This window comes from Haemaphysalis longicornis, unplaced genomic scaffold (assembly GCF_048455015.1).
Source record: "Haemaphysalis longicornis isolate Haplotype H1 unplaced genomic scaffold, Haemaphysalis longicornis Haplotype H1 scaffold_8, whole genome shotgun sequence".
Lineage (NCBI taxonomy): Eukaryota > Metazoa > Arthropoda > Arachnida > Ixodida > Ixodidae > Haemaphysalis > Haemaphysalis longicornis.
The window spans coordinates 123,878,165-123,950,253 of NW_027526445.1; the positions used below are offsets into that span (position 1 = coordinate 123,878,165).

Genomic DNA, 72,089 nt, shown 5'->3' on the forward strand with positions numbered 1-72,089 from the left:
ACAACCTCGGGAAGCCGCCAAGCCAGTCCAAAAAGAGCCAGCCGCCGCCTGCAAGATTTACCACCCGAGTTCGGTTTGATGCCAGAAGGGCCCAAGAGAAGGAACGCTGCATCCAATACCATGGTACAAGAAACAACGTCGTCAATTACGCTGCAGCAGCCCCGGGAACCGCCATCGTTCCAGGGAACCCCCGCTGAAGACCCAGAGGAATGGTTGGAGAAGCTGGAGCGCGTGCGGATCTTCAACAGGTGGGCCAATGAAGAAACCTTCCGGCATGTTTTCTTTTACTTGGAGGATGCAGCTCGAACTTGGTTTGAAAACCACGAGAGCGCCTTGACCGACTGGACGCAATTCAAAAGCGAGTTTCTTAAGACCTTCACGACCGTGGTGAGAAAAGAACGAGCTGCGATTTTACTGGAAACTCGAACGCAACACCCGAACGAAGGAGTCGTAATCTTCGTCGAGGAAATGAAGCGACTTTTCCGCCGTGCGGACCCAGGAATGACGGAGGAAAAGAAACTACGGTTTCTGATGCGAGGTGTGAAGCAAGAGCTCTTCGCGTGCCTTGTTCTTAACCCCCCCAAGACCGTGTCCGAATTCGCGTCTGAGGCCGCCGCGATGGAGAAGACGCTCGAAATCCGAACGAGGCAGTACGACCGCCCAATCAATGCGCTGGTTTCGGAGACGATTGGTGCCAGCGCTATTAACTCCGACTCACTACGCGACACTGTCCGCGCAGTGTTAAGGGAGGAGCTGCGGAAACTTTTCCCGATGACGACACCACAACCTCAAGTCACTTCACTGACCGACGTGATCCGGGAAGAAGTACAGCAGGCTTTGGGAACTTCTGTGCCGTCCGAAGCACCCCGCGAGCCCGAGGCTATGACCTACTCTGCGGCTGTTCGTCGACCCCGCCCTGCCCCAACACGCCGTCAAGAGGCCCCGCCGTACCGCCGCCCACTGTCACCCGCCCGACCCCCGGTAGCCCGAAACCAGACGCCGAGGAAGACGGACGTATGGCGAACTCCCGATAATCGTCCTCTGTGCTACCACTGCGGAGAGGCCGACCACATCTACCATCGCTGCCCATACAAGAGACTCGGACTGCGTGGTTTCTCCGTCGACGCACCTCGCCCTCTCCCTGGCCAACGACCACATGAGATCGACGAGTATCCATCTGAAACCAGCCGTGGCCCATCCCGTTTCAACCGCTCGCCATTGCCCTACCCGTACCAATCGCCTAACCGCCGTAGCAATGCTGACTTCGCCCGTGGAAGGTCCCCCAGCCCACGCGGGGGAAACTAAAAGCAGCAACTTCTGGAGGTAAGGTTGCACGATCGCGGAAAAATGAAAACCCTCCAACGACGCAACGACTCGCGGAAGACAGTGACTCACAACATGCCCTCATCCCGACGACCCGACCCAGACCTGACGAGACTCTCGTACACGACGACAGCTATACGCCGCGATGCGTACCCGACCGGACCGAGACGTCCGCTGAGAAGACGATGACAACGACGACGCACAGTGCCCGGCCGTCAAAACGCACAAGCCGAGATGCGACGCCCCGACGCACCCGGAACTCGAGGAAGGCGGCATCCGACGTCAAGGTGACCATCGACGGATTTGATGTAGTCGCCCTCGTAGACACGGGAGCCTACTACTCCGTAATGAGCGGACCATTTGCGTCTAAGCTGAAGAAGGTTATGACCAGATGGGACGGTCCGCACATACGCGCAGCAGGAGGCCACCTCGTGACGCCAAGTGGAACGTGCACATCGCGCGTCACCATAGACGGCACGACGTACCCTGCGGTGTTCGTCGTTTTGCCCAACTGCTCCCGCGACGTAATTCTCGGAATGGACTTTTTGACGGACAACGGCGCAAAATACGATCCGCAAACGAAGTCGATAACTTTTTCCTCCGACCACTCCGTGACGCCGGAATCGAACCCCGAACACCGTGCAGCTGTAAGGATCGCCGATGATCACGTCACCCTGCCACCCCGCGCAAGCTTGATGATCACCATCTACTGTAAAGGTGCTGCTCCCGACGTCGACGCTATCGTGGAGAGTGACCGAAGGTTGCTTCTTGACCGCGGTGTGTCTGTCGCAAGAGGCATTGCGCGGTTTAAGCAGCGCAAATCCCACGTTTTGGTCACCAATTTCACCGAGGAGTACCAGCATTTAAACAAGGGCGCTGCAATTGCGTTCGTCGAAGAAACGCAACAAGCAAGTGACTTGATAGCAGTCGCCGACTTTGAACGCCCACCCGACGATACCTTCAAGCTTCCGCACCCCTTCGACGTGAATCCGGCGCTACCGCAAGAAGAAAGGAACAAGTTATTGGCTTTGCTGCGTCGCTACAGCGAGTGTTTTTCGTCGAACTCAAAGTTACGTCAAACACCTCTGGCGAAGCACCGGATAATAACCGAGGATGGAGCCCGACCTACCCGACAGTCACCGTACCGCGTGTCTTCCCACGAGCGCGAAGCCATCCGGACTCAAGTCGACGACATGCTCAACGACGACATTATACAGTTATCGAAAAGTCCGTGGGCTGCGCCGGTCGTACTCGTGAAGAAAAAAGACGGCACACTGAGGTTCTGCGTTGACTACCGGCGATTGAACAAGATCACCAAAAAGGACGTGTACCCTCTGCCACGAATCGACGACGCCCTCGACCACCTCTGCCATGCGAGGTACTTCTCATCGATGGACCTGAAGACCGGCTACTGGCAAATTGAAGTGGACGAGAGAGATCGAGAGAAGACTGCATTCATAACCCCGGACGGCCTATACGAGTTCAAGGAAATGCCGTTTGGGCTATGCACGGCACCAGCAACGTTCCAAAGAGTCATGGACACTGTGCTAGCTGGCCTGAAGTGGCACACCTGCCTCGTATACCTCGACGACGTTGTGGTATTCTCCCGGACTTTCGACGAACACCTCACAAGGTTGCAGTCTGTACTCGAGGCCATCCGTACGTCGGGGTTAACGCTGAAGCCTGAAAAGTGCCGCTTCGCGTACGAGGAACTGAAGTTTTTGGGCCATGTCGTCAACGCCGCGGGAGTCCTGCCTGACCCGGCGAAAACTTCAGCCATAGCGAACTTCCCAAGGCCGAAAGATAAGAAGGGCGTGCGCAGATTTCTTGGACTGTGCGCATACTACCGGCGCTTCGTCGCAAACTTCGCACGCATTGCAGAGCCGCTCACGCGCTTGACGAGAGATAGCACCGCTTTCAGCTGGGAAGACGACCAAGAAAAGGCATTCTGCGAGCTGCAAAAACACCTGCAAAGCCCGCCCGTGCTCGCTCATTTCGACGAAAACGCCGAAACGGAAATACACATGGACGGACGCCAGTGATATAGGCTTGGGTGCCGTCCTTGTCCAAAAACAAAGCGGGTGCGAAAACGTAATCGCCTATGCCAGCCGTGGTCTGTCGAAGGAGGACAAAAACTACTCTGCCTCCGAAAAAGAGTGCCTGGCTATTATATGGGCCATTTCAAAATTTCTCCCATACGTGTATGGCAGACCGTTCAAGGTTGTAACAGACCACCATGCGCTGTGTTGGCTCGCCAATTTGAAGGACCCCTCTGGCCGTCTTGGGCGGTGGAGTTTGCGCCTGCAAGAGTTCGACGTTACAATTGTCTACAAATCCGGCAGGAAACACTCCGACGCCGACTGCCTGTCCCGCGCCCCTGTCGACCCACAACCACAAGACTCCGATGAAGACAGTGCGTTCTTCGGGGTTGTTACGGAGAGCGACCTAGCCGCCCAGCAGCGTGCCGACCCCGACTTGCGAGTAATGATCGACTACCTCGAAGGACGAAACGTCGCCGTGCCTAGAGCATTCAAGCGTAACTTACCAGCATTCAGCCTCAAAAACTCCGTCCTCGTGAAGAAGAATTTCAGCCCCGGAACAAGAACGAATTATCTACTTGTCATCCCCGCAGACTTTCGTGACGAAATTTTGGAAGCGTCCCACGACGACCCGTCTTCCGGACATCTCGGCACAGCTCACACTATTGCAAAAATTAAGGCGAAGTACTTCTGGCCCCGCCTTACATCTGACGTCACCCACTACGCTCGGAGTTGCTAGGACTGCCAGCGACGAAAAACGCCGCCGACAAGACCCGCCGGACTTCTACAACCGATCACCGTCCCGTCGAGGCCCTTTCAACAGATTGGAATGAACTATCTAGGCCCGTTCCCGACGTCACGATCGGAGAACAAGTTGATTGTCGTAGCGACAAACTACATGACGTGCTACGCAGAGACCGCCGCTCTTCCGCGGGGGACTGCACAAGAAGTAGCCAAGTTCTTTATAAACCAAGTTGTGCTGCGACATGGAGCCCCTGAAGTCCTAATCACGGACCGCGGAACGGCCTTTACCGCGGAGCTGATACAAGGAATCTTACGCTACAGCAACACGGATCACCGAAGAACGACGGCGTACGACCCCCAAACGAACGGACAAACAGAACGTCTGAACAAGACAATTGCGGATATGCTGTCCGTGTACGTCGACGTTGAACATAAGACTTGGGACGAAGTCCTCCCGTATGTCACGTTTGCGTACAATACAGCGACGCAGGAAACTACGCAGATGACACCGTTCGTGCTTGTCTACGGAAGACGACCGACTACGATGCTCGACGCCATGCTTCCGCATGTAGAAGACGACGACCTCAACGCCGACGTCCAAGGATACCTTCAACGTGCGGAGGAGGCCCGCCAGCTCGCTCGAGTTCGTATAAGGGACCAGCAGCTGGTGGATGCCGGCCGCTACAGCCTCCGACGCCGAGACGCCGAGTACCAACCAGGGGATCGTGTGTGGGTTTGGACTCCCATCCGACAACGCAGACTGAGCGAGAAACTTCTGCGACGGTATTTCGGACCCTACCACATTCTGCGACGTGTTGGCCAACTTACCTACGAAGTGATCCCCGATGGTGACTCCGGCACATCACGACGACGTACGCGGCCCGAAGTCGTCCACGTGGTTCGCTTAAAACCTTTCTACGAACGATCACGAACTTTTATTTTCATTTTCGGACTGTCGCTTATGTTAGCATCGGGTCGATGCACTCTTAGAGGGGGGGGGGGTAATGCCGCGAACCATGCATTGGGTTTGTTTATTTGTGTTTTGCTTTTACCGCCCGGCTGCGCCGGTCTGTGTTATCTCCGTGCCAAGGGAAGCGCGTGTTCCATTCTTTCTTTCTGTGCCTCATGTGTTATCTGTTCTGATAGGGAGAGCATTCCGATCTAACGTGAACATCCCGGAATAATCTTCTTGCATCTACAATGTTCTCGATGCGAATCGACGGTTCCAGAACCACGCGCACCGAAAGATAAAAAGCTTGCAGAGCAGACGCCGGGGCATTCGATTCTGCGACGCTGGCTCACGCAAGTCACTTTGTTGACCGCTGCTTCGCCGCATCTGTATTCTTTTGAGTTGTTAGGGGAGCACAAGTTCGCTCCAATAAACTTGTTTCTCCTGCAAGACAACTGCGTCGTCCTTGGCTTCGTGACAATATTAAACTGTTTTTAGACGTTTTTTATTTCCCGTTCGCGGATAGCAAGGGTGTTCTGCAGGTCCTTTGCTTTGCCGGAGATCGGAGATCAGGATGAAACTAGTTGCCTCCTCAAAAGCCATGTCATCAACTGCAATTCCTTCAGCCACTCGGTACTGGCGTTAACGTGTTGGGGCACATTTGGGTCTCCTGGAAGCAGTTAGAGAAGCAAATCGGGTGAACAACAGGCCAGGTGAAAAGCCCATGTACTGCAATGTACGTCAATATGCACTTATTCCAAGAAATTTGAGGCTACCTACATTTGTAACATGGGCAGTATTCGAAACAGTAAGTCTATGATGATGTTCAGTACCCAGCTTGTCCCGGAGATAGATCCCTACCTCTTCCTTACAGCTTTAAAAAATACACAAATCAAGCTGTCATCGCGTTGATTATTGAGGGCTGATCACAAAATTTTAACAGAGAAATTGCGACGTTGGACACCAGCTGTAAGCTGAAGACTGTTGGGGAGAATAGTCCGTAGAAGCAAGATAGTCACCAAATTCAAATGTAAGGATGTCGAGGTAGAACTTTTCGAATCTGGTTCGAAACCGTGCTCAATGAGATTTGTAACTGCATTTTGAACCGCACAGTGTGAATCGCCTGGTTATAGCGAACAATGCATGTAAAACGTTCCGGACATTTTACGTGCAACAATTTAAAAGATCCAATGTCGACTCCAGATGTCTGCAAAAGAGTGCTCGTGTTTTGTAACGAAGCTCTGTTCAATCCCAATTTTTGGGATTCTTGGGATAGTGCAACCTGTAGTGGTAATCAATATACGAACACAGCGTAATCCGTACTTGAATAAACATTTCTTGACGGGCCTAGCATACTAGTCTCAGGCAATCAATAAGCTTTTAATGGCAAACAGGTCCGAAAAAGGGTCAAGCGGTATGGCGTTATTTTGCAATGCTGTGTTACTAAAAGCTAGCTGCACTCAACGTAAAGAATCTATTATAGTGCGCAAGCACTTTGGTGGCCGCTACTGTGGTTTTGTGGCAGCTATGGCGACATTGTCGTAATAGAGCGAGTGAAGACAGAACGAAAATGATGCAGGAAACTATGGCGAAAGAAGGAGGCGAGGGCAATATGCTGAGGGCACTCGAGACTCTCGTCGGAGCGTGTGCCGGATGGGGGAGAAGGAGGACGGGACAACTGGTATGGCATCATCGCTTTGAGTGCCTCCCTTGCACAAACTCTCCCCAGAGTGAACTGAGCGTGAACTGAGCTAGAACTCTCCTGAGCGTGGCTGACGCAAACCACGTGACATTTTCGCTGTATGTTTAAAGAGGGTTTCTAACAACAGCTTCGCTTTGGCGGTGACGCTCTGCGAGATAGCACCTCAATACCTCGTGCCGCCGTGGGTTCGCTGATCACGCGATGACTCCCTTACACGCAGTAGATATGCGCTGTGATCGTTCTGCGCACTAATTCTGCATTAGAGACAATTCTATTCACCCCTGCATTCTTTGAATGTACCTTATATACCACCTAACAGAATGGTACATGTATGGCAGCCCCGTAAAATGCGTTCCCAATTGGTTAAAACTGTTTTAAAGACAGAACATAAGCTTGTGTCATTCGAAATTTTTTCTGTTTTATAGTGCCCCAGCACTTGTCCGAATGCAAATGATGCTTCATATACTATGAAATTATTTATTGTATGTTAAAATTTTGATTTTCCCGCTAAATCACGCATTTTCCTGTTTGCAATTAAATCACAGGGCCTTGTTTACGGCTACTGCACCTAGATGGCGCTACCCCACCGCGGCAAGCCATTTCCTTGCTTTGGTTTGTTTGTGACCGTATTTGTACCTGCCTTGTTTCGTTCATGGAGACGATCGTTTCGTGAAACATGGTGCTCGCTCGACAAATAAGGTCACGTAAGACATCCTCGCTGGCGACAATCAGCCAGTGTCCTCTGAAAGAACCCCAAAGCCCCGCAGTCCTGTTCAGCTAAACTGAGCATAGTGCGTGCAGTACCAACAGCAGCATACGCATCGGTACTTCTATGTTTACGGGTGCTTTATTAACTTCCATTGTTTGTTCCACCATTCTTAGGGCTTTCAAAAGAATGTGCCCAAAATTTAAGCGCAAATGCCTCGTTCGGAAAGCTTATAAGCGCTGCCTAATTTGCATTTGCTTTTTTCGCCTTCCCACAATCGCAGAGCTGTAAGGTATGACATCATAGGTTCTGTTGCGGGAAATGAGCTAGTGGGTCGCATGGCCATTCCCTTTTTTCCTAATTGTGTAGCTTATTTGAGCGAAGTTTCCATTAAACGTGGTGTCACTATGATTCTCACTAGGGAATCTTTTGAATGAACCAAACTTGTGTTTCCTCTTCATGGCTCCTTTAAATAACTCCGCCGGAGACAGCCCTGCGGCTGCCGGCGCATCGCGCATACCAAAGAGCGACAGTGAGACATCGGCGCCGGGGGAGGTTGTTTTTCCTGACAATTAGGAGAACCAAGAAATCTTCGCTGGGCGCGCTTTTCCTAAAGCTGCTGCGAACGCGAAGGCTTAAGCGCATGATTACTCCGGCCAGAGGCCGCTCACTTGCCGGCTGGAACGTCACTACAGCCCGGCCGTGTTATCGCACCCCTTTCAATTTCTATTTCAAAACCGCCGAATTTTGCTCGTCGTTTTCGTCGTACCGACAGGTATTTCAGCTCACACGCTTTGTACCTTGGAGTTGTTTTAGGCAGAATACACAGGAATAATGTTCTCTGGATGTTTCGTTTTTGAGTTCAAGATGCATGTAACCCGTATCCGCCAAAGTTTTCGTATTAACAGTCGTTGGGAAGCACAATAAGTTCCCTTACTTTACCCGAAATAATTCTGCACTTCATAACAGCTTTAACACAGTTATGAAAGATAGCAGCCAATATTTCGCCACCTATGGTTAAGTTGTAGCTTTCGGCGAAAACGGAACCAGTAGGGAGCAAGAATTGTATCTACAAGCAATGAACAGAACTTCAAGCTGACCTCATCAAATACATTTCCTTGCTATCCTGTTGTAGTATATCGTGCGCATAGGAGAAAACGTGAGGGGTATTAACTTTACAATTTCGGATTAAATGCCCTGAAAGCTGTCGTAAAACGAGAAGTATTTCAGACTGGTTTGCTATACGAGGGCTAGCGAGAATTTGGCTGAGTAAGTTACGTTGTCTCGTTTTCTCCCAGAAATGTACGGAGGAAGCGGCAAGATGCACGGAGGAAGCGGCGTCCTACTCAGATTGAAGTACGTGGGTTTGTCGGCCGTTCAAACTTAAAAAAATGCAAGAAAATACAGCGGTGGGCAGTTATACTGACACGTATATAGTTATTGGGCCTATTATAGGGCACTGAATATCTACGTTCCTATCTGTTCGGCAGTCAATTACAACGTCAGCCCCTTTATGTCCGCTACACCCCTTTAAGCTGCGCAGCCAACACAGAAGGGTTCATCTAACAGAACACAGCTATTATAAGGCCAATTTTGTCCTGGTACCAAAAATATCCAGAAAGAACAATGCTGCAGTAAACACTGGTTATATTAGGTTCGACCCAGAAATCATGGTGCAGCAACCGCGGGAGAGATTCCCGTTTTGTGAGTTGCATTTGCGGAAGATATGGAAGGATGGTTGCATTAACTCCAATGCATGCATACGTTCAAACGGGGCTACGCATCACTAATACTGCCGCAAGTGCTTTACTACCGCAGTGACTGAGCGCTCGTCTACTTCAGGAAACGCAGGACTTTGCTCACGTCGTAGACTTCACTTAATGCCGAATTTCTAAATACGTTCCCTAATAGTTCCTAAGGACCATTCCCACGCCTAGCTACAAACTGGCACACCAATAACAAGTCAGTCTTGATAGAGAAGGTGCAATGTTAGTTGTGCCGTGCGCTGATCTTAAATGAGAATAACATCTTCGGTTTTTGATCAAGCGAATCAGTCTAGTACTCTTGACTGGCCTCCACCCTAGCCACAAAAAACCATAGGTAAAAAGGTGTGTATGCAGTTTTCCTGATAGAAAATACCACTGAGGCAGGCTTGAGGCAGCACATTTGGCTAGTTGGCGTATTTCTTAGGAACTCAATTGACGCAGTTATTATCACAATGAACACACTGACTCGAGCAATTCGCGCCATAGTACATAAAGATTTGAAGCAACGTTTTCCAGCGCCACAGCAACACAAATCGCTGATCAACGTTATTCGGAAAGGATTTCTATTAGCACTGGTACTTTCTGTGCCATCGGCAGCACCTATTGAGCAGTAAGCTGTAGCTACACGCGCCAAACGCCGGCCGGAACTTCTGACACAAATCCCAAAGCCGCCAGCCAGCCAGCCACTGTCGCCGGCGCTAGAACCTACCTTAAATCGCCCCAATGAGACGAAAAGCGCCCTGTATCGCACTGAAAATCGTCATCCGCTTCGCTAACACCACAGGAAATCCTGCCACCTCTAATGTCACTGCCATTTAAACAATGTGGCTTGCATGGTTTTGTTTGTCAGCGCACCGCAACCCTTCCGGGCAGCGCATGTGTGATAGTGACAATTACCTCCCTCCCAAAGGACGTCAATAGTACTCCATCACCCTATCCGCACGAATCGACGAGCCCCACTAGTCACACTCATTTTGCGCGTGGGACGTTCCCCAGCCAACGAGGTCAAACTGAAAGCACCAGCTTCTGGAAGTTGCTTCATCTCGAAATGGTTACAGGCTTACAAATACGTTGCCATGCAATGCAGACGATACCTCGCAATGCGGATATGTGTGTGCGCGCAAGCTCTGTCTTGAATCGACACCTAACATCATCATCGCCGAACGCCACGAGGCCCGTCGGACGTTAAGAACCCAACAAGACCATTAATACAGCGCAGAACAGCCGCAATGCAAACAAACCAAGATACGACGACACGAACTACCGAAACTTTACGGCACGTACGTCCTGAGTAGATCTAGCCATTGATGGAGTTGGAGGTTTTGCAACGCTATTACCGAGCCGACGATTGTGTGATGATTGGATCATTTCTGAGAAAGCCGGAAGAGTTAAACTAAACTAACGAAACCGCTGCTCCATTTTTTATACAGCCAAACTGCAACCTGAAAGTAATTATTGGCAGCAATGTCTTGAGAGAAAATGGTGCAATGGTTGATCGGTAAGCTAACTCAAACTTTTACAAAATCTCTCATCCCAAAGCCATTTCAATAGAACAACTTATTGGAACAGTCTTCTACATTTTTTTTGTTTGGATCTCATTTTGAGTTAAGAGTTGTTGTGCCATCTGGGCGATTTATTCGCTATTATGACTCACTCATTCCTCCAACAAGGAAGGACTGGAACCACCTTCCCACCGCCATCGCCTCCATCACAAGCATGCATAAATTCAAGACCATCTCACGCATAAGGATTTGCTCTAAATTAGTTGATTTCACATTTGTTGTTACGGTAAACGCCGCTGCTTTCTGTAGCGTCCTTTGATTGTGAGAAAAAATAGTAAACAAAATGAATTGGAACGAAATAATATTTTCTCGATCAGTCGCGTTCCAGCACTATAACAAAGACTTCGGCTAATATGTACTCTATCATGAAAGCCTTTAGCTATAATGTGCGTAATGCACTGTTATTACGAAGTTTTCATGCTAAATGATCATTGTCATGGGTTGGTTGAAACCCCAGGATTTATTGCCAAAAAATGACCTACGGATGGCCTGCAAAGTGACCTACGCAAGGCCAAACAAATGGTGAATGAATACTCGAAATTTAAATATGTTTAAAAGGAAGCCGCTGCAAAATATCTCAAACTGTGCTGAAAAGAAAATTCGGCAAATATTTCTCTATGGGGATTTGGTAAATGTTTCTCTATGGGGAGTTTTTCGAAATCTGAGTAAAGCTCAGAATCCCTTGAACTCAGCGAATGGGCTTTCCGCATAGAAATGTCTGTTAGAGACCGGAAGAGTATAGCACAAGGAAAGTTGCTGCACGCAGTTATGCTGGGGGGTAGGAAAATTTCTTATGTGTATTAAGGTGTGGACCGAGATTGCAAGTCACTGAGTCTAAGAGAGGAAGCAAATTTTGCAAAGGGTGGTAATGATCCCCAGAACAGGACTATGTTGCTTGAAAATCTCAAATGACTCAGTTATTCCCGGTTTATCTGTACGGCTGTTTTTCCAGTCACGCCTTTTGAATAAACTCTCGAGACAGACTGTGAACTATTTTGGTGAGATGGGCTCTTCTTGTGGCACCTTCATTTCGGATCGGAAATCTATTACTTTTTTTTTGTAAAGGGTTGTCCCCACCATTCATTTCTTATATATGTCATTTAGGACTCTAATGTAGCCGTCTGCTATTCCTTCGTCCTTCAGGCACCGATCACTGCAGCCGTGTTAACTGATTTAATCGCTTTTTCATAGTCTACAAATGTCCTTTAAAGCGTCCTATTCATTTCTGAAATTTTATTAGTGTGTTGACAACATGGATGTGACCCATTGTAGAGTAGCTTTTTTCAAACATGCCTGTTCGATGGGTTGTTGACTTTCGTGGCTGCAGGTTATGCGGATAACTATTTTCTAAGTAAAGAACTTGTCCGCAACTGACAGAATATGATGGTTTTGCAGTTCTTAAGATGTTTGTTATCTCCCTTCTTGTAAATTAAAACTATGTTGTCGTTTGTCCAGGCTTTGGGCACCCTCAAAGTCCTTCAATGGGCCATGAATACAAAATGCAAGTTTTTTTTAAGAGTTCGGGTTTTATAGTTCGCCCAGCGCTTGTCCGCAAGCAAACAATGCTTTAATAACTGCAACACTAATCAATAATCCATTTCAGCTGAAATTGATTCTCGCGCTAAAACTTCTCTTTGAACGACGTTTGCAATGACATCAAAAACACAGGTCTTTCAGCTAAACCTGGTGTGGAGCGGAGACTTGCTTACTGTTAGTCAACTTAAATGGCGCCACCTAACTGCTGCAAGCCGTTTTTGGCCTTTGGCTTGCTTTTGTCCCGTATTTAGACCCGGCGTGTTTTTGTGCATAGAGAAAATAGTCGTTTCATAAAACATAGTGCCCGCTGGACAAATATGGTCACGTAAGACACCGTCGCTTGCGTCAATGGTACAGTGTCGTCTGAGACAACCCCAATGCCCCGCAGGGCTGCGCATCTAAACTAAGCATAGTGTGCGCAGTACCAACAGCAGTACGCATCTTTACTTCTATGTTTACGTGTGCTTTCGAAACTTCCATTGTTTGCCCCACCATTCTTACTAATATAAAAAGAACGTAATAAAAAGAAAAAGAATCGCAAATAGCTCGTTTGGTAAGCTAATAAGTTATGCCTAATTTGCGTTTGCTTTTTGCGGCATCCGCCAATCGCAGAGCTGGCCGTTATGACATCATAGGGTCTGTTGCGGGAAATGAGCTAGCGGGTCACATGAGCATTCCCTGTTTTTCACATTATACCGCGTATTTGAGGGAAGTTTACGTTAATAGGGGTGTGAACATTATTGTAAGGAGCAATCTTTTGAATGAAGCAAACTTGCGTTTTGTCTTTATGCCCCTTTAAACATTCAGAGAATAGTTTGGCAAGCTGTACTGGTAATATATCACAACATTCCTTAAGAAAGTCTATGGTTATGCCTTCGCCGCCGGCAGCTTTCTGTCTTTTCATTTTGTTAAGTGCCTCTTCTACTTCATCGGTTACACGCCGAACATCGCATGCTAAGCTTGTATAATCAGTAGTTTCTTCTGGTAGAACGTTGCTGGCGTATCGCCTTGTGTAGAATCCTTCTGCAATTTTGTCGCTTCCACATTCTACGTAATGTTACCATGGTCATGGACTAAGAGCGTACATTCTGTCCCTGCCACTAGCTAGCTTCCTCCGTGCTGCCTTCGAGTTCCTTATTCTTCAAACATGTCCTCGATGACCACCATGTTGTACACACGAATGTTATTTGTTTTATTTCTCTTTATTTATTTTGTTTGAGAGCTCCGCTAATTCAATTATATTCACCGTAACCCACAATTTTATGTTCGGACGCTTCGTGATAAGTTCCTTTGTTTGGTGAGTTAGTGTTGCAGTTTGTTTCCATCATGCTGATTCTCCAATAGCCGCTGTAGACTCTCCGATTGCTGTAGTTAGGTCGTCCTTTAGGGTGTCAAGTCTGCTTTGGTTCTCGTCGTCTAAAAGCACGAATTGTTTGATGGGTGATTTTAAACTCTAAGGTTGTGCTTCTGACAGACGTGACGCTGGGTTTTCTACTTCTTACTAGTTTCCTTCATTCGTTATTGAGATTTACCCTTACTGTGCACATGACTATCTTATGGTCACACACCAATTCTTGTTTGGAACCTCCACAATCTGCACAACACATGGGGTGTCACTCATAATAAAGTCAATTTCGCTGACGGCACTGTTGCTCAGAGAATGTCTAGAAGTACTCCGAAAAATGATTGACAACTATAATCACTCAGCTTCGCTGTGGGGTATAGACAGTCATCATCATTATGAACAGCCTACTCAGGCCCACTGCAGGGCAAAGGCTTCCCCATTGAATTCCAAAGCTCCCTTCCTGCGCCGCTCGAGACCGCTGCTGGTTAGGGAAATTTCGTATTTCGTCCCTCCATTGTGTTATTGGCCTTCCTCTTTTTCTATACCCAACCCTTGTAATGCATTCTGTTACCCCCCTTGTCAACCGTTTGTCGGTTTATTAAGGTGCAAAGCTTCCGCTCTGTATGTCGTCACAGGCAGTATGCACTGGGTGCACATTTTTCTTTTGAGTGAGGGACGTAGCTTACTTTTCGTAATTTGGGAGTGCTTGCCCAGTGCTCCACAGCCCATACCTATTCTTTTCCGGCTTTCTCTATCGTGCTTGGTGTCAGCACTAACCATCTGTCCGAGGTAGTTATATTCTTCTACTTCTTCTAGTGGTTCGTCTCTTAAGCTGAAGAGTATGCTTACGGCGTGCTTATTCCTTATTTTGTTATAGTTATTCATATTTATTTTTAGTCACATATCCATGCTTTTTTTTGTAGTTCCTCGAGCATTTTTCGCCGCCCCTCTGCAGCCTCACTCCCCAATACTATGCCGTCTGCACACCTAAAATGCCTCAAGTATTGTCCATTTGTCCTTATCCCTCGGTTTTGCTACTCAAGCTTTCCTGAACACAACCATGCAGACGTGATGTGAACAGTTTTGGCAGATAATGTCTCCCTGTCTTACCCCGTTTTGAATGGTAAATTTAGTGCTCTTCTTGGAAGTGTTATGCACCTACATCGCTCAAATATGTCGCGTAGAAGTCTTATGTAGGTCCCTTTTATTCACTGGTTCTTTAATGCTTTTAGCACGGCTGCGGTTTGTACTGAGTCAAACGCTTCCTCATAGTTTACAATGGCCATGTTAAGAGGTTAAGTGTATTCAGCAAACTCTTCTATCACTGGATTGACAATATCAGTTTGATCCATGGTTCAGCGCCCCATCCTAAAATCAGCCTGCTCTTTGGCTGCTTTCAGGATGTGATACTCGACCTGGCGTTTCCTGGGTGTTTAGCTGTAGCAGTAAGCTTCGCGTCAAAGATCAAAAGGCAGTCATAAAAATTGTTTTATTAACACGAACCTCTTTTCAGCCCGCGTACACAAACGTCACCGATGTCAAATCCGTCACGGAAATTCCATCCCGAGAAAACGTTCCATTGTCGAGGTGGCGCTAACGTTCAAGCCCACGATCAGTCAGGGCGCAACGGGAGGTGTAAAACGCTCGCGCCACTGATCCATGAAGTCACGCCCAAATTGACTGTACGAACGCGCCCTGTGTTCCCCCCTCTAGATTTTCCATTCAGGTGGTGCTGCCTTCTAGGAGACGTGAAGGGGCGTACTGCGCCATGACGCTAATGAGCGCCGATAATTGGCGCCCCGATACGGCAGCGTATAGCAGCGGAAACTGCTGTGCGTATCCGTCCACCGCCTATGTGGAACGCTGCTCAGCTTGTGGAACGGCGCCGCCGCGTTCCACTAGCTGAGCTCGTCGCAACGCAAGCGTCTGGCGTGCAAGCCGCGGAGCAGGGCCAATATAGTCGTAGTTTACCCGAGAAGCCCTCCAGTAAGGCATCGCACGCCAAGTACACCAACAAGTCTGTGGCGGACCCGCAAATCATGCTCCTTCCGCTGTAGCGGACCCTGACTTCACCAAACGATTCGCTTACAGCCCGTTCAGTTTCGGTCGCACGGTTTGCGAGTGCCTGGGGTTTGAATTGGATTTACGCAATTTTCCGGCGCGTATAATCCAGTTTCTAGTATTGATGCGTCCAACGGTACCAAAGAAATATAAATAGCGATGTCCAAGTTCATATTGATGCACAATAAACATTGAAATGCTCCTGTGAAAGCGCAATTCACTTTCGCGTTTTACGGATTCCTATGAAAGAAGAATCAACATTTTTTTTTCTATTTAAGAAATACTACAGACAGTCTTCGTCATTCGAGCAGCAGAGGGTTACATGAAGGTTCTGACACGAAAATCAAAACTATCAGATGTCGTAGCATGCACACAGCCGGAAGGCAGTGAATGTCATTTGCCAGAATTTTGTAGAAAAGGCATTTTTAAATGTCCTCTTATAACTGATGGGCTACCATTTTGTGAATGATTTAGTTTCCTAATAGCTTGGGGGTGGCAAAATAAACAAGTTTTATCAACTATATGTGTGATTGTACAGTTTATATAAACTTTACTCTTAAAATTTTTCCAAGTTTGCAGCAATTAAAGCCCACATTTTCTTGATGTTGAGATACTGATACCTGCTAATAAAACAATAAAAAAAAATAAAGCAGTTCCACTCAATCTGAAAGCAGTCGGAAGTGTAAGGCAGCCATTTTCCGTAGGGGCTGTGGCGCCATTCTCCGCTATTTGCTACCAACACCCACGCCCTTCTCTTGGTCTTACTCCTCTCTTGGTTATTTCAACGGAGCTTTCTTCAATGCAATTCAATGTTCCCACTTTGGCAGTGATCGCGCGCCTTATCCCCTGACAGCTATCATCCCTTCCTCTTTTTTTGTTTCTTGGTTTACCTACAACGCACGAGGGTGAGGTCTGTTCTTTTGGTTGTAGCTTTCAGCTCGCGCGTGCCAGAGCCTTTCTCCACAATTTTGAAAACGTCATGTATTGTTATGTGGCCACATGTTCCGCATACTATTTTGAAAACCAACCAATGACTATTCAGAACTAAGTGGACGCAGGGTCCGCAGGTTAATTACATATATGTTGCCTCACATGCCGCTGCCGTTTCTTTGGCGCTGAGTAATGGGGATATGTATGACAGCTGTCAGCGGATCCAGGAGTTACGAATGCTTCTGCCTACATAGATCTATCGTTCAAGTATCGTCTGAACTTTTGGAACGAATACTGAATCAGGGGGAAGGCGGGTATCTTTTCGAAGTATTTGTTGGGGTGCGTGACGCCGCGTGACTGCGGTGCGTAGATAACCTGACCCCGCACGAGCTACGATGACAAGCAGGGAGCCTGCGGTTCAATGCCAGTAATGTTTCGCTTAGTTGCTGGATCTCCTCCAACTATATATCTCTCTGTAAGCATCGGTGCCACACAACTGACGCGTACTTCATCACTGGTCGAATTATTCTTTTTGTAGCTGGAGGTTTCATTGTCAAAAAATACGCCGCCAACTTTTTGCATAGAAACACACCTTTTTAGAGGCTTTGGCAAAACGTTCTTCGCTTTGAATGTCCCAACTAACTTTCTTGTTGTCATTTCCATGTATTTTACTTCGTTCAAAAATCTCATTCATTTATCACCGACATGCTATTTGTATTCAAGTGTTTTCTTGTGTGTCTTTGTAAGAGCACAAATTTTTCAGTAGTTTATAAACAGCTGGTCTCTCTCAAACCAGTCTTAAATTGTACACAAGTTTTCTATTAGCACCGCCCCTTGAATATGGCCTCTGAAAACCCTAACATATTCATGTGACACGAATTTTTACACAAGCGTCCTTCGGCGCTTCCCTAAAAATCCGTGGCAGCAAAACTGATATGGCTTATTCCAGCAAGAATATAATTACCACGTAACACCCGAGAGAAGGTGACGCGGGGTGAGGTCTTTACAGCGTGTTTCAAAATAGAAATAGCACTTACGTACACAACCTTGTCCACGGTGGAGCCAAACACCTCCGGCACAGCGGGACCTGCTGGGCCCATACAGAGCGAAACCGCTATCGCACCCGTAGGTGATGATTGTGCCATGAGGAAATGCTCTGGCGTTGCCCCCTTGAAATTCAGTAACATAAAGGTGTGGCTTTGTCTGGAATATGCTGCATGGAAGTCCTGCAGATACCAAGAAGAAAATATTCGACTGCTGCAGAAGGGGATAGCCTTGTTCCAAAAACAGCTCACCAAAATGGTGTTCTCTCAGGAATAATGCCGGACATAGCCGCTACAACTTTCGAATAGAACCGAATCAGCGGAATTATATAGTGAGTGGTCACCGATACTTTGGGGGCCACAAATTTGCGTTCGGATATTTCGTTCGAGTGCAATAAAGAAGGATGTAGCACTCAGGAATAACAAGGGAAGTCACGAGCTGTCAGCACTGGCGACAGGTCACACACCCACTGTATCCAAGCAGGGTACTTAGCAATCTGCCGCACATATTTTAACACAAAACCAATGCTTCTCAATGATTTAGCACGCGACAGATAACGAACGTTTCAATATGTCCAGACAATCTCTTTATATACATGGCACTCACAATTACGCTGGTAAATTATATCTAGAAGTATGTAGATGTTTAGGGTTCCCAATTATTTTGTGAGGCTAATACACTTAACTATTACTTCACCATGTAGGCTGCGTGCCCATATAATTTCGGACAAATGATATGCTTTTGGGCAAAAAACCCAGAATGTATGCTCCTCTAGCAGCTTCACTACGAGCTAGAAAGTCTGTCGTAGGTCATTACATGTTCACCAGGTTAAGCAAATCAACACTGGGCCACACGCAATGAGGCGACCGGAAAGAAACAACAAAAACATTTTTTTTTTCAGATAACGCTGAAATATTTTCATCCCAGTTGCCCTGCGACAGTTCAAGTGGGCATGCCGAATACATTCATAGATTCTACACTAGCACATGTCACCGGAATACAAAATATACCGCGTTCGTCTATAAATAAGAAATCACTGGCGATGTGGATGAACGTGATAAAGTATTTCAAAAAATTGATGAACGTTAGAGGAATGGGCGATAGTGGAGTGTAAAGGCTTACTTAAAAAAGAAAGCCTACCCACCCAGTGGTACCCCCAACTCATCGCACCAGCCTGTGCCTTAATCCTTTTACTGAAATCACTGCCCGTACCTTTCTGCCTTATTCTGATTGTCCCCCCTCACTCAGCACACATTCTGTTACTTTATTAATGAACATTTCATAACATAGAGCAGTCCTGGCCCTAGTTTCCGCTACCTATATGAGATGACATGCCTCCAACACCAGTTGTTTTATCTGATATTTTACGTTCTCACTGTAATCTTCAGGGAAAGCCGAGGCGATCTACTCAGGCAGAAAGAAGGCAAATCTTCAGCGGTACTTTGCAATTACTATACGAAGTAAATTTTGGCGTGCTATTTTAATAATGTCAAATCATCCCTGCGACATAAATTGTATTATGCCAATTCCTTTGGATTTTTATGCGATCTTTTATGTCATCTTTTATTTCACTAGGAAACGGAATTTGAAACTTCAATGGCTTCTCCACAACGTTGTGGACGATTCTAGGCGCCCTGCGGTTTCTCCGTACAGGCGAGTAGCCGCGCTGCGTAGGGAGCGGTGACAAGTTCACGGAATTGAAATCAGGGTTGGGCGCTACGATCGGTAACGCTGAAGTTGAAAGCGGGACTGGCGGTGAATTATCTGCACCGCGAACATCCCGTGGCCGACAACAGCGCCCTCGTCGTCTGTTTGCAAGGGCCCTGCAGTGATTGTGCTGCTACGCCAAGGGCCGCATCCGCTGGGAGTGCAAGGTGACGCGTTGTTTTTTGTGCCGTCGCCTCGGGCATGAGGCGCCCGCCTGTGTCAAGTCCTACGCGGCTGTCAGAGGGCCGTCGGAGGGCGGAGACCTGTGCAAACACCTCACCGACGAGGCATAAGTGGATGAGAGGGCCACCGGTGAGGTGGCGATGGAGCAGACGCCAGCGGGACGGGCTGTGGGTGAGACTAGCGAGTGTGTTCCCGAAAAGGAGCAGCCGGGCAAGGAGCAGCGTCGCGTCGGTAGAGGCTAGCGGCACCGAGCAGTAAACCAGGAGACAAGGATAGCGTCGGCTACTGCTCTGGGCTTTGCGGAAATGGATTCCAGTAGTTATGGTGGTAGTTCTACGGTCGCAAAACGGCGGCGCAGAAGCAATGACACAGGGGGGGTAGCACTGACGACCCGCCCACGGAAGCGTCTCGCCAGCCGGACTTCACGACTAAGGTTAAAACTAAATGCCATAGCCATCCCAGTTCGAAAGAAGACATGGGTACACCCACTTATCACATCGTTTAAGACGGTAGTCGGAATCCTTTTGTACTGTGTCAGGTGTAGCACTGCCTTTGCGTAGCCCCAGAGAGAGAGAGAGAGAGTGCTCTTTAATATGAACTGGTGAGGTCAGCCCTGCTAGGGAGAAGGCTTGCTACATCAGATGGGGGTGACTACGTTGATGAGTGGTGCATATCAGACATCAGGGTTACAGTAGGAAGAAGACAAACATGAAGAGTTAAAAAAAAGAAAAAAAAAAGGACAAGAAAAACAAGAGATTGCTGCCAACAGAGTCCGGACAAAAAAAAATACAATTGAAAAGAAAAGCGTTAATGGAAACGCTCAAACAAAATGAAAAGTAAACGACGGGAAAAAAGTAACAACACCAACCCAAGAAAAATAAATAGATGAACGCCACAGTGCGAAAGAGAAGATATCATGACACACTTGCTTTGTCTCTGATCTAGCGAGATTTGTCCAGTTCAGTCTCTCGTAGGAACTGGAGCAGTACTTTTTACTTTTGTACCTAAGGTACTGTCAGCACTACTGGCCCAAGGCCCAAGAAAATGAAAAAGTTCGAGGCTGCCTCCATGACGTACACGAGAGAGGGAGCTCGCTGCAATTTTTCGCGCAGCAGCGTATCGAGGGCAGACGCACAGCAAGTGATTTACAGTCTCGCGCACACCGCAAGTCCGGCACAGGGGGGAATCTTCCCAACCAATCCTAAACTTAAAACTCCGAGTAAACGCCACATTCAGGCGCACTCGGTGCAGAACTCCTTCACACCGCTTGTTGAGGCCGCGTGGAAAACGGAAGTCACAATGCGGGTCAATAGCGTGCAGTGGTAGATACCTGCGGTGAGGGTCCTGCCACTCCGACCTTTGTGCAGCCCATCCACTTGCGAGGATAAGGGCGTTGCTGTTCTCTCGGGAGAAAGGAAGCTGGGTTGTGTTGCTCAGCAAGTGGCCTGCGCTGGCGGCTGCGTCGGATCTAGAGCTAAATGCAACTGCGTAGTTGAATCAGGAGTGTATCTGTGAGCTTTTTGTCACGTCCTTGGAGTCTATATGTTATTTAATGGTTTTCGGGGGGGGGGGGGGGGGGAGGGAGGCGGCTTGTTTATTGGAGCATCTAGACTCTTAGCCAAAAAGGACGAAAAAAGGAATAACTACAGCCGTTAGTCCTCGCGAGCGACCGTCGCTCCTAAAGAGGAGTAACTGTGGGCGCGTGCGTGCCGTGTGCATAATTCGCGGTGTAAATGTTCGCCCCGGCAAATCTAGAGAGCAAGGGGAGGACGACACGCCGAGTAGTTACTCCCCCAGCAATGGCTTCCCTGCTGTGTGATCTGCCGCATAGGCCTGCTCAGTCATAATTTGGAAAAAAAACACAGCTGCCAACACAGAATATGTTATATACTGCCATGGAAACAAATTTCCGTTTTGAAAATAACAAAAACGCCTTGTGCAAGTCAAGAGGCCGCTCGTGGCACGGAGAGGCGATGTGCAATTGACCAACGCATCTTGTTCACGTTACTACGAAGTGTCACGCACCAACATCTCGCGAGTGAGAATACAAGCAACTGAGATACTCCCCGCACATGACAAGTGAGGCAGGCGTTTGAAAAAAATCGCTAATCTTACTAAGTGTAGTAAATACACGTGTTGATACCTGCCGACATATGTCAACAACAACGACAGCGACGGCAAATCGTAAGCGCACACTACAGGTAAGCACTTTACTCATAGCTATAATTAGGGGTACATAAATGCCTTTCGCACAAAAGCAATGCAATGCCTCAACCGCCGTAAGACCCTTCTGCATTTTCCAGTCCCATCTACCAACGCTAGTTGAAGACGTCAGCAGCGCCGCAATTTGTTTCGTCTACTCAGGAGCATGAGCCCTGTTCTCGTATGATTTCTCTCGCACAGACAACCATGAACTTGCACATATCAAACCAAAGAAATTTGGGGTGCCTTACGAACATCAGGAACTTGTTAGCTTTTGCCGAAACGGGTGTATCATTAGAACACTCAGCCTCCTGCTGCAACGTGGGCGGTTGGTTTTCTTTTTCTTTTACGAGGAAAATCTATGTATGTTAGCGTATAATTGCAGTCGAAGCTCAGCAATAGTCCAGAGTTAGCAGCACGTAATTTGCAAGCAGTTGTATCGCTAGGAATAAACGGTACGGCGGCAGGTTCATGGTACCAAGGTTTTGCACTCATATACCCATTTTCTGCCCGTTTCTCAATATGCTCTGGTGGTGTAGTCTACAGCGCGCCGGGTTGGTGTAACGTGGGGCAGCGGTTGGATTCCCCACCCGCGTTTTTTTTTTCGCCGCTCCCAGTTCGCCTCAGTGGGGTAAATAGAACAGAGCCACCGTTCGTCTGTTAAGGACGATCGGTTGTGGGAGTAAGCGTTCGTTCTCTCGCACTTACTCCCGTAGGGGACTAATGGTTGTGGCAACGCAATTAGTGCCCCAAAGGAGCAATGACACTCCCCTGTTGCCCACTTTGTGTGAGCGCATGTATCTGTTAAGCATATGTAGTGCCTTTTCTTTACATGTCTTGGTATGTGTATTGACTCTATTGTCCTATTGTCTGTTCAGTGGCCTTTTTAAGGGTGAGGGGCTACGCCTTGCTCGGTGACTGTGGTCCCGATTATAACAAGGTTTGTTTAAACAATACGTAGGGTACGCAAAAATCAGTTGTAACATCTCCTGGGAGTCGAGAATATGGATATCGTGGCCTAGCAAGTGGGCAATGTTAAAGGCAGGACTAGACCAACCATATGACGCAAACATTTACCTCGCGCTCTAATGTCAGTGCTTCTCACGTGGTTGGATTGTCTGGAGGTTGCGCATTTTTGACACGGCGTACTTTAGGGCAAACACTAAACAGTGTCACGGCGTCTGATTGGGTGTGACTTGTGATATAAACAGCTCGTAATTTTTGTATTTGACTCCACCAAAGCCACGGAAAGAGACTTGTTTTTAAGGGGAAGACACAGGGGTTCTATAGAGAGACTCGTACACACAAAACACAAGTTAACCTGAATGGGAGTTTTTTGGCTGGAATACGTCTTTTAAACTCCTCACGGCAGGCGGCCAGCTACCACGTGTGGTAGTATGATGGTGGAATAACTGCCAGTTTACACCGGGGGTCACAAGCCGTCGTAAATAGGCGCATTTACCACGATTGTACCTGTTCACAAAACGCAGTATCGAGCTGTGAATACTGCGTTTGTCCTAATGGGAGTATTAAAAACTGCCACGCCTCCTCCATTTCTTTCTCCTTCACCCCTTCCTCCTCTGCGCCTCTATACCAAATGGCTGCCAGTTGGTGTCGTGTGTTGTGTGCGCTCCAGCGTCCCCGATAATTTATTGTCGATGTGAACTTGCGGCTGCACAAACGGATGTGAAGTTCTTCCCGACAACGAAGCTCGTTGAGAATATTGTGGACCAGCCTACACTGACATGCGACACTGCAACGTCGCCTCCGTGTCACCGACCTTCGAGCCGACCGAACACGCCAGCGAGCCGACGCGAGGCCTGAATGCAGTGATCGCTGAAAGTGGCTCGTTAAAAACAACGCGGCTGTGCCTCTGCGAGGTGGATGAAGGTAAGATTTTTACGTTTTTTATTGTACCCAACATTTTGGGAGACTTGTGCCCCTTCTAGTGTCAAATAAACTCAGCGTGTTTCCCGCGTCACTGCACGGGCGATTCTCCGCCACTGGAGGTGAGCGTTGTGCGTGAAAGACGCCGCCATGTCCGGAACGTCATTGGGGAGGCCGAACGGTGTGAAAGCAATGCATATTTGCGCGGGTCTCGAGCAGAACACTCTCTCATTCACACCCGCGAGCAGAATGAAAACTGTCCGAACTCTGAACGGCTGTTAGGTGTTTTTGTTAGGCAGTGTCGGTGGCTTACTGGCATGCGAAGGTGAAGTTGGCCGGTCAAACATTGCCGGGCAGCCGGTTTTCTTGAAAAGTACGTGTGGTGCCAGCCGCGCCTGCTACGAGGAGGGTGACTGCCGCGTGCCGCCGGCGATTAATTGCTTTCACTGGAAAAGGAGGAGGTCGGGGCCCCGTGGGAGCTCTCCGCCTCCGTACGCTAGGCCCGTGTAACTATAACCAGCAAACGCCATTCGAGGGAGCCTTCTGTAGAGTCGACGGACGACTGCTTATTTTATTTATTTTATTAAAGGGGGGTGCGCTCTTGGTGCGCTCTTACGCGCGAAAGCTGAACCATTCCTTTGGGTGAAGCAGAGGAGAAAAAATATGCGTACAGCAATATGACAGTGGAAATTGAATGCTACGGCGTACGGCGAAACGAGCAGGCAATCATCGAATCTAGTTCCTGTAACTTCTATGAGAAGTTTATCCATCAGGCTATTGATGTTCTTCAGTTTGAAATAGAGTTCATGTGTTTGTTGTCATGCCGGAGCGAATAAGTAGCTGCACGTCTCGAAGGCACCGGATCCTGATGAAGTGAGCCCAGATTTTTATAAAAGGTTTCAGGACGGTATTATCACTGTTCGACCAAGAGTTTACGCTGAGTCCAGTCAAAAGAGATGCTACCACAGGCATTTGTTGTGCCACACACGATGTTTATTCCAAAACTAGAGGACGACCAGAAACACAAGCAAATTTCTGCTTATCGCCCAAAATCTTTCGCCTATGTAAACTATAAGATTTTAGTGAAAACATTAGCTAGTCGCTTGTAGACTCACAAGGAACATCGTAAGACCACACGCAGCGTGCGTAATAAAAGGCCGTCAAGAGTCAGGAATATTCATACTCGAAGAAAAGTCCTGGAGTGTTGTGATAGTTTGCAACATTTTATGGCCACGTTCCAGATAGACCTGACAGGTTTTTGGTGAACTTCTTGTAGGCATATTACAACATGTAAATGTAGGTTCAGTGCCTCGTGAGAAAGAACGCATGGCGTACAACTGGTGTTGCACTCACCTTGTAATCAACACTCAAAGAAAACCCATTGACGCAAACGAGCCGTGCGCGTTGGTTGCCCACTGCGATCGTTGCTTTTTTGTATATCGAAGTTTTTTTTGAGCATGATAACAAGTTAGTGCATTAACTCTTCCGGTTATAGCTATCTGAAGGAGTTTTCCTGGCTTACGCTGATGACACTGCCCTTTTTGTGTGGATAAGAGCTCCATAGGAGTGGCTGTAAGTAGCCTGAAAATTTTTCGGAAATGTTGCGCTAGCGGAGTAATTTGGCGAAAATATTTAGCGTTTTGGCATCGGGTCTCGGAAAGTGCGCCGCATGTGCTTGAATGTATGAGTTGGTAGATGACACACGCCAAGTACTTAAGGATGTCCCTAGAGAACTACAAAGACGAGGTGTCTTTCTTCGGAATTCAAACTGCCCAAAAGCGGGAAACAGCCGACAAATGGAGAAGCAGTGGTCGTTCCGTGTTTACTACGGTGTTAGCGTTAAACTGTTTGAAAAAGCAAGATATGATATTTAGTTGTGGTACTTCACTGTTCGGGTGCATGCATTGTACTTGGTGTCAATAGTGTTGATCTAGGAATAGACCTGGGAAAAACAAGTCGCATGAACTTCTCAAGGTTCATGCGTTGGAGGTTTTTTTCTCAGTTTATTTCTTTTTGGAACATGTCACGGATTACGTTTTGTTCCTTCGCAATGTATGTGATCCTTTATTGAGGACTGTGTGTGATCTGAAGATAATAGGCCATTACGGGAATTTATTGTTTTAACAATTTTTTGGTTAATCAAACAGGTTAACATTGCAAAACAACACAGCTTAGCATGGAAAATTGTTTGTGACACGAACAATATGCTTTAGGACACCGCTTTCTAAAATTAAATATTTGAGGTGAAGTCTTGCGCACATTGGAAGGTAGTAAGCTCTGCTGGGACTTTAAAAATGCAGCGCGTAACAATTATACTATTCGCAGTGTTAACGGAATAATTTATCGGTCGCTTCAGTATCTTATGTGATTCGAAGGCGGAAGCTCCCGTTTATAGAATACTTCTTCGCTGCTGCATCGTGAATGCGGTGCCGTCACGTTCACCTCCCATGCGGCAAGCATTCGGGTAGTTCTTGTTTTGTTTTGGCACTTACCGGGTTGGGTGAAATGAGTTTTTACGTATATTTTATACCAATTTTGTTTATACAGTGGCAGTTATTTGGTTTCATTATTGTATTCGCCTGAAACTGCGGTCAAGTTTTGCTTTTGGGGAGATGTCGAGTTTTTTTTTTTTATCTGTGGGAATTGCCTATTTCTCATTTTTTATATTTTCTTAAAAAGAAGTTTTTTTTTTCACGGGTCTCGAACTTTCATGAACACTTACATCTCTGCAGGGAGGGCCTTCTTCCTTGGCGTACGCCTCGGTTAGACCACGTTACGATTATAAGCTTGGCCGGCAGGCCTATCTGACGCGTTGCACATCCCACAACATCGCATAAGTGTAGTATGCCGATTCCTGAGATATACAGAATGACCAGTCAACAATAACAGCGGATTCGAAGCATGTTGTTGCACAGAAAAGAAATCGGAATTTGTTTGAATTCAAATTTAGACGCAGTGCAATCAACAAAATTTGAATACGCCTTGCTGTTGTTAGTTATTACGGTCACAGCTATTGCCCCTTGGTATTTACAGCAAAGCTATATACCTCTACCCCTCCCCCAACGGGTTAATCTCCGTGGGCAAAAACGCCAAAACGCAAAGGCCTAAGAAGCCGCGTGCATGGTTTAGGCTAATCAGAGCAACAGCATAGAGCTCACAATTTGTTTAAGGACACTAAAAAACAAGCATAAAAAACGCCCTATGAATGATAAGGCGGTTGTACACATTGGAACAGCCCATCATGTTTTCCTGGTAAACATTATGTGTGCAGATTATAAATGAAAGCTAGGAAGGACTACTGTCACTAAATGGAGCAGTTCTTGTCCAAGACGCCGAGTTCATGCCTCAGGCTAGGCAATACCCAGCATTTTACGCCAGAGAAGCCGAGCTTGCTATCAGCGGATAAGCAATTCGAGTACCGTCATTGATGCCCACAAGTCCGCAATGACGGCCATTTTGGTATTTACCAGTGTTGCGAGACTACTGAATCTCCGCCATCGCAGTTAACTTTGATCGGGTCCTATGTTAACAACACTACCGAAGATGCGGCAGAACGGCGTCTTTGCACAAACTTCTGCTGCTGAGACGCTGTTACACGGGTTATCAGTGATTCCCAGTTGTAACGACGTCAGCTGCCGCAGAGCAGGGAGGAAAGCGTTGAATGAAAAAATAGCATAAACCACAAATAGCGGGGTTCATGAACCATCGCAATGTAAACAAATGTTAGGTGACGCTACTGACAATAATCATGGCGGCGGCACGAAACAATAGGAGAAAAGAGTTCTGATACTCTCAGCCTTATATAGTGACACTAGCCGAGCACAAGCACCAAGCCCACCGACACGACGAAAAACATTTCATACCTTCCTCCATTACCATTTATAGTGGTCTGCAACAGCTTTGCTGGGCACCCACTTTCACAGGGCGGGCTGGGAACCAATTTTTCGTATATTTATCATTTCAAGCTTCCTATAACAAACACAGCCTTAGCTACCTCATAAATGATGACATGTTTGTTTATTTGAGCCGGTGCATGTAATGCCAACAAAAAACCTAAACTTGGCAAATTAGATGCCGTGTCCATTTAAGAAAAAAAAAGAAACCAGTGTGTCAGCGACACATTTGTGCTCCAGTTTGCCAGTGAAATCGATATTTGGAAGCATAACTTTGATTGTAGTTATGTTACCGTCTCTAATGTATTTCTTTTTTTGCGCATGACCCCAGTAGTGCGACATTTATTTGTGCAAGACGATGGTTTCAAGGTAAGCCGTTGCGAGTGAATGCTCGTCTGGTCGTCCTTCTCTTGTCGTTGTCTCAAATACTGTTTACTTTTATCACAATTATGCACCACCTTGCACAAAAATTTGCTTAACTGTAAATATGCATTCCACGACCGTCCCCTTTGTCATCAATCTTCATAACACACTTATGTAATCCGAAAACTGCCCACAATTTCGTAGCTTTCAATCAACGTTTGTGTGCTTCTATGTTGCGATCTTCACAAAAAGCGTTTTTATCTACCACTTCAAGCAAGTATTTCTGGAAAGGCACAAGTCCAAGAGCGCTCAAGAAGTTCTCGAAAACATAATTTTCTTGCTTTTATAAATTCCTTACGGAACCCAAGTGAACTTCGATGCACTACTGGCAGGCGATTCACTTGTTGCCATGTTTTTCAATGGGAAGAGGAATACATATGGCCGGCTTTCGCTGGGGTGCTTCTCCTAGACTCCTGCAGAAGCAGACCTCCAGCATTACCCATTTATATAAAAAAAAAGATAACGGGCAACACAGCACATTCTCACGCTTGCTTTCACTAGACTTCTGGTTGCTCTTGAAAAGCTGTGGTCCCCCACTGTTTTGCACTGGTAAAATTGCTCACCTTCAAAGCGCACTATCCACACGAACTGGGGAACAATAAAAACAACTGCAACTAGTCATTTAATGCAGTGTTGGGTAGCGTCAAAAACTACTCACCTTCGCAATGCGGCGGACTTCCGAACCATCCCGTTTGTAAGCACAGTAGACGTGCCAGGCCTCGCATGCGATAGCCACTTTCACACCGAAAATGTACCACTGTGTCTACGGGAAACGTTGTATAGTTGGTCATTTCGAACTCATCAACGTGAAGGTTGTCCCCTGGATGAAATTTTTTGCAGGGATATTCTGAAAGATCGCGAGAGAGTAGGGCTGAATAACTGCTTTGTCGTCGGCGCCACTTCCAGTGCTGGTGACACTAATTTACGTTTTCAAAGCTTTTTTGCGCTCAATATCTATAATGACGCTTACTCGGATAAATTAAATACATTTGCATATCAGTGGCTCAGCTTGCAAACGGCAGGTTCCAGGAGTTCTAACCGAGGCAAGCTAAGGTCTCCGCTTATTACGTACGAACCGCGTGTATAAAAGATAATGTAACAAACGCTGGGGCACTCTTGCAGCCATCTGCGAGGCAATGGCGTACGCGAGATCCTTCGCTCTCGCTCTCCCTCTCTTCCTCTGCACTCTTGCTTCGCTCTTTGTCTGGCTATCTGACCTCAACCCAGGCACGTATGGAGTGCTGCCTGCTCCGGAAGTAACTATGATCCCGGATACTTGAGAGGCTAAACAGATGAATCAACCATGCTTGGAAGGCTCTTTCGTACACAAACAGAACCCCTCAGTATAAAAGGATCTGGTCACCCTGGTGTTGTATTTTGCCGTCACCTCCTGTGAATTTCCAAGGGAAATTTTGGCCCTCAGTCCCCAGCAGCAGTAGAGCACCAGAAAATGGCGGTGGTCGGCCAGCAATACCACAGAGGGGGCTAAGAATCTCTGGGTCCCGAAACCCGCCTTTGAAACTTGACCCTGGCAATGATCCACGCATGCATCCTGTATAGCAATGGAAGCCTAGCTGTACTACTAGAGGAGCTGTCTAACATCAGGTGGGATATCATAGGATTACCGAAATTTGAAGAACTGCAGAGGACTGCATGGATCTGACTAGCGGGCCTACCTTAGGCTAAAGAGGACTCTAAGAGAAGACAGAACAAGATCTGGGATTCTTAATCCGCAGAGAAAAGTACGGTACCGGAAGAGTTCTTCACCAAAAATTAAGGATTCCTAGTCGTTGTAATCAAGCTAAACAACCAATATAGGTTAAGGATAGTACAGACCTGTCTGCCAACTAGCGGCTATGATGAAGCCGTAGTTATTTTCTACGAGGACGTGTAGTCAGCTATGGAGAAGGGAACAGCAGAGTTCACGATCGTGATGGGAGACTTTAACGCATAAGTTAGTAAGAAGCGAAATGGGAGAAAGGTCAGTGGGACACTTTGAAATAGACAATCGCAAAAGTCGGGGAGAATCACGGGTGAGATTTAGGAAGAGAAATAACCGGCTCATGATGAACACATTCCTCTAAAAATGAAAGAATGGGAGAGACAGAAAAAAACATCCTAAATGTCGAACTTAATGGTGCAGATTGGGGAAAGAATTGGAGACAAACACCAAAAAGCCCGGATGGTACAACAAAACATGAAACTGACTTCAATTTGCGTGACAACACAGTTATTGTCGAGGGCGCGGAAGTGATAAGTAAGATTCGTGGCTGCGATCATAGCATGGTTAGATGCAAAGTAACGCTGTATGTCAAACGAGATAGAAGGAAACTCCTCAAAAGAAGAAATCCTGCGCGGAGGCGTTTATATAACTCTTCAAAACAACTTCGCTCTTCTAAACGAGAACAAGGATAGAATAGATGGGATAAATGACAACCTAACAATGGCAATCACAGACTCTGGAGCAGTTGTGGGAAAAGTAGCACGTAGGAACCCCAGCGGAAAACTGAGAAAACGAAAGAACTCTTTGCGGAACAAAAATGTAAAAATGTCAAGACGGTCGATGAAGTTGGGCTACAGAGCCCTCTAATTTAAATTCAATTCAATTCAATCAATTCAATTCTGTATTATTCTTTGAGAGGAGGGGGCTGGAGCTATAAGCTGTGAATCCAGCTTGACAGAGGCTCCAGCCCCGTATACAATGGCATCAGTGTAGGCCGTGCGACACTCGTCGTAGGTAAAACATAATTGAAATAACCATATTCAACAAAAATACTCAACCAAAAAATTCCTTATACATATCGTAAGCAGAATTGGCTAACAGAAGTAAAACAAACAGTATTCTTCCCTATAACATGGTATTGGTTGAGGGAACACTGCAAATCAAAGAACGGTTTAAAGGAACTAAGAGGAAGCTAGCCATCGACTAAAGCAGAATGCACGCACTCAGAGGTGAGCAGAGCAACATTACGTACAAAATGGTCGACATAATAAAGTTAGCAGAACAATTCTACACCACAGTGTATGCCAGCTACGTTAAACCAGAAGCCCCTACTGAGAGTACAAGCTTGACTGGCGGTGTCTCACTAGTAACTAAAGAGGATGCAGAAGAGGCTCTCAAAGGCATGAAAAGAGGACAAGCTGCAGGTAACGACGGCATAAGCAGTGGATCTTTTGAATGAGGGAGGAGATATCGCCCTGCAAAAGCAATTGCTGCACTATTTTTAGTACGAAGATCCTGGAAAACGCCAACATTACTCTGGTTAATAGAAAAAGGAGATACCAAGGACCTTAAAAGTTTCTGACCCATTTGCCTACTCTCAGAGGTTTATGAGCTGTTACAGAAGTTTATAGTTGGCCCGATGGGTTACAGTCTGGATTTTGAACAACCATGAGAGCAGGTTGCAGGTGTAGAAAAAGGTACTCAGCCATGTATGACATGCAGGTAGAAAAATGCAAAGATTACATTAACCCACATGTACATTGCATTTATAGACTCTGAGAAAGCGTTTGACTCCTTACACACTGCCGCCGTGCTAAAAGCGTTAAGAGACCACGGAATCGGAGAGATGTACGTAAGACTTCTGGACGAAATATATAAGAGATGAACGGGCAGGAAAATACTTCCCAACTGAAGGGATAAATTTACGATCCGAAAAGGAGTATGACAGAGGGATACCATTTCCCAAAACAGTTCACAGCATATATAGGACGGGGTATCCAAAAAGCGTGGCTGGGGAAAGACAGAATTAATGATAAACGCAGAATACCTGCGTTATATGTCGTTTGCAGACCACTTAATCTCGCTGAGTGAAACTGCAGATCACCTTGCAAGAAATGCTTAAGGAACCACTATCTAAAAGCACCGCCGTGGCGCTAAAAATAAAAATAAGTAAAAAGTAATGAGGAATAGCTACGCTGAAAGCGCCCTCTTCAGCTTAGAAAACGAAATGCTAGATGAAGTAAGACAATATAACTACCTCGGGCAGTTGGTTAGTGCTAACCCCAACTACGAGAGAGAAGTCCGGCGAAAAATAGGTATTGGCTGGAGAGCACACATCAAGCACTCCTAATTAATGAAAAATGAGCTGCCGCTACCACTAAGACGAAAATATGCTGTCAGTGCATACTTATATACGGAGCTTTAACTTGGCGGCTTACTAAGCAAATGGAAAGTAAACTTAGACCGACTAAACGGCCATGGAGCAAATAATGTCAGAAGTAACACTTAGGTACACTTAACGATCAGGGAATGAACTCTTGTAGGTGATGTCATAGTTCAAGCAAAGAAAAGAAATGGAGTTGAGCTTGCGATGTAGCAAGAAGCAACGATAACCGGTGGACCATTAGCGCAGCAGAGCAGATACCAAAAGACCGTATAAAGAAATTGGAAGGCGAACAACCCGATGGAGGGATGACATTGGTAAATTCGGTCGCCAACAGTTGGCTGGAGCTGCGAAAGGCCGGAGTGGTTGGAAGTAAATGGGAGAGGCTATCACCCTGCAGTGTGCCTGAGCATGCATGTTGCTCATGGTGATACAAATTCCCACCGCTAAAAAAATTACCAGCCCTCATAAATAAAGTTGAGAAAAGCGCGAAGGTTAAACGTTCGTCCAATCCATCCTTCAACGACCCAATTCGGAAAGGAAAAAAGCATCAATGCTAGGATTATTTGCGCGCTACGTTGACGCATCTACGAATGATTCAGGTGTATCGCCTGTATTCAATAGCGAGGTACACATGCAGGCACCCATGTGAGTGCGCTGTCACTGGTTACGTCAGGCTCCGCGAGATGGCGCTACTTGTCCGTGGTAAACGCATGATGTGGGTTCGACATTCTAAGTTCAAGCCCGCCAAACGCTAAGTAATGCCTCGAATCCAACGTGAGTGCGAATAACAACTCTATTGACGCCACCGCTGAGAATCGAGTTGAAGCAGAGCAGACGGCGCACGCTGGAGTTATTTTTTTCGTCGTCGTGCGGCCGCACTCGAACAAGCCGCGCCATGTCCGTGGTGCTTCGGCCATGTCAGTGGCCATTTCAGTGTTGCTAAGCTAAGAAATTGACGGCTAAACTTTTCAATGAATATGACCTATACCGATGCCTGGTTTATGATGTAAAGGTATACTCTGTATGATCGATGCTTGTATTGCCTTATCTGGAACCGTTAGTTTTATTTTTAGGCAGTATAGGTGTAACCCTCCCCCCTTCCCCCGGTTTCATCTCGGTGTCATCGATTTACTCGGCGCTGTTCTGGGCTCCCCCTCACCACCGCTGACACCTCTTTCACAATTATTTTCCCCTCGCCTCCACCGATGCCCATTTGGCGAGTTCCGCAGCCGGCAGCTAACGGTGGTAGTGCGGTTGTCACATGATTGCAAAAAATAAACAAGCATGAACGGGCGTAAAAAATGCACTGACGATTACTACACTCCCTAATATGAAATTTGTGCGCAGCAAGAAGGGAGTCTTCTAGATCACGGCGTACTACCACTGCGTCTCAGGAAGTGTTAGCGTGATCAGCGAACGTACAGCGGTGTGCGCTACTTCGCTGCTACCCGACAGTGTGCCGCCGCCGCCGGCCAGCATGTTGCAAATCATGTTTGAACCTCCCGCGCATATGTCACGTGGTTAGGATTAGCCTCGCACAAGGGAGCAGCGAGCATGTTGTTGCACATCGTGTTTCAACCTCCCACGAAAACGTAACGTGGTTTGCATTAGCGGAGAATAGAACAGCGTCTGGGGAAAGTGTCAGGAGGAGGGCGCTCCTTGGTGGCGAATCATAAAACATGTGTGAGGGAAAGGTAGTGAGAGAGACGACACCGTAGTCGTACGTGTCGTACTCCACTTTACCGTTCAGTTGACGCTCCTGTCCATTTTCTTTCTGTCGTCGCTACTGTGTTCGCTTACCCGGTTACGCGGACATAAACAGACGCCGTTCATGTCCGCGTCTGTTTAAGCGTATTCACTGAGAGTTTTAAAAAAAATCAGATCAAGTTTTCGTTCTCCCGCGGAATCGTGTTTTCCGACGTCTGTGATTACGTATCCAGTCAAATGTATAAGCGAACATTAGTAGGCCGACTAGGGCTGCGATGTACGCCGGGACACCTTGTTTACCACCCCGCATTTTGGGTGGCACCACAACGCCGCTGAAGACCGCTGTCCGCACTCGCTCAGTTTTTCACCTGATTTGCACCTGGTTTGTTCTTGTTGTCGTTGACAGTAATTGTTTCGTGAAACATAAGTGTGCTTAACGAACAGATTCACTCAAGAGAATGTCGCTTATGCCAATTGGCCAGTATTATGTGACACAACCACAAAGGGCCGGACTACGCTACGCAGATACAAGCATAGTACGCGCCGTACGCACTGTTGCTCCTACTAGTGCACTTTGAAGCACCGGGGTTGTCGACCTGTCAACTGCACGTTTTTTTTTTCCGCGGCTTCTTTTTCTGTGTCTCTAGTAAAGGTACCGAAGGAAGAAAGGAAGAAAACTTTATTTTCCTGAGAACCCTTAGTCCAGGGCGCCGCGTTGGGAAGCTGTGGCCATGTCTTCCTCCGCTCTGGACGTCAGCAGGAGCTTTGTCGGAGCGCTGGAGTCAGCCAGACTTGCCTCCCAGGATGCTAGAGTTGGATTCGGAATGGGGGTCAATTTTGGACGCCGATCACAGGCCCATATTGTGTGGAATATGTTGGGGTAACCTCCGCAGAACGAGCATGTAGGGGTGCCGGATAAATTTCGAAAACGATGTGTGAGATGTTCAGCGGGTAATGTGTTTGTATGAATCTGTCGGAGTAGGACGGACTGCCGCCTTGTGAGTGTACCATGGGGGGAGGGATGTACCTTGCGCTGCGCGCGAAAAGACTCGAGGTATTCGCGTGGGCTAAAAGACGGCTGTGCATCACTTAAGGACGGCTGTGTACCGCTTAAGGTTGACTGGAGCTGGTCAGGTGCCCGGTAAATAGTTGCTCGGGCGAGCGTATGTGCCCGCTCATTTCCTGCCAAACCCTCGTGCCCAGGAGTCCAAATAATGTGGAACGTGTACGGTTTGTAGTCGAGCGCGTCTTTGATGAGGCGGGCTGTGCGATGGTGCAGATCATTTCTGATCAATTGTCTGCAGGCGGCTTGCGAATCGGTGACTTTGATGATGGGTGTTTGCGGACGAACTATATGGGTGGTAGCGGCGTATATGGCTCGTGCAATAGATCGAGTTTCCAGGTCGTCTATATCATGTACATCTGGTTCAAGCGTCACTAGTTCGTAGTTGAGGGGTCCGACCACAGCCGTGATGCCTCCCTCATCTTCCCCAGGATGTGCGTCAATGTAGTAAACGTGCTTGACGGGGCCGAGGCCCTGCAGCGTTTTCCAGAGCACGTTGGTCCTGATGTGGCGCCGTTCAGCATGCCGGTCGGGGTCCATGTTCTTTGAGAGGGGAGTGATGGTGATGCGTGCTCGGTGTTCAAGGGAGAGGCATCTTTTTTACGGCGATGCGGATGATGGTGGGTCCGCAGAGTAGCCAAGATCCTGCAGGATGGCCCTGCCCTGGCCGGTGCTATGGAGTCGGTGGAACTGTCCTAGGCGCTGCGCACTTAGGAGCTCCTCCAGTGTGTTGGTGACGAGAAAGTTGTAACACATAAGTTTCGTTTCAGTGTAAATATTTTGTGAAGTGTCTGTTTGCTCTTGTTTTTTTTCTATTTTCAGGTGATGCCACGCAACAAGGCAGAAGGTTCACTACGGGAAAAAACGAATTGTATGTATTTGTGTTGCTCCCAACACAAATGTCGTAAACATTTGCACAGCATAAACTTTTCATTCACCATAGGCGTGCATTCATATGGTGGACATGAATGATGGATTATAGCGGGTGCGCGCGGAACGTTTGTATATTTTTACACCTGGTCGCTCAAACCTCTTCACAGGCCAGACATTATGTAAAAATTTGGCTCAGCTTTTGGATAACGACCACCCCGCATTTTATAGCGCCCAGGATATACACCCGAGACTGGACACCTTGTGTATGCGAGTTATATAATTGTTTTTTGAACAGAACGAGTGCTTTCGGCAAAATTCTGGGTTACAGAATTTCCTTTAGGCGATAATGGACATCTTGCATTTCAGCTTGCACGTAAGTTCCATAATTGAGGTCACGCAGTCCGCATTACGGAATTTTCGTAATCCTGCAACTGTCCGTTTTAGAAATTGCGGAAAGCACTTGGAGATTAATTACCTTCAGTGTTATCCGTAAACGCCGGAATTTTTTTTTTCAGTGTATAAGCCAGGAGAGCTTCCCTACGTCGCTATTTATTCCCTGAAGAAGCACAAATTAAGTTTATCTGGAAACCGTATTTTAAGCCTGCTCCGGACACCCCGTATTTTGTTTAGGTAGTAATGCTGGTATTTCAACGAACATGCATTACAGTATATTTGATGTCACCGGGTAAAAATGATGTAAGCTTCAATACAATTCCTAAATGTTGTTTGAGCGAGTATTTGGGTAAAACCCAGATATAGTTTGTCTAAACTCATTTTATTTCTACACTTCGAGTAACACCGATCAAGGTTACGTACATCTCAAGAGTGTCATCAGTTTTCGAGGGCAATATGACGTTTCGACTAAATACCGGTACGTTCCTGGCAAAGCGCATTTTAGTAACATATTTTGGTAGTGTTTATGATTCCATAATTGTTGAAAAATTTGCGTTTTCATTTGTACTCCTCTTTTTTTACCTAGTGTGGAGCTGTAGTATTGAAAGGAATAAAGCACTCACAACTGACACTCGGCAGTGGCTTATTTTTTGTTGGTTCCAATCCCCGCATGCTACCTTTGCTAGTTACTACATGTATGCCCTACTATCTTTTGTTTCGAATGAAATATCTGAGCTCACAAAATTAAACAATTTTGAATAACTTGAATGTTTATGCAAACAAAATATCCACAGAAGGCTCACCAGAGCATTTCGGCGGAGAATGCGTCCACCTTCCGTCGCCGGTGCAACGAATGACGTTTTTGCCGTCAATTGCGTATCGGCCAAGGCAACTGTAAATTATCATGGTGCCGGGTGGGCAGCACATGCCTTGGTACGTGTGGTCATCCTTAATCATCATCAGGTGTCCATTAGCGATAGGTCCTGGATCTGGGCAATAGGTTCCTGCACAAAGGAAAAATGCGGCGAACGAAGGCATCAACCCTGCTGCCGTCAGCAGGCAGTTCCTTACATCTGACTGCAAACGTCAACTTTGAACGTAACAATGAGCGGTCTTTGTACATGACAGCTGTTGAATAGATAATTACATAAAAGTACCCGCCGCATTGGCTCAGTGGCTAAGGCGCTGTGCTGCTGAGCCCAATGATCATGGGTGTGTTCCCGGCCGCTGTGGCTACTTTCTAGATGGAGCCAAAAAGCAAAAATGTCCGTGCGCCGAAATTGCGCGCGTAAGGTTTGCCAGGTGGTCAATAGCAATCCGGAGTCTTGCACTACTGCGCACATCATAGCCCAAGCATAGTTTCTCCCGGTTAAGCCACGCAATCAAGCCAAGTCGGGTAAAGAAGTTCATTTTGAACAAAGGGAAATAATATTGGCTTATTCCACGTTCGTTACTAGTAATGATTTGTTTTTTTTTAGTTTAAGAGTTTTTTTTAATGCAGCATGCTTTGAAGAGCGTTTATATCCGGGGCTTTTAGGGTTACGAATGGTGGAAGTAATGACACAGCGTCAATGAGTTTCACAATTTCTCGATCGTGCGGCAAATATGTCGTTTACACGGACGGCTCTAGAGGATACTTTAGCAGTCTCGGGTAAGTTTCGTTTTATTTACTTGTTTGGCACACTAAGAAGAGAAATATTTTCAAATAATAACGACCCAAATTCGTGGTATCTTTGACTCGGGTACAGTGGTCAGTGTTTTTGAAACTGTCCTTACATGCTTGCCAGATAAATCAGTAAAATTTGGAAGAATACTCGGCGTCATTGTTTTTTTTTTCGAGCGCATGTATAAGATGTCCAAGAAAAAAATCCTGAAGTTAAATATAAGGAGAGCGCTTGGGTGATTAATTGTAGGCGTTATATCTCTACTCTAGGAACACATAAAACACTTGGGTTACGCGGTGATCGATCCCAGCAAGTGCAATTTAGCTAGTGGTAGCGAATTACAGCCTTACGTATTCAGAAAATCTTTGCACGGCTCGCATTATTTCAAGATTTTTTTATTTAGAAAGTTCTAAGCATTCTTTCAAAGATATAAATAGCAACTCACCCGCCGCGGTGGCTCAGTGGCTAAGGCGTTGTGCTGCTGAGCACGAGGTCGCGGGTTCGATTTCCGGCCGCGGCGGCCGCTTTTCTGATGGAGGCGAAAAGCAAAAACGCCCGTGTGTACGAGATTTCGGCGCACGATAAAGATCCCCAGGTGGTCAAAATTAATCCGGAGCCCTCCACTACGGCGCGCCTCATCGCCTGCGTTGCGTCGGCGCGTTAAAACCCAACAATCAATCAAATAAATAGCAACTCAAACGATCGTTTTGACTATATACTGCTATAGATCTACCAACAAGCAGAAAAACCTCAATCTCGGTAGGTTTTCGAGCATAGATAGATAAGCATCATACAGGCTCACAAACTTGCCGTGCCGGTTTCGAGGAGGTGGTTTTTGTCATGTGAAACTATTTATTAAATTAAATTGACATTCAGAATGGTTAAAAACTATCATCCGATGGCGATTTAAGAAATAGTCGTCTAAATGTTCCGTGAACTTTCTATAGTTTCCCGTCACGTTGCAACTGTGGTTTCTTATTCTCTGTACTATGTCTTGCGTCACCTAAAATAAACGAAATGCATTCTTGTACCTTATTCCACTACTGAGGGGGACCCGAAGCCTAGAAAGTCGCAAATGTTGAGCTTTTCTCTTGGTATCCCTTTCTTACAATCTACTCTGGAGAAAACGGAAAATCTGATTGTTCCGCCACAGACAACACGAAAGAGAGAGACGGAGAGAGAGCGAGAGAGAACAGAAAGCTTGATTTTTCCGTCCCAGACAACAGGAGACACCTTCTGATGTTCTGCACTCCACCCAGACAACAACAACAAATGCACGGAAGGTTTATTAATTCTTTGTTGTGAAGTTTAGTACGTACGTACTAAAACGTACGTGGCCCATGAGAGTAAGCCGCTACGCTGACTACTCTTAACTGCACCATGGACTGCCAACTGGTATAGTGGTAAAGAGCACCTGGTAAAGAACACATGACACAGAACTACACAGCACCAAAGCTTATTGGTTGTACAATGAAGCACGCATTGCGCGTCGCTCAGTCGACGAGAAGACTCACTGGCCAGGTAAGCATGCTATGAAAACCATCCACCAAACGTACGGCCGCCCGGCGGGTTATCAAGGCGCTCCGGTAAAGCTAGCCATGTGAGAGGGAGCATGGTGATGTACTGATTCTACGATGGGAGAGCACGTCAGGCGGAAGGGAGAAAGTGACATCTGCCGCTCCCCTTAGCTGACCTCGGACAGGAACATTCAAGATCGCTGGATTTCAGAGTTTCTAGTATGCTTTCTGCTATTTGTTCTTAATCGTCTTGATAACTGGTAATGCGTATCAGCCACATTCCGGGGGAATTTATACCTTTCCATACTAACACCTTATGAAAGGTTTATGACAAATTGTTTTCTTATCTTTTACAAATTGAACCTTACCCAAGCTTTTAGATCAATAAGAACATGGCTCAAGTCAACTTCAAGTGTGTTATTCGATTTAAAGCGCTGATATTAACATTTGTTGCTGCAATACCAGCAGTCAGCAGCAGTTGGGGGGACGTGGCTCACGCTGTTCTCGTGAAGCCTAGGATCTTCTGGTTCAACCCATTATTTAGTTTGTTTATTTATGTTGCCCATTATTTTCACCAGGCTTTACACGTCTGTGTAAGTGTGGCTTACCAGTGCTTGTATAATAATTGCTTTGAATTGAATCTTTCCAACACACATTGAAAGTTTTTTCTTATTCCCCTCAAGAAGTCGCGACAGGCAATTATTTCTGGTATTTCTTGTGAAAAAACTATAAACTAACAGAATAACATTAACAAAATTTTGAAGAATTTATTCTTGAAGGCTGCTGCCAGCCCCTGTGTTAGGCATTTCCAATCTGCCTCCTCCTCTTGTCCTGCATTCTGCTCGCTGGTTTCCTCTTTTCCGAACATTATGTACCAACTAGCCCAGCAATTCACTTTTTTAGACACAAAAAACTGCAATAGTGTGAGCAGCACTCCACGCAGTTTCCTGAGGATCTATTCTCAAGGACAATTTCCAAATAAAAAGCCCACACTCGGCAGATAATCCCGCATACTCTTTCAGAGAAATCTACGCCGCTACCACTTCATAGTACGGAGTACGTTTCACCCCCGTCGCTTTTATAGCCTGATGCCATGCAAAAAAAAACCACCAAAAGACAAAAAAAAATATGACACATCGGATGCAAAACTTTTCAAGAGTTACGCGTGGGCAGTCTTTACACTTGGGTGCACAACTCTTTCAAGAAGAGAGTAGATCCTTTTAAAAAACAATGCGCTTGACCATCTCAGCCATGATTGAGTGCTTAAGGCAGGCATGAGCTTTTATGCATCCCTTTAGATGTTGACCGTATACATTATCTTGCCCAGCGGCCGGGTGAGCGTCATTTTTCTGTGATTGCTACTCAATTGCTTCCAACGGCAGGAATGAATTTCCGCACATTAACCTCTTGCTCCGGTGGTTCTAAATTTAGTGATTAGTGTTTGGTTAAGGGTTTCTACATTTACTAACCAACCTCAGAGATCTGGTTTGCTTAAAGCTTCTTCATACCATGTAGTGCAAATATGAGACGCAGCTTGCCCGGTATTTAGAACTACTGATGGCCCAACAGAACTACTCTTCGGGATTGCAGGTTTTAAGCACAATCTTTAAGGTCTCTCGGTTTAAGGACTCGCAGCTCTCGGCAATGCTCTTTTCTGGACCTAATTGAGGTGTTCTGAACTAAAAGGGTTTCTCATTCTACGTTCTAGGCCCCTATAACAGCACATTTTATTTCAAAAATTCCAAGAAATAATCTTGGAGCATTATATTCCTGTTTTTAGTACTGCTTGTATTACTCCTAGAATCAACGTTGTCTTTATAATACGATCGGTCCGTTGACGTTTGTGCACAACCGATTTTGCCAACGCGAACATTTTATGTCCCTAATTCGGAAGGTTTTTCATGGACAATTTCGCGGTAACATAAGCATTATTACCGACTCCTGATGGCCAAGCATCCGTTGTTTCCATGAAAAGGGTTTTAAAGTAACAGATTACACATCGTCTCCTAGGACAGTATTCTGTCTTCTGTTCCATTCGAAGCGTGGCAGCAGTTTCGCTAAGAATAGAAAGCTTCTATTATTTTCTATCACAATATGTAAACACAGGTGCCAGAACGAAAAAAAAACATGGGCAAACAAACGGTGTCTTACCGGAGCAGATCCTCATCAGGAAGACAACATCTAGGATTATCACTCCTGCGAGAAACGGGCGTAACGAAGGTTGATTTTCCACGCCAAAGGACTGACTTAAAGGGGAACTGACACAAAATTTTGAAGGCCAGATAACTTCGGAGATAGATTGGTGTGAACACAAATACACCATCTGCAAAGTATCAGCGGCGAATACAGCCTAGAAGATATTTAAAATCAATTTTTAAGTGTGCGAAACGCAACGGAGCAGCCATAAACAGCATCCATACACGTCACTAGTTTGCGTTTGCCGCTTCCGCACTGCAGGCGGTTTTCGCCTGCTCGCCCGGCTCGCCGCTCTAAGCGGAGGGCGGAGCTTCTGCTGTCGAGAACGAACGAGCGATCGTTGGCGGCGGGCGCCATGATTTCGTCGGCTCATCGGGCAGCTGGCCATGACCAAAGTTATACAGCGATTCTAGACCCTCTATTTTTATTGCGTTTTATTTACATTGGACGCGGAAACGCACCGGAGACACGAAAAGCCCACTGAGCGAGCCGCACGGTCGCTGTGCCGGCGGCAGCCACGGCCGCGAAGTGGCGCAGGCCGGCGCAGGTAGCTCGAGTGATAGCTTGTTACCGCTGCACGAAATTGTACCCAAGTCTCAACCATGGCAGCTTATATAAGAAAGGAGCTAATTATCCGATGGCGGGTTGCATTAAAAATTGTCATCTGCACTGCTTAGGTGTAGGCGGACCTGTAGGCAGACAGGCCGGCTGCTCCCAGCGCACGTTTGTCTCGAGCGTCGCGCGTCGTTCTTTAGCCGTGGTAGCATTTACACTAGCAGCGCCTCCGTCAAGTCCACCGTCGCTTTTTAATTAAGCGGCTCACGAGATCAGTACGTGGGGGTATTCTCAGAAACTGCCGTCGATGCAGATTCGACAGTGCTACGGCAGCTGTGCTCTGTGATCTCCCTCCGACGGTCACGTGGTCAGCTTTGTTCACACAAAATCCATCGTTTCGCGGTACCCGCTGAAATCGAAACTGCGACTGGCCGCATTGAAAATGCCTCTAATTAAACAACCGTCGTACGATGAAGCAAATGAGGTTTCTACAGATGATCAGTAGGTCACTAGCTACTTATCGCAACAAAACAAAAACAAGATGCAAAATTTTTGTGTCAGTGCCCTTTAAATAACTAATACAAAAGAATTACCATCAAACATGCGTTTTCGGTCGCTTAAGCTTCACCTCACTACGGCTGTATTTAAGAGACTTCCACTGAAACGTCGGTATTTATGTCTGCACAATCACAAAGATTGAGAAATTGAATGTTGTCTTCCGATTGCAACAAGACATGCCAAGCTCATTTATTAAATCTGCGACGCCGGAGTCAGGTGCTGTTAGCTTGTGAGGGCACCCGTTCGTAATGTTAACAGGGAAGGTAACTGGAGGTGTATTGCGCGAGATTTGGACTTCGTTATTTGTCACTATCGGCGTTTCTTTCATTGCTCGAATTCACCCTTTGGGCAAGTGCACGGTGGTAACGATGGCATTATGGTTCATTGTCGTTATGTAGACCGTTCAGTGACTCCCGGAGGGGCCCCACGTTTTTCAGAAAAGTGGTGCAAGCTTATTTACGATTCCACACCCTGCCTTCAACCTTATAGAGCATACCTACAGCATACTGCGCTTGTCTATCCGCTTTACTTGCGAACACAGCGAGAAATCACACAACGTGCCCACAGCACGCATTCATACGTTACCGCTCACGGGAGCCAAACGATACGCAAAAATGATTACTCAAATGCCTTCTTGTGCGCCATATCGGCCTCAGTACTGTCATATTTATTCTCCCTGCTTGCGACGAACATTGCGCCTTTCTTGGAAAGTGTCTGTGGACGCTGAATGCGGTATAATGAGCACCAATCTCTTTATACTATAATGCGCCGCGATAAAGTATGAATCTAAGAAAAACTCGGGTTACAGACGACAATAATGAGGCATCTAATCACGTGTTTTAGAGTCCTGATGTCGGTAGCTCATAAAACGTTCAAGGAGTTTATGACGGCGAACTTAGTAGTGAGGTATACTATAGTCAATGCTATCCCAAGAGGTTCAATTTGACGTCGCGTGGAACCCGGCGTAACGACATATGGAGCTAACCGCCAAGGTATCGGATCCTAGATCAGACAATCAGCCGCTTGCACCAGATTGAGACAAGCTGCGTGTTGGTAGGATTTACACGCAAAAACTACGACTTTTGTAAACCATTCCAAAACAATCAATTTGGATGTTCCTTTTCTGCATGGGGCGCTCGCGACTTTGTGGCAATTTAAAGCCGGTTTACGGATGTGTGGGGCCTGGGAAGAATGGGGCGCTTTAAAAAGTTTGTGCGTGTATTCTGCGCTTATGCTTGAGGTGGTTATTTCATATTCTTCTTTGAAATGTCAAATTTATACGGTGTATGCGCTGTGACCTCTGATATCTGGTGCTTTAACATTTGCTGCCACCGCGCGTTCGAGGAATACAAAAAGTTATCCAATCCACGTCGATTAATCCTAAAGGGTGAAGTTGGAGATAGTTACGGCGACATCATTATGTCACCGGAATGCCGCGGCACAATCGCAGCTTGCTAGCTCCTTTCCAGTTTCACCCTATCTGTTTAAATAACCGTACGTCATTTTAGGTAACATAAATGTTCGTAAGCGAAGCAATTAGAGCAAAAACAGCCATTTACCTTTACCAAGAAGCATCGTCCGGGACGCCGCCATCGCGGTGTTCGTGTAGAAGCTCGAGTGTAGCGAATGTCGTCGTCAAGTGTTGCCCCGTCGTCTAGTTTCGCGTTTTATTTTTTATTTAGCCGCCCGTCTGCAATGATAGCCAGTCTCCGTTTACATAAGGCTGCCCAGAATGCTGGTGGCGACGTGAGCGCTGCGATACCGCTTGAGATCTTTCTTGACCGAGCTAGTCAATGCCCCTACTAATCTTTTAGGCAGTAGCAAAAGTTTTTTTGATGATCGTAGCACGGTAGTGAGGAAGTGGGAATAACTACTTCTTCGCTGTGTTTTATTTATCGAGATCTTCCTAGGGCCTAAATGTATTGTGGTCTTCTTTCGTCATTTTTAAGTACAGAATAACCACAGATTAAATTTTTTGGTATGCAAGGACGTGCGAGTGGCTTACGTTTTGCCAACAGCTGATCTGTACGTATATAAAAAACAATCGAAAACGTAATTTGGGTTAACGGCGGATAACAGGGAGGTAAGGGCCACCATGTTTTGCCATTTCTCTGCGTGTTAGCTGATATTTTTATTTATTAGGTAATGCTTACAATGACGTGTAGCAAACATATAGCGCATTTTACGGCTCATGATATTCCAAGGCAATACAACGCTGACGCTTCATTCACACTGGGAGTATTAATAAACATCTCTAAAACATTGTCAATGACAGAAATTAGTTTCACTTTTAGCTAGAAAAATTTTGGCGAGATGGTATTCACTAGTTGCACGCGCTTTCGGAACGGGAATGGGTCGCTTTGGATGAGAAGGATACTCGGTTCCTTGGTTTCTTCATATATATTGTCTAAGAGTCTCGAATATTCTTTTGTCCTTTAGGGTGACCTTCACTGCGGCGGTGTATACTTAATCCAATGCATTTCATAGACTAAAAGTGTTATGTAAAGCGTCTTATTACACACTGCGTGTTTTTCTATCTCTTGGTGGAATAAATAGAAGTGATTCAGTATACAGTAAATTTTCGAAACCCAGCTTATTCAGTAGACATTTCTAAATATAAACTATTGTTTATGCGGTCAACTGTTACATTGGTAAAGAGTGCATATAACCAAGAGCAGGCTCAAGGGAGTGTAGTTCTTAAGATTTTCGGTATCGCCCTTCTTGTGAAATAAAATTTTGTTCGCAGTTTTCCCTGCTGTGGTAACTTGAAACTCAGTGAACACTGTGAGCATAGTTTAGCAAGATTTTATTGTGTGGTATCTTGACCCTCCTTGTAAAACAGCGAAATATAAATTGTTAATATATACATAACGTTCCTCTACATAGTGTTTTTGCGTAGCATTAAGAGATATCTTTATTGTACGGCCCTAGTATATCTTTGAACGAGCGTGGGGCTATCAGTTAATTGTGCATGAAATCGTAGTGCTACACAACGTAATTTGTTGGCTTTTATGGCTCAACAACAACAAAAAACAAATGATATTTATTCAGTTCATACTAATTGAACCGTCCTTCACTAGACAGCACGGATTGTTATAAAATATTAGACATAAAAAAAGAAACAACTTTTTTCAAGAAAACATACCCACACCATGATTTTGATTGAAGAAAACCGCCTTTGATTGGCTCAGGAAGAAACATAATAGGTTATCTATATTCGTCAAAAAGAACCTAATTTTTTTTTGTCTCCGTACATGCGTGCCAATGTTTCCAAGTCTCGTACGGTGCACCACTCCCGAGTGTAAAAACAATAAAAGGCTGGGTCTGTTTATTGACTGCGAATATATCTCTGAACAAACACCGATAAAAGCTTTGTAAAAAATTGAAAAGAATCTCCTAAAAATTGTTCTTTCTTGAGATCATAGTTCTGAATTTCATAAACCCGCTTATACGCCGAAGCGAAGCTTGTCTAAGTCAGCGGACGCTCCCGTCCAGGAAACGTGTACAAAAGCCGTTTCCAAAAGCTTCGGACCTCTCAAACTGGAAGTGACCCCAACGCCTACACGGGCCGCACAGAAACTACACCGTCTAAATGAGGAATTGTTAGCCATTGCGCTATGCGAAGGTAATAACAACCGTACATGTACTATGAAAGAAAAATAAAGTCAATCATGAGAAGGATTATGCCGGATAGTTTAGTTACATTTTGGAGTGAGTATCAAGTCAGCAGAATTCTAATTTTTCGCGGTTACAACGATGACTTTATGGGGACTCCAGCAGACGGTATGTGACTACGGTATATTGCACGGATGTTCTTCGGCACAGTAAGGTTTATAGCCAGCCCCGTCTGCCACAACGTGGATTGAAAGCTGATATTTGGTACCGTCTCGAATGTTCCCCATTGTTGTTAGTTTGATGGCTTACTCCCCTTTTCACCCCATCCAGCTGAAGCCATAATGCCCGTATAAGAAATCCCCACGCAAGTTTGCGTACCTATACTCAACAAACAGGGAAAAAATCTTTAATGAATTACAATAATTTTTAATATCACTGCATTCAACTTTATGCCCTCTGCAAGATTGTGGTCTAAACTTGAGGCATAATACCTCCGACTTTAAACAACTGATGAAACATGAAGTACGGGCGCAGTTTTTGGTCTCTCGTCATGGCGCATTCTTCGAGCCCTATGTTTTTATTTCTCCTTCCTGCTATTCAACGCTTACAAGCAGCCAAGTGGCTAGGTGCATCACTGGTATTGGCGAATCAGCGCCTTTTTGCCACTGCTGTCTACTTTCACAAAGTTTGGCTTCCTGACCGCTGTGATCATTGGGAGTTCGAAGTACACATGGCCTATTTATACCACTGCGCACTGCATACTGCCTAACCTTGTGCTCTTCCTATTCCTACTGTCGTTGTAACCGCACCACTGTACCGCCTTTCCTGCTTCGTGAGGCCATCTTCCTATTCAAAATCGCACAGCGCGCGCGAATGTTATGCAGTTTGGGAAGTTCTCTGGGATTTCTTTTGCTACGTAAGGTGTCATCGCATGCCTGCCTTGTTTTGTTTGTCTCCTCATGAGGAGGGGGGGCGGGCGGCGCTCCGGATTTGGGACACGGTTAAGTAAGATCCTTCTTACTTTCTTGTGAATGATTGATTGGCCAGATCGCGCCGAGAGTTATAAGACCAAAGTCATAATCAAAGCACATGCACACACACGATATATTCAAAACTAAATGGACAATAGTCACATCCACGGTGTAAGAGACACCTTTACGTTTGGACACAGCGGCCCAAAAAGCTGTCAAATAAAGTTGGTGGTGGAGCGCGCAGACCTTGGATTGAAAGGACATCTGGTGACAGAACTCCTAACTACGGTTCGCAGTATTCTAGGCTTCGAGTGGTTTGAAACTACCCGAAGCAAGGTTGTTCGCGGGAGCCAGCGGCATGCGTGTGAAACAACGTTAGTTGTGCGAGCGGACCGTGCGAGCTCACACAACGTGATCTTAATGCATAATTTATTGCGTTGTTATAACAGCTGCGAGAGTTCCGGCGTTGTAATTTCATTTAGATGCGCGCGCAGCTCCTCTGAACATTGTACACCGGCAGTGACTATGACGACATCGCTTCGTCTCCGCTGCGTCGCGCGTGAACTTGCCCGAGTTGCGCCACGTCATTTACGACGAAGAAACATCAACGTACTCGCCACTTGTTTAATTCATTTCGGAAACAGGGTTACTTTCCTTGTACGTCGGGGCGTTGTTCCAGCAGTGGACGCTTTCTTTTTGTCTATGCTTACTGAGTATGTGGGGGACTAGCCAACGGGAAAATCGACGGCACTGCAATTAGCATCATTTTCTGCCTGGAATGGCTGCAGAGCTTGCATCTATGCGTTTAGGATCGTGGGGAACGTTAACTAATGTCACCTATTCTTGCCAGCCGTTGCACTACGGACTAAGAAGGCATTTTCACACACTTTTTTGTAGCGGAAGCATTAAATATAGCGTGTGGGTACTCAACGGCTACCGCGGCACCCTTCCCTTCGGTTTAGTATTATATACTATCCCTTCATTGCTACCAACTCAAAACACATGCCTAGAACACGTTCAAACACTGGGGCGAGCACGAAGCTTCTCGCAATGCTTTCTTTAAGTTATCATATGCTCCGCACGCCTGCGGAGCCGGCCAAGCCGCGACAAGCAGACATCGAGCACAGGAGCTGTTACGGAAGCTGCCGAGGAGGTCCGACAAGGAGCTAAAAAGATCCGAACTCCGCCGAGTGGCGGGCGCTCGGGCAGCTTCTTTTCTCTGCCGCTGGAGGGCGCTGCAGCCAACGGTCTCAGCGGCACCAGCTTGGGGACTATATTAAAACGACGAGTACCAGTTTGTTTCCAAGCTGTGCCCTCACGTAATAGTATATCTTAATTCGAGTCATGGCGCGATAAAGAATTGCAGATGAAAAGAAAACTACTATTGCAGGTATGGCAGAAAGGAAAGTGCAGTCACACTTTATACCGAAGCGGTGATGGAACGATATCGAAAAGCAGCGTTGGGCTTTAGGGTCACGGTGATCGATGAGCGGGGATTTGGGTCGCGGTGGTCGGGGATCTTTAAGGGTGCAAAGATCTCGACACACCTACGTTTTCGCTTCTATACTTGTTACAACTTAAAGGGACCCTGAAATGCCTTTTGTGCACACTAAATGAACTAGCGCAATCGTTAGATTGGGTCGTCACGGTCAGCTGTGCCAAGTATTACTCTTTTACGTGTAGCGGAAAGCTCACACTTTTGTTGCAAAGTTTGTCGCCGTTTTCTCACCCTTCCCTGCAAGTTTTTGAACGCCGCCATCTTCACATGTCTACGTCATCGATTCCCAGATGTTCATCATGAGCTAAACATCCTGCTATTGGGCGGCTTTTTCACGCACTTCTGGCAAAAAGATCTGTCATCTGCTCAGCGTCGGCTCGCCGGCTGATCTGCCAGCGGAGTGCCGGAGTGCTTCGACATTTTACGACAAACGAAACAAGTGCAAACAAGCGCTTAGCCGTTTGTATCGAATGCAACACGGCCATAATATGACATGAATATTATCTTACGTGAGTAAGTACCATAAAGAAAGCGTCGAAGCCCCGTGGCAATTCTTTCGTGCAATCGCAGAGAACGCCCTGAGCCGAATGCCCGGGTTTGACGCATTCTTTTTATTCAACTTCGAAACAATCCAGAGGCGCGTTTCGAACGACCTCAACATCATAACATGCGTTGCAAGTCAGAACCGCGATTGACAGACGATCGGTTGCCTCCTCCTGCCCGTCATAAATTCGCACTCACCTTGCGCCCGGTTTGCGGGGACGAACAGCAAGAAACTTCACTCTGGCGCGCAAGCCGAGAAGCCTTTTAGCCAGGCACACTGCACATACCCCATGCGAGGTTGAGTCGTACGTCGCTCTAGAAAGATAATCCACACCATGGGAAGCACTATCCACGCGCAGTAGTACAACGTCGCATTTCATCGCGAAACGAACGCATCCACAACACACAGGAGGCGATGCACACACACACACAGCTTCGGTCGCTGCCTTGGCTTAGCTGCAGCTTCGTTCGGACAGTCAGGGCGCAAGCCGAGAAGCCTTTTAGCCAGGCACACTGCACATACCCCATGCGAGGTTGAGTCGTACGTCGCTCGAGAAAGATAATCCAGACCATGGGAAGCACTATCCACGCGCAGTAGTACAACGTCGCATTTCATCGCGAAACGAACGCATCCACAACACACAGGAGGCGATGCACACACACACACGCAGCTTCAGTCGCTGCCTTGGCTTAGCTGCAGCTTCGTTCGGACAGTCAGCGATGTTACGACGATACAGAGCTGCGTGAGGGCGACGTGCTAACCGCTTGACGCATTTAAAAACACCGGGGCAAAGAATTTGGTTCATCGGAAGCAAAAAATCTTTCCTCCATCTTGCGCTACTTGCCGCCATTTGGGAAACGCAAGCGGCCTCACGTACGCACGCTATTTTGCTGCTAATAGAGAGTTTTAGTACAGCGTTTGTTGCTTTTGCATATGCTAAACGCTAAATTTTTGCGTCCTGCTACGTAAAAACCACGAGGAGAGTTTTAGTAGAGCGCCTCACTATTTTTGCGTAGCGACACGCTAATGCATACAGCGCCATCTATCGAATGTTGTGCGAAATGACTCGCCGGCTGATCTGCTTAAAGGATTAAAGAATTATATGCTTAACGAATTATATATTCTTTGTTTCGAACTTTTGAGCACTATGTTAGCCAGCCATTTGAGCCATATGTTGCACCCATGTTTTAAGTGTAGAAGTATAATTCCATGATTTTATTTCTTTTACATACCAATTAAGATACCCTTTATGACGGTTTTTTTAGGTTGTTTTCGTAGTTCCTTCTGCAACTTATACGGCTGCACCCAAGTACCGTCAACTGCAGACAACAGGTCACAGGAATTAAGCACGGAAGTGTTTTCTTCGAGGAATCACGAAGATATCATTTACGCCATATCCGTCATAGAAGTGGCGCATGTACAACGAAGCAAGCAGCCTGTAAAGGGTGAACTCCTACACACAGGGTCTTCTTCCAAGGAAGCAACCTTTAGTGCTACGAGTGCCTTATACTTCGGGTTGTTCGTATTTTGGTTTTATATTTTAGCCCCAAAGTATTACATGCCGGCATGCACCAATATTTCACTGACGTCATTTCCGTCACGGAAATGTCGCCAGTACGCCCTTGCCGAAGCGACCCGCCAGCAGGATCTCGCTCGCCAAGCACACCGATAAGACAGCCACCGACCCGCTGATCATGCCCAGCTGCAGATATCGCAACACATGCCACTTTCGTGTTTTACAGATTCCTATGACAGAAGAATCAAGCACAGTTTTTTTCTAACGAAACGCTACTACAGATATAAAGTCAGCCTGTCTATTAGCTGTAAATGTCATTACAGCATTCAAGAGAAACTAGTACTGCAGGAAGTTGCACTGCAACAATTGACACAGGTGATTTGTTTTGGCAAAAGCTTCATTGTCACACTCGATAACTTGACAACCTATCAGAATCTGGTTGGCTGTGTTCAATGATTTGGGAACAGTTTTTACCCCTATTGCGAGTGATATTTAAGCATTTGCTTGTGTATGTAGAGTAAAGAATTATAACAATACCATTACGATTGCACAAAACTTTAGAGTAGTGTCAGTTCAATTTGTATGGACACAATCGACGAGGGAGCGAGCATGTTCTACCAAATCCCTTTCTCGGTCGTTCTGCGTGATAATGCCGGAAATTGTGCTGCGGTGCCAATTATCTGCTTCCCACACCACAAAGGTCATCGAGGGTCAATCACAGCAAGACCATACGCCCGTACTTCGCCCGCACTAAAATATTTCAGAAGTCTTTTTTTCCTAACACCATAGAACAATGGAACTGTTTGCCCCTCTCGATTGTGGAATGTACAAGTGTTGGTGCATTTGAAGATGCATTGTATAATCACCTTTTGTAACCCTCTCCTGCTTGGGCAGCGATGCTGCCTGCAGTATTTCTAAATAAATAAATAAATAAATAGCTGCAAGTACGCCAGTTCCGATTGTTGTCGCAAATGCCGTAATATCTATACAAAATGACGCTTACTTAACATCTCAGCAAACCGAACTGCGTGAAATGCCGTTTGGTACGCCCATTGCTCAAAATATGAATATTACGTCGGTTGTCGACACACACCATTACCCACTATTCAGTAATGACAGATCACGTAGTCCTGTTTGCGAAGTGCATTGCTGCAAGGTTGACTGTATGTCTTGTTTTCACCCGAGGGGTGGTTGAAATATGTTGCTTGTCTCCATGTTGTCGCGGTCTACGCTAGTCTTGCAGCCGAGCATCCCCGAATGGCACTGGATCACCATCGAGATTACAAATGCTTAGTGTTTATTCTTTCTGTAGTCCTTGCTAAAGCCTTTCGAAGTTCCGGTCTGAGTAGTATATCCTCCTTAGACCCGAGACCTGGCGTAGTAAAAAACAGTTATTTTCTGAAATCATTGAATTTACCAGAGTTACAGAGAAAATTCTGCTGTCATTCTTTAGTTTCAATGATGCATTGAGGAGAACTTATCAGATGGGCAATATATGTGCACACACTGGAACTAAGTTGTCAAAAAAGATAAAACCTAATGTCATCGAGTGTGTGTGTGTGTGTTTGTGTGTGTGTGTGTGTGTGTGTGTGTGTGTGCAGTGTGCGTGTGTGTGTGCATTGTGTTGTGTTGTGCGTGTCTGTTATCTGCGTGTGTATGTGTGTTGGGTTGCGTGTGTTATATAAGATGATGATAGTTGGGTTTTATTGGCGCAAGGCCGACTATGGGCAAAGAGCGCCAAAGAAGAAGTTACTGAATTATGATGCGACCGTACATACTAAAACATGTGACTAAAAGTAAAGGTGATGCAAAACAAAAGACAATGGAGATGGCTGGTGTATAGGGCCAGGGTGATTACACATGATATGACAAGAGCTGCAGAAAGTTTACCTCAGCTAAAAACTTAAAAACACGTTGACTAGAAAACATTGGTTCGTCGGCTAAAAAGTATGATGGGTGCAAAGGAATGTGTTGTCTGTATAATTCAGAGAAATGTTTGTGTCGTGTTGTGTCAAGTGCCTTGCATGTGATTAGTATGTGGACTACGGATAGGCCCTTTCCACACCTGCTACACGTGGGTCCCGAAGTACCAGTGAGCAGGTGGGAGTGCGTCGCATGTGTGTGGCCCATCCGCAGCCTAGCCAGGGCGACTTCAGTGTATCTGTTGTGTGAGTCAGTTATGTAGCGTCCAAGCTGTGGTTTTATTATGTGTAGTTTGTTGTCTGTTTGTTGACTCCAGTGTAATTGCCATGTGTTACGAAGCTGTCGTCTGATGTGTGTCTTTGAGTCGGTGTAAGGTACTGTTGTAACGTCAACTGTAGTCATGAGACCAGCATCACCAGCCATTTGGTCGGCGGCCTCATTGCCAGGGATTCCACAATGCCCTGGTACCCAGCATATAGTTATTTCAAGATTTGAGGCATATGCAGACATTAGTACCTTGAAAAGAGCATTTATGACATAGTTTTTAGATGACCTTCCTAATTACAGTGCCTGTACAACGCTTTGAGAGTCTGTGTACACAATGGACTTGGGAATTTTATGTTTGATGATGTGGTTTGTAACGAGTAAAATGCCATATGCTTCTGCCGTGTAAATACTGTTATGAAATTTCATTGTTTTGCTTACTCTAAAATTTGGTCCGTGCGCTGCACAAGATACCGTAGAACCAGTTTTCGACGCGTCGCTATAGAATTCTGCGCACCTGTACTTGTCCTGCAGAAACAGGAAGTGCTGCAGAATTGCATTCTTGGGTACCCTATTTTTTTCTACAAGAGTGAATGACAGGTCGCATGATACAGGACGAAGATGCCATGGTGCGATGAAATTTTGAATGGGTGTCTTGTGCGTGTCTGAAAGAGGGACCGTGAGTGCAGAAGCCTCCTCCCTAACTCTGAGAGAGAAAGGTAAGGAAACGGATGGCCTGTTTAAAAAGAGTTGCAAGTTTGATGTATTGTTCATGATGGGATGAAAAGGATGGTTGGTAAGGGACACAATCTTAGATGCATACAGCAGGTAAACATACTCCCGCTGATGCCCTAGACACCACTTGTCGCACTCGACATAAAGGCTTTCGACAGGGCTAGTGCGGAAAGCACCGCATGAGAGGCGAAGGCCAAGATGCAGCACTGGGTCGAGCATTCTCAGTGCGGTCTTTGTCGCCGACCCATACACGACACTGCCGTAGTCGAGCCGGGACCCCACCAACGCTGTGTACAGGCGCAGCAGGAGTTGTTTGTCGGCCCCATAAGATTGATGTGAGAGAACCTTAAGAATATTCATTGCCTTTAGGCATTTACATTTGAGCTGTTTGACATGAGGAATGAATGTAATTTTTTCATCGAATAAAATGCCTAAAAACTTGTGCTCCTTGTTCACAGGAATTGGCACATTCGCAAGGGTGATGTCTGGGTCCGGGTGGACCCCACGCTTCCTGGAGAATACAACACAAGAGCTCTTTCCGGGATTAATTTTAAAACCGTTCTTGTCTGCCCAGCCGGCAAGCTTCTTGACGCCGAGCTGGACTTGACGTTCGCAGATGGACATATTACATGATTTAAAAGATATCTGCACATCATCTACATACATGGAGTAAGAAATTGTAGGCGGCAGTGCCTTCCCAAGGGAGTTCATTTTTACTATGAAGAGAGTGCAGCTTAGAACTCCGCCTTGCGGCACGCCATTTTCTTGCACGTGTACCTTTGACAGTGCAGAACCAACTCTGACGCGAAAGGTTCTCTCCGACAAATAGCTAGCAAGGGTGTTAAACATATTACCAGAAACACCGAATGACTTCAGGTCAGTAAGGATCCCATAACACCAAGCGGTGTCATAGGCCTTTTCTAGGTCGAAAACCACAGTTAAACAGAACTGTTTATGCACGAAGGCATCCTTAATATACGACTCTAGTGCCACAAGTTGATCATTCGTGGATCGCCCCGCCCTGAAGCCTGCCTGGCAGCTCTCGAGAAGGCCGTTATACTCCAAAAAGTACACGAGCCTCCGGTTTATCATCTTCTCGAGAAGCTTGCACAGGCAGCTGGTCAGGGTAATGGGTCGATAGCTAGCGGGAGAAGAAGGGTCCTTCCCTTCTTTCAAGAATGCTACAACTATGGCATCCCTCCAAGACTTTGGAATGTGCCCCGAAAGCCATATCTTGTTGAAAAGGTGAAGAAGTGTTACAAGAGTGTCTGTGTGTAAGTTCTGTATCATTGTATATGTAATTTTGTCTGGGCCTGGAGCTGAGGGTTTACACGTGCTCAGAGCAGCCCTCAGCTCATGTAGTGAAAACAGGGAGTTGTACGAAGTCTGTGATTTGTTGTTGTCGTGTAGGGACTTCTTTTCACAAGAGGCTTTATCTTTCAGGAAAGTGTTCGTGTAGTGTGCTGAACTGGACACGTGTTGAAAGTGCTGTGCGAGTGTGTCAGCCTGGTCTTACAGAGTGTCCCCTGTTGTACTGACCAGGGGCAGGCTGTGTGTCTGTTGTCCTTTGAGTTTGCGTATACGTGTCCATACTTTCCGTGTGTCTGTGTAGGAGTTTATTGATGTTATAAATGTACGCCAACTCTCTCGTTTTGCCTCACGGCGCACACGGTTTCCTAATGCGTTGGCCCGTTTGAACAAGAGGAGGTTTCCCGACGTGGGGTACCGACGAAGGATACCCCACGCCTTGTTCTGGGCCTCTCGCGCCCGCCTACAGTCCTCATTCCACCACGGCCTCCGCTGGTTGCGCGGGGCACCAGAGACGTGGGGAATGGACTTTTCGGCGGCGTCGAGGATGTGCGCCGTGAGGAGTTGGGTAGCTTCTTCAACGTGTAGGTGTCCTATGGATGTGTGGTGTAGTTTGGATGTCTCTGTAAATGAATTCCAGTTAGCTCGTGCTTCATTGAACCTATTATAGGAAGATAAACTGCTTGGGCCTTTATCTATATATGTAAGTGAGGTGGGGAAGTGGTCACTGCCATATGGGTCAGTTCCCACACCCCACTCGAGAAGACGAAAGAGAACTGCGGAGCAAATCGCCAAGTCAAGACATGAGTATGTGTTGTGTCCTATGTTATGGTATGTAGGCTGTTTACTGTTGAAAAGGCATGCTCCTGAAGATGTAAGGAATTTCTCTATGAGGCGACCTCGGGCATCCGTGCGAGAAGAGCCCCAAAGAGTGTTGTGAGCATTAAGGTCGCCTGTCAGGATGTATGGTTCGGGCAGCTGGTCAACCAGCGCCTCGAAGTCAGAGCTTAAAAGTGAAACATCAGGAGGAATGTATATGGAGCATACCGTTATCAACCTATTAAATATTATCGTTCGAATTGCCACAGCCTCCAGGATAGTGTTCAAGGTGACAGGGTGGCATGCTAAGGATTTGCGGGCGATTATGGCCACACCGCCAGAAGAGTGTGTGCAGCCGACCCTGTCCTTTCTGTATACGAGGTAACTATTCAAGAAATTTGTGTTCTTGGAATTCAGGTGTGTTTCCTGAAGACACATTACACTTGGCTGATTAGCATGCAGAATCTCATAGACGTGGTCAAGATTATTTAGAAGGCCTCTGCAGTTCCATTGAACGATATTTTCTCTTCTCATTATTATGTATTAGAGCTACTGGAGTGTGACTATTTATGTAGGGTCTTTCGGGGCTTGGACTCTTGGACGGGGTTTCTTTACCTCCTCTGGAGGTTTAGATGGGGGGACCCGTTCCTTCTGCTGCGAAGCAGACAGGAAGGGTCCCACATCCAAGTCATCATCTGATTTGGAAGGGGTACCCGGCGTACCGGACCCCCCGGACCTGGCACCCTTTGCGGTGCCCTTCGTTTTGGCCGCGACCGCCGAGGGCGTCAGGAGCGCCCCGGGTGGCACAGGCGGTGCGGCGGAGGTGGGAACTGCTGCGGTTTCCTCCAGCTCCATCTCCTCCGGGCCCTCGCATGTGCTTCGGGCCGGTGGAGAGGAGGAAACAGAGGGTGCAGCAGCATCCCCAACGGACGTGGATGCCACCACAGCCGCTGCTGACTTAGCAGGCGGTGCGGTGGCGGGTTGGGCTGCCAGAGGCAACCCAGGGGGGGGGGCGGGGGCGGGACCAAGTCCGACTTGCGGTACTGGGTCCCCGCCGAAACAAGACGCCGCTCCGCCCCCCGGCGAGCTGCGTCGGCGTACCTCCCCAGGGGGAAAGAGGCGAACCTCTTCCGCGCCTCTGGGAAGGTGATGTTCTCTGTTACCTTGACATTAATTATCTGTTTCTCCTGCTTAAACTTTTCACATTTTCGCGAGTACGCTGCATGGGATCCCTGGCAGTTGGCACAGTTGAAGGTTTCGGATTCACAATTTTCTGAGGGATGGTCATGCTGACCGCACTTAGCGCAGGTAAGTCGGCCACGGCAAGAGTTTGTGCCATGCCCGAACCGTTTGCACTTGAAACAGCGCCGTGGGTTCGGGATGTACGGGCGGACATTGCAATGTATATACCCGGCATTTATAGATTCTGGAAGGATGGATCTATCGAAGGTCAGGATAATGTGTTTAGTGGCTATTTGTTTGTCATCGCGGCGTATGAATATGCGCTTTACAGCCGTGACGCCCTGATCCCTTAAGCCTTCCAAAAGGTCGGCATCGGTTTCAGAAATGAGATCTGCCTCAGAGATCACACCCTGAGAGCTGTTGAGGCTGCGGTGGGGTGTGACCTTGATCTCCAGATCTGCCATGCGGGTTTGTTTCAGGAGGATTGCGGACTGCTGCTGAGTTTTTACTTCAACTAGTACTTCGCCTGTTCGTAGTTTTTTTGCCTCGAAAGATTTGCCAATGATTCCTTCAAGGAACTTGGAGACAAGGAATACAGACTGGGAGGAGACGGGTTTCGATTTATCTACTGATTCAAGGACCAAAAACCGGGGATAGTTGTCAGGTTTCGGAGTGTTGATGGTTGGTAGGGATGGAAAAGAAACTTCGGTGCGGCCCCTTTTCGGGGGCCGATCACGTTTGGGTGGGGGTTTTGAATTATCCATATTGCATAGAAAAAAGCAGGGAGACGGGGGTACTTTCTCCTTTGACCTTACCCTGGTAGTCAAAGAGGTCCCGGAGCTCCCTGCCTGGTAGACAGACAGGGAGCCCATCGGCCGGAGCTTGACCAAGGCTCCGACGGCCACCGTTTACGGCTTCTACCCTTCACCTTTAAACACGTCGCCACGGTTGGACACGGCTTATGTTGGGAGCTCGGGGTCCGCGGTGTCGCTGCTCACCGTCACCATGAATACTGAAGGTGCCCCGTGCGGGGGCGTGTGTTATATAGCATGTGTCTGTCTCTTGTGTGTGTCTGTATTGTGTGTATGTGTGTGTTGTGTATCTTGCGTGTTTGTGTGTTGTTTTGTGTGTGTGTCTGTGTGTCTGGTTGTAGTGTGTGTAAATGTGAGGGGTGTGGGTGTTCGCGCGTTTGTGTTGTTTGTGTTGTGTTGGGTTGTGTTGTTTGTGTGGGTGTTGTGTGGGCGTTGTGTGTTCGTGTTGTGTTTGTGTTGTGTGGGTGTGTGCCTTGTTGTTTCTGATGAAGATCAAGAAGCCGGTCGGGTACCAAAATCCGTCCTCCTCTAGACATCATTACAAATGCATGTCTCACTATGCCGTGCTCACCAAACAACTGCGTTGACGAGCAAATTATTCCTTTCAGCGGTAAGTGCCCAGTGAAGCAGTTTGTTCCTGGGAAGTTGTGACTAATAGTCCTGAAGAATGTTAGCTTGGCAAGCCCTCAAGGCCTCGTCTCAGATTTTGACAACTTTCAAGGGAAAGGTAGCCGAGGCAAAAGAAACAAAATAAACAAAGTCCAGTCTGGAAAGGATTTCTTCGCCACCATGCTCTCTTACAGTATGGCCTCCACCGTGCTCTTGTATGAATTACTGCATTCTCCCCCGTAATTCAAATTGTAACTGGCGGGAGAAATACGAAAAATTGTACTCTTGAGAGAGAAAATGGCCCAGTATGTGTGCCTTGTTGTGATGAGGCTGGAAATAAAGGTAGACTATCCGGAGAAGCATGGAGCCAGATTATTGAAACAAAGCGAAGGCGTTCTGAAACAGCACGTGGTGAGCCTAATTTCCACGTCTCTCTTTCCTGGTCGTATTCGACGCACGAGAAATAATAACTCTCCGCCGGATATCAAGCAGCCAAAATATGTATACAATATATCCCACCCGTTACTCCTGTTTACCCTGCTGAATTCACTCCCTTCTCGTTCCATTCGCGCACAGCTTTTTTGCCGGGAGCGAGGAAGTAGTAAATCAGGCCACGTTCAGTAACCGCCCCTGCCTTCTGCCAAAAAAAAAGTTAAAGGAACGAAAACTCCACCTGGTTAAAAAAACGGATGAAGGTAGAGCAAAGATTTTTCGCAGTACAAGAAGAGGTTGTGCCGCACGTGCACTGTATCCCGCATTACGCTAATAGCCCCGAGTAGGACGGAACAAAGCAGACGGGGGAAAGAAGTAAAAGATCAAACAGAGAATGGACGCCTCCAAAATAATTAAACAAATGATACAGGAAGGAGGCGCTGAGGATGGCGAGTCGGCGTGGTACCGCTTGGGGTACCACAAAAGAAACAGAACGTCTTTTGCCCGTTTTAATGTCCCGCTGTCAAAATAAACTGGCTATTTCCCCTCGTGTTCAAAATCCCTCATCTGATATGCACATGGTAGCAATTACACCCTCTCGTGTCCCCTCGGCATCCTCCATCTCCTCAGCGAAAACGAAGGTTGGGTCGGCTTTTGTTGTCGCCAAGGTGAACAAAGGGGCAGAGGTTGCCGTGGGGCGCAGAGCGTACAATGCATGCACAGGGACGTACAATGAGTGCTGCCCTGCTATAACTGGGGGGGGGGGGGTCACTTGCACTAAAAAGGTGTCTCTGCCTTTCCCTCGACCTTAAGCAACGGAACACAACGGTCAAACGGTGCCACACAAATGAAGTGCCGAAGGGACATAATAATTACCAACAACAGTGTCGAAATAAAAGCGAAGTAATAAGAAACAGATCATACCCCGTCATTTCAACATTAAGGATGGAATGCCGTAATATGGGCAGTCACAGGAATCACTTGAACGAAAAAGACGTCGCTCTAAAAGTGTTACTTGCGCCATGAACATGATTGATTGATTGAATTTTTATTGGAGCAAGGCGGGCGTGTGCGGTACGGTGACGAGAGGGCATGCAAGGAAGGGGTAGAACATAATTAAAAAATTGTCCAAAGAAGCTTTGTCTGAACAAATGCGCTCCCTTTCACCACGCACATTGGTTTGTAAATCGAAGTTTTCCTTCTAAATTTGAATAAACGTTCGGTTCAAGACGCAGCTTTTTTTTACATCTCTCAAAAATTGGTCTTCCACTGGTTAATTTGAATCAACTAAAATTTCATCGAGGGCGCCCTTACCATTTTATGGGTGGGTGAGAAAATGCTGTAGATTACCAAACATTAAGAAGCAAGACTATTTATTAGCGCTAAATTGCAGAAAATTATTAGCGGGTGAAAATAGGCATTATTTCAAAGGACCTTCAGGCTTGCTATAATTTCCGATACAATAATACCTCTTTAAACGACTTCCGGAGGCATTCGAACGCATTGTTTGCGTGTGGCACATCGTCTTTATTCGGAGCGCGATTGTAAGAAAGTACTCAACCGTCAAATGAAAAATTCCGTGGAGCACGGTTATAAAGCTCTTCGCCAAAGGGTTCATCAGTGGATCATACAAGCAGTACAAATTTGTGGGGTAGCATAGCAGGAGGCCGGAGAGGAGCAAGAGGAGGCAATACTTCACTTAACAAGAGAGCTGGTCCGAAAGGAGTTTTGGGGACAGTTTCCAGTTTTCAAGCAACAGTCCAGTTTCAAGCACTGACCTCAGTATTTGTTTAGGAACACCTGACATTTTTTAACGCTGGGTTGTGAGGGTTCCTGCTTCTGGCACACTACTAAGCTGGCAGTCTGCGTGGCGTAAAAACACGGCGCCACAAAAAAAGCATCCGAATGTTTCCTCACTGATCTATATGAGTGGATTCCAGAAATTTCTCCACAGATACGCGAACTAGTTTGCACAGCCCGACAGCTAGCGCATGTGGCTAGCTAAGCCTGCCTTTGTGAAGGACACAGAAACTGACACGCCCTGTCATGGCTTATATATATTTGCTTTCAACCGCACCTTATATTTAGTGCACATCACCGACAATTTTCCATAGAAAAGTACGTTTCTCAGCCGAATATTCCTGCTAATAGTCACCGGTCACAGTAATTCGAGTCCAGAAAACGCGAAGCAGTCTCGAGTGTATCGACAAGTAAGAAACGTATTTAGGGATGTTCAGCGAAAGCTCAATACCCCTGTAAAATATGTGGTCAATCACACCACCAGGTCTAAAGAAGGCACTGCACGCTTAACTTCGAATTCAGTGTTTTTAGACCCGCCGCGGTGGCTCAGTGGCTAAGATGTTGTGCTGCTGAGCACGGCGACACGGGTTCAATTCCTGGCCGCGGCGACCACTTTTGTGATGGAGGCGACAAGCGAAAACTCTCCTGTCACGAGATTTCGGCGCACGTTAAAGATCTCCAGCTGGTCAAAATTAATCCGGAGCCCTCGCCAACGCGCGCCTCATCGTCTGCGTTGTGTCAATGTCAATGCGTTAAACCATACAATCAATCAATTCAATGTTTTTACGAACAAGGAGCAATTTGGCGCTTTGGAATACTGCTGCTATGTGGTCAACACGCTCGTTTCGGCCAGTTAATACCGAAAGCCGCGGAAAGCTAACTCCATCGCGCCAAAGTTGAGAAGTCTCATTAATTTAAACATCAGTAAATAAATATTTATGAAGAACAGCAACTTTTGAATCTCATTGTTACGTTTAACGCACCGGAGCTACACAGGCGGTGAGGCCCGCTGTAATGGGGGGCTCCGGTTAAATTTTCATTACGTGGGGATCTTTATCGTGCCGCGAAATCTCGACACACGAGTGTTTTCGCTTTTCACCTCCATCTGAAATGCAGCCGCCGCAGCCGGTAATCGAACCCGCGTCCTTGGGCTCAGCAGCAGAAAACCATAGCCACAGAACCACGGCAGCGGTTTAACTTATTTGACTTTCGTATTTTATTTGTCTCTCTGGGGGGGGGGGGTGTAACTGTATATGTGAGCAAATGAAATACTATGTGGACGTTGTATACTCGCGTGGCCATACCACGAATGCAAGTATACTATAGTGATCGTTGTCTTTATTGTCATGACAATTGTTTTGTGGGCCGTTTTGGTGGGACGCTCCGTCCGAGCCCTGGTTTTTGTTTCATATCTTCAATTTCAACTTCGCACAACGCAAGCCTCTCGTCGTCACTTGAAACAAAACACAGTGCCTGGTTTCCCGCCACGCTCTGGTTTTTCAGCCCGTGAGGAAAGTCGTGCCCCAAGGCAACGTTTTTTAGTTTTTGTAATTGAAATTGTTGAGCCATAATATTTGGATTCCTGAGCCGTATTAACTTTTTCGGTGAGAAAGCTTGGGCACCTAGGTAATTTAAACTAATTCGGTAAAGCTTAAAATACGTCTGTTTTAAAATTGCGCTTAAGGGTAGCTTCAATAATTTTTGGTAATAAATGCCAGTAGTCATAGTTTCACTTCAAAGCGTACCCCGAAAATATTTTTTATGCCAAATTCGCATTGCAACAGGCTGCACAACCATTTTCCCAAACACGGTGGGGCCGCTGAGCGCCTGTTAAAGCGGCGGCGTCAGCGCAGCCGTCTTAAAAAACCAATACCATTTACTAACAGCTTCCAGTGAGATCACGTTTTTAGAGATTGTAGTCATCTTTGCGGTCACTATTAATAGTACTACGTTCCATATACGCAAAACATGACACGTTCGTTGAAGCCGCTTTCATGCTCAATGATCCCGGCAACTCCGACGCGCTGCGAAGCGGGAACCCGGAGGCCGTTACCGATGTGGGGCCGCCGAAAGTAGCGGCTGCGACTGGAAACTCCGCAGTCACGCGCTCGCCAACTGCCGACGCGTGATTCCGCAGGCCGGACCTCTTTCCATCGAGCGGCTGTGGTCTGTCTGTCGCTTGATATTTAACTGCCAGATCAAAAGTACACTCAAAGTTTAAACAGGAAATGTGTATGACCAAGACCGTTGCAAGCTAAACGACCAACATATTAACTTTAGCAGCACCAACGAAACTGCGTGCATGTTAAGGGCAAGATGTCAGTGCATGATACGTAACTCTCGTGTTAAGCTGCACCGCGTTCACCTGCCCTGGCAAACGTACGATGATGCAAGCCTAAACAACGGTTAAGATAATTTTTGGAAAACCTCAACAGGATACACAGGTTTTCCAAAAATTACAGCAACATCCCGTTTGAAAAAGAATCGGAGAGAGAGAGAGAGAGAGAGAGAGAGAGAACGATCTTTAATGCAACTGGCGATGTCACCGAGCTAAGCTGCCCTGCTTGCTACGCAAGATGAATGCGATTACGGTGATGAATATAATGATGAAATGGAATACGTATGATTTTAACTATTTACAAAGCCTAATCAATACTTGTGTCTTTCGATCAATGATTGGCGTGTCACCCTTCATCCAACCGCATTGCAACTTGATTGGAACCGTTTCTGAGCAGATCCTGCAGTGCGACTCTGCAGGAACAAGAATGCAGTTCGCTTAAGGGGCTACTGAAGTGCTTTTAGAATGGGGTAAAAATATATTTTTTGCAATTGATACATTGGTTAGTTTATGCCTGTAACGTTTTTTTCGTCATTTTTAGCTTGGGGACAGAGGTATGCCTCTGACAGAGCTGCCCCCACGCCCCGCCCACTGCTCCCTTCCGTATCGCCGGGAAGAGCGAGAAACCGAGAGGCAGCGACCGGAAGTAGCGTCATATTCGGAAGATGGCCAGCGGCGTGCGCCGCCGCTTTGCTGTGTCCTCGTTTTCTGGGCGAAGTTCCGAATCAAGCGGGCGTGTAATCTGCCCTTTATTTATCTTTATTGTCCAGAGTTGCTTCGGCGTTGATTTTTCACCGTTATGCGACTGTGTGTTTAGAGATTCCCTTAAGCGACTCCTAGATACCAGAGATTTCCCACCCGAACGCCCGCGGCTACCACATTGCCTTCACGAATAGTCGGTGCCGGCCGTGTCGTCGGGTGTTCTGTGCTTCATAAGCGAAGCGACGGGCTCAAAGTTCATGATCCATTATTATTAGGGGATTAGAAATTTTGTGGGACGACAGCGCTCTGGGTTTCCAGAACTTCTTGCTCGTTTTCCCGATCAACATTGTTAGCTATGACGACACATTAGAAGTAGGTAGATTTTAAGAAGAAATCAAGCAAGCTGGAAAGCATGAAGCGTTTTCTGCGTGTGGGAGCGCTCCGCACACTCCCGGTCGTGCATTTCCGTACGGTGCCGGGGCAGCAGCCGCTCTTCGCTGCTGTCCAGAATCAAGGCAGTCGCGAAAAGCAAGGTAAACGTGCAAGAGAGTGGATGATAGTGTGGTGAAAAACTGTGCTAGGTATTGTCATCCAAGGTGATTTTGAAAGAAGTGATCGAATTTGAATCGCGATGCGAAGCGCCGACCGGTCGCGGAGGCTCGTCGACGGCAGCAAATGCACCTTGCCGAGCACGAGATGCGGAGAGAGGCCGATGGATGGCGCTACCGGCACGCAAGAATGAACACAGGACCGATTGCTAGAATGACTATCCAATATGGGTACACATGCGAGAAAGGGGACGAAAGTATGGTGAAAAACTGTGTTTAGGATAGTCATTCGCAATTGTACAGATGGCAGAGACCAAATATCTGCATCGTTGCTAAGCCTGAAGTTCCCAACATCCGAGGCGATCCGTGCAACCCAAGCCGGCACGAGCTGTTGGGAAAGGCGTGCTTCTAAAGCTCGTCGCGGGCTAGCGTGCTGTGTTTGGGTTCCTCTACATTCTGGCGGGACACCAACGTTAGGTTCCCCTATTCTAAAACAGCGTATGTGCAACAATGCCACGTCCTGCTGACCGGCCGCGCAGCTACACGGCACCAGCACCTCCGCGCGACGTGGCGACCGGCCGCTCGGCAGCTGCTGCTTGCGCGCATCGCGGGCCGCTGCAAGGTGCTTGTTACCGCCTGTCCGAATGTAAGAAATAAGTTACACATGCGAGGAAGGGGATGATGGTGTGTTGAAAAACTGTGCTAGGAATTGTGACGCGCTGGTAGTGTAAGCGGCAAAACAATATCTGCACAACTTCCCTGCATTCGAGAAACAGAAGTCGGCATGAGCCGTTTGGGGAGAACCCCTTTCTAAAGCTCGTCACGAGCCAACTTGTTACGTTTATACTTCCGTCAGGCTCTCCTATTGTAAGGAAAGATTTTGTGACTCTTCCATTCACCAGAGGACTTTATGGCCCGTACCTGAACGGGAACAGAACGAGCTCTTCAGGCCGAGCGGTCATCGCAGCGCCGGCACTTCCGAATATGACGTCATCTGCCACCAGCCAATCGGTAAAGGCAGCCAGGGCTCTAGCCATGCCCCCGGGCAGGGGTCGTTTGTTTTGACGAAAAAATTGCGCCCACCTCCCCGCGAGGGGAACCCTCTGTAGATGCGACGCATCGTGGGGTTCACTTGGTGTTTCCGTTGGATTGATTCTGAAATCGCATGAAACGTGTCGGGAACGCGTATAATTATTGTTTTATGATTATTATTATATTTTATGGGCCAATCTTGGTCAATCTCTCTAAGTGGTATGCTTGGGGCTTCGATGTCGCATCGACCTTTACTCCATCATTGTTGCTCTAAATGGGAGCTTCTTTTCTTTTATTGCAAGTGTTAATCATTGCCCCATCATGCGTTGTATCAGTAGCTTCTTGACATAGTTTGAATGAGTCAAGGATATAAGGCGCGTTAGTAGCATTTGATCGTGTCTCGGTTTTGTCGCGCATTGGGAAGAGCAGCATGTACCTCGCGTTCCGCCCACAGGGTCGTGGGATCGAAACCGGGCGCCGCTAACTATTATTTTTTTATAGTGTAGGGGAGGGGTGTGGACGGACAACGCCGTATGGAGGGACGAGGCGAGTGAATGAGATGCAGTCGCATCTAAAAAGATGGTTTGGGGGTATTTACACGTAAAATAAACATGTTTTTCGAATTCAGCGTCAAGAAAACCATAAAGTAATGCCCCAAAAAAATTTCGTTTGAAAAGTTCTTCCCGGCCCTTTAATGAGAAGCTGTCGTTTGCCGAGGTTCAATTCTGATGCTTCCGCTTTTTGTTGACCGTACTAAATATGTTATCATTGTGACTGCGCTCCTGGTGCGTTTCACGGCTAACCCCTATAAAGGCAGCAGCACTATTGCGCGAATGTGCGGTAAAAACGAATGTAAAAGTAAACGTTAACTACGACGTAAGAAGCCCATAAATGAAACGGTGTATAAGGTGTTCGAGAGAATTTCAAGTCATAAACAAGGCAACTTTCGCTGCTTGGATTGAGAACCGAGAAAGAAATAAAATCTTATTTCTGTCTTAAATCTTAAATATTATTTCTCTAAGTGCCATTTGGCATCCAAAATAACTCTAAATAAACGGCCCATTTCAGATGTTACGGAGAACGGTGCGTCACACGGGATGCTATAGCTATTACATCAGTGCTTCTCTGTTTAAAAAAACGTTTTATTTTAAGTGCGCGTTCCTCTGAACACTATTTCGTCAAACTGCCGATGGCCATTTTCTAGAATGCAATTGTACCATACTAAGTCAATAAATTAAACAGAGCACATCACTATAGGTTGCGCTTTGTTTCGCTGTACTTCGAGTTCTTCCAGAGGGGGCGCTATATTATCATTGTGCAACAGCGCAGTGCGACTTTTAAATTAACCCGCCGCGGTGGCTCAGTGGCTAAGGCGTTGCGCTGCTGAGCACGAGGTCGCGGGTTCGATTCCCGGCCGGGGCGGCCGCTTTTCTGGAGGCGAAAAGCAAAAACGTCCGTGTGTACGAAATTTCGGCGCACGTTGAAGATCCACAGGTGGTCGAAATTAATCCGGAGCCCTCCACTACGGCGCGCCTCATCGCCTGCGTTGCGTCGGTGCGTTAAAACCCTACAATCAATCAACTTTTATAATAGGTTGTGGGGATAGGTTACATAAATTTATTTTTAGTATTTGTTGTAGTTGTTCAGTCCATGTCGTAACAGTGACCAAGGATTGATTATGCCAAACCATTTTCCTGAATGTCTTAACGGGGGTTGTGCGTTATCTAAACTCATGTAGTTCGTAAAGTTGAAACCTCTTCTGGGCCGCATTCGCAGCATATTTAATATATTCCACGCATTCTCTGTGTAAGCATTTCGCAATATTTGGCACAATAAAGTGTTCCGGTTAGTCCATACAGTGGTCCAAAAGTGTCGGGCGCTTGAGGATACTGCGTATATAAAAATGACTCGAGAAAACGAGGTTCAGTAAAATGGCGCTCCATAAAACAGCATTCCATTGAATGACGCTCGATCTTATAGCGTTTGGTAGAATATCCTGGTCACGGGATTTATAAAGCTGTCCGCCTCCAAGCAACTCCAGTAGCGCCATCGATTGGTTCGCTTGGAACATTCGATCTATCCTGTTATACCGTTAAAAAGGCCTCGCGCATCATTTTCACGGCCCTACGGGTACAACCATGGGTATTTACTTTAAAAGCCTGGGTAGGGTTGCCAGTGACTCTAGTTTTTATTGTCTAGCATTCTTTGCCGAGTGCCCCAACCCAGCAGTACTGTGTAGCACCCGACATTTGTATAAAAATCGATAATTGGTAAAAGTAACCCTTTGTTTCATTACGATAACGTGAGTGGGCATAACCGAATCAAAGAAATTTTGAAAAACCAAAAAATACAATAAATTGCAACAATAGAAATCTTACAGAGGTCCACCAACGTAATAAGAAATACGCGTCTGATTCATCTCCTCTAAAAGAACAATGACTAGACTAGAAAATAACAGGAAATGAACGTCAGCAATAGGAATAAAAATTACGGGGACGAACTAACCGTGTAATGTCCGCCTTTTCAACAAACATGCATATTTGTCAAAATTAACATATTTATTGCCTACAATATTGCGAATAGGCATATTTCGGCGAAAAGAATATTCAACAACAAAGGAATTCACACAAAAAAATAACTACCAAAATGAACATACAAAATAGGAATCCGCATGCTAAACTTCTTTTCAAAAAACATACCAAACTAAACAATCCTACTTATGACGGTGTTCTGAGTCGATTTTTGTGGCGCGAACTCTCCACAAGCGTCGCCAAGTACGTCGCCTCTTGCGCGTTGTGTCAAAACCGCAAGCGACAAACGACACCTTTTGCCGGTTTGCTGCAGCCGGTTCCTTGCCCTTCTGTTCCATTTGACACAGTGGGCATTGACCTGTACGGGCCGTTACCTTTAACATCGACTGGATGCCACTGGATCGTGACTGCTGTCGATCACTTGACCAGGTACGCAGAGACCACTACTTTACAGTCTGGGTGTGCTCACGAAGTCACCGACTTCTTCCTGCGCAACATCATCCTGCGACATCGAGCCCCTCGGGTTCTGCTCAGTGACCGCGGCAAGGCGTTTCTTTCACAAACAGTCCCAGAAGTTCTTCGCGCTGCCAACACCATTCACAAAACCTGTTCTAGCTAACATCCACAGACGAATGGACTTAATGAAAGGTTCCACCGCACGCTCTCTGATAGGATCTCCATGTCAGCCCCGACCGCCGAAATTAGGACATCATTTTGCCATTCGTTACATTTGCATATAATACCGCTGACCAGCGCACAACCGGTTATTCGCCCTTCTTTCTGGTTTTCGGCCGCCTACCCTCTTTTGCCCTCGACACCGTTTTTTTTCTCTGCCCCAGTGTCCGCTACTTCGCCAGTTCATGAAAAGTTCGCCGATCGGATCGCCCATTGTCGAGCCAGCAAGACCGAAAGGGGAGATATGACGACACCCACCACACCGTTAAGTTCACGAAAGACGAAGAGGTCCTGCTTTGGTCACCTGTTTGAACACCAGGACTCTGCGAGAAGTTCCTGCACAGGTACATTGGTCCGTACGTCGTCATCCACCAGACCTCTCCAGTCAATTATTGCGTGTAACCAGTTCATCCTTTCACAGACCGTCGCTGTCGTGGGACAAAGATAGTGCACGTCTGGCGCTTGAAACTGTTCAACCATTGCCAAACGTAACCTTCTGCGGGCAGGCGCCGCTTTAAGCCGCGGGGGAAAGGTGTGCCCATCAGGAATGTGCATTGAGAATATTCCCCGTAAAGCTGGCATCATCATCATTCATTCTGGTCACCATGGGGTATGCTCCTCGATCACTCATAGCCAGCCGCCCGTCGTCATTATCATCTGCGGATAATCATGATCATCATCGTGCGTTCTGCCTCCTCGGAACGTTCGGAGTCATCAAGCTAATAAACGCGGTCTCCAGGAACAACCGGTCTCTATCAGTATATGTTAAACACTGTTCCGCGAAGAATCGCAAGGTGGGGTCCCCATATCCACCGATGGAGGCCAGGTGGTCTACCAGCGCGAAGGCATGTGCCTCAAAGGTGTCCTGTTCTGGCCGCTTCCAATGAAGGGCATGCGCACAGCAGGTGTTCTGGGTCCGCATCTTCAGCAGGAGCCGTGCTAAAGAGCCAGTTCTGTGCCAACGGGGCATAGAACGTCCTTTCATCTATGGCAGCCGTCATTGAAAACGAGCGCTTCGGCACGTGGGTGCTGTCTCAAGTAATAAACTATCCATTCACATTTGCCAGACGGATACGCTTGTACAAAGAAAAAGATTCAAGCCCAGCTGATATGAAATATTTGAAGTATTTGGCGTGTTCTATAAACACAGAATAACAACAGCGTAGCTAAAGCCTGCTAGACAGCACATGTGCATTAGGTGGTATCCTTCGTTTGTTGAGTGCATGAATGTTATGAAGCGGACATGCTCGTTAACAAAAAGTCACAGTTGCAGCCGCCTCCAGCGCGACAAGGACCTCTAAATGTGCTAGGCTGGTAACGCGAATATGTTCAGTGGCGTTACTGCGTGGATGGGCGTTTCTCCAAAGTATTACGTGAAGTTAGTCACGCCAGTTCTATTACAAAACCATTTGCTTAACATTGAGCTTCAACATTGAGCTTCAACGTTGAGGCGCTGCTACTCAACGAGGTTACCTATAAACATTGCATATCCTTTTAACTTAACGTAGTTACACTCCGCGGTGGCTTTATGACTAAGTGATTGTGCTACTGAGCACAAAGACATGAGTTCAATGCCCACCACAAAGGGTGCTTTTCAAATAGAGGCGAATAGCGACAACATCATGTATCCGGATTTAAGCGCAAGTTACGGATTCCCACGGAGTCAACTCCAACCCAGAGCCCTTGACGATGGCGCGCCTCATGAAGCCTCAGCATGAAGCCTCGGCCGAGGCGAATCTCCAGCACGTTGAACTACCTTCACAGCTCCACGAAAAATTTTCGGTGTATAATTACTTGGAAGGACGGTACTTTGTTTCGGCCTACAGAGTAGCTTTAATGGTGTTAAACGAGTTTAAAAATTTGGCATGTTTTTACTACATATTCAATCACTTGATGTTAACACTAACAGGTAACAAAAAAACGTGTATGTACCGCGCGTGCCCTTTTTAGTACCCAGACATTGCGAATGCCTATACTTTTTTACAGTTTAGTGGTTTTGAAGGCACCATTTAAATTGCCTCAAGTATTTGCTTGATTTTTAAAACGAAGTTAGCAGGACACCTCAATATGCAGACAAAGATTGGGAGGGAAGAAAATTCTGTGGCTTCTCCCAATTAACGTAATTCAGCCATCCAATGAGGTGGTGCCTACAAGTAATCGCATAATCGCCGAAAACGCCTTGGAATGCGGACGCCATAGCCCGAAGCTGTTTAGGCAGTCGTCGCTTCAAGGCGGCCTTAATACGATATTTTGTCAATATTGATAGCGGAAACCCGATGCGGAAATTCTAACGCATATTCCTTAGAAAATTTCAAGGGCAAAACAAAAAAGAAAAACCTTGTTCAATACTTCACTTTTCCGATCCAACCACTTTTCGCATTGCCTACCAAAGCTACCTATTGGGGAAAAAAACAAGCCAATGTTCCGAACCAATTGTAAAGCAGCAGAGATGGACAGGCGCTAAGAAATAACAACTCATGCTCTCCTTCCTGCAACGACGACGACGGCGTAAGGTGAGAAATATTTTTGTTGTCTGCATTTGTACTTTCACACGCAGATCGTTTGTGCTTAACTAATCGAGCTTCTACATTGACTCCACGAACTTTGTACTTTTCATCCCAGCGGCCTCGACTTTGATCCTTCCCTTTTTCATTTCCCACAAAGAAAGCTCCGCGTTCAGCTGCTCGTCGCCCACCACTGGAGAGGCCGGCGCTGCGATCGTTCTGACGTCACTTGTAGGATCACCGATCACCGTTCCTACCTTGCTCCATATTTGGGTTCCGCTGCACGTGACAGTTCGCTTAGGACACGCGTTCTAAAAGTATTTTCGTGTTAATTTCTGTCGTTTTAAGTTAATTGTCAGTGCGTCAAGAGTATTTTGACGTTATGGGGACTTTATAATCGTATCAACTGTGGTACACTCTCCTCAAACAACTCGAGCGTGGTGGTGTACGACGTATGCGACCGAAGCGTAAACTGCGGCTGATTTGCCCAATCAACAATGCAGACTACGACGATCGCCGAGCTAAGTTTCTAGATGTCACTTGTTTTAAAGAAATGTAAAAAGCAGGAAATCATGAAGCGTTTACTGCTCGCACAAACACTCCGCACATCGATGGAGCTGCTCGAACCGGCTGAGGGCGTGGCATGGAACAACTTGTCGCCATTTTTAAAACCTCCCTACTCGTGGAAAAGAAGTTCCAAATTTGTGAAAGTGGATGTTAGTGTGGTAAAAACTTCTGATAGGTAGTGTCATCAGCTATGGTTTTCAAAGCGATGCTCAAATATCTGCCGCGACCTACGCCGACCGGCCGCGAAGGTAGGTCCCGGCACTGCCACCCCTTGACGCCCAGTGTGGCGAGTGGCCAGCGCGCAAGAATCGGTCGAGCCCATGGCAGGTACCTTGATCATCGATCGCTTAAACGGCAATCATCACGGATAGAAAGCCGCACATACGAGAAGGGGGGTGACAGTGCAGCGAAAGTTGTGTTAGGGACTGTCATTCACAACTGTAACAATAGCGGCGAAGATATGTCGGCCGAAAAAGTCTAAAACTGAATATTCGATTACGTCCATCCGAAGCCGGCTGCGAGCTGTT

At 46.7% G+C, this 72,089-nt stretch overlaps 1 protein-coding gene across 1 annotated transcript; it reads right to left on the minus strand.

Moving 5' to 3' along the window:
- Positions 1–5,558: 5,558 nt before the first annotated feature.
- Positions 5,559–44,230, minus strand: LOC144148461 (protein lev-9-like). The gene is made up of 6 exons (XM_077680001.1): positions 44,197–44,230; positions 41,480–41,524; positions 36,951–37,151; positions 28,661–28,849; positions 17,705–17,889; positions 5,559–5,725 (listed from the first exon to the last, which is right to left on the minus strand). Exons 1-6 carry the CDS (start codon positions 44,228–44,230, stop codon positions 5,678–5,680), a joined length of 702 nt encoding a protein of 233 aa, XP_077536127.1. The 3' UTR covers positions 5,559–5,677.
- Between the last annotated feature and the right edge of the window lie 27,859 nt (positions 44,231–72,089).

Bases quoted from the DNA above. Each gene is read 5' to 3' on its own strand.
- LOC144148461 (XM_077680001.1), bottom strand. From the start codon at position 44,230: ATGGCGGCGTCCCGGACGATGCTTCTTGGTAAAG. The intron at 17,890-28,660 runs GTGAGTAGTTTT...TGGTATCTGCAG, and splicing joins AAGTCCGCCGCATTGCGAAG to GACTTCCATGCAGCATATTC. The intron at 5,726-17,704 runs GTACGTAAGTGC...AACTGCTTCCAG, and splicing joins TCCACCGTGGACAAGGTTGT to GAGACCCAAATGTGCCCCAA.